This window comes from Apium graveolens, chromosome 4 (genome assembly GCF_009905375.1).
Source record: "Apium graveolens cultivar Ventura chromosome 4, ASM990537v1, whole genome shotgun sequence".
Lineage (NCBI taxonomy): Eukaryota > Viridiplantae > Streptophyta > Magnoliopsida > Apiales > Apiaceae > Apium > Apium graveolens.
In genome coordinates, this window is record NC_133650.1 from 73,657,194 (window position 1) to 73,729,282 (window position 72,089).

At 37.0% G+C, this 72,089-nt stretch overlaps 2 protein-coding genes and 2 non-coding genes across 6 annotated transcripts; 2 read left to right on the plus strand and 2 right to left on the minus strand.

Annotated features, from left to right (window-relative positions):
- Positions 1-1,844: 1,844 nt before the first annotated feature.
- On the plus strand, positions 1,845-3,788 carry LOC141716778 (MYB-like transcription factor EOBII). Its single transcript, XM_074518958.1, has 3 exons — positions 1,845-2,089; positions 2,184-2,313; positions 3,185-3,788. Exons 1-3 carry the CDS (start codon positions 1,951-1,953, stop codon positions 3,561-3,563), a joined length of 648 nt encoding a protein of 215 aa, XP_074375059.1. The 5' UTR covers positions 1,845-1,950; the 3' UTR covers positions 3,564-3,788.
- A 1,221-nt stretch (positions 3,789-5,009) lies between these two features.
- Positions 5,010-15,871, minus strand: LOC141718057 (serine/threonine-protein kinase BLUS1). 3 transcript variants are annotated; one of them, XM_074520408.1, is made up of 24 exons: positions 15,763-15,871; positions 15,395-15,436; positions 14,511-14,575; positions 14,338-14,429; positions 14,020-14,229; positions 13,013-13,267; positions 12,557-12,681; positions 12,364-12,408; positions 12,166-12,247; positions 12,016-12,084; positions 11,775-11,945; positions 11,585-11,650; positions 11,195-11,263; positions 10,965-11,108; positions 10,758-10,831; positions 9,826-10,098; positions 7,570-7,661; positions 7,378-7,451; positions 6,673-6,798; positions 6,555-6,597; positions 6,425-6,471; positions 6,266-6,327; positions 6,133-6,184; positions 5,010-5,351 (listed from the first exon to the last, which is right to left on the minus strand). In XM_074520408.1, exons 5-24 carry the CDS (start codon positions 14,185-14,187, stop codon positions 5,298-5,300), a joined length of 2,091 nt encoding a protein of 696 aa, XP_074376509.1. In that variant the 5' UTR covers positions 14,188-14,229; positions 14,338-14,429; positions 14,511-14,575; positions 15,395-15,436; positions 15,763-15,871; the 3' UTR covers positions 5,010-5,297. The 3 variants fall into 3 exon arrangements, with proteins under 3 accessions (XP_074376509.1, XP_074376507.1, XP_074376508.1); XM_074520406.1 differs by having other exon boundaries at positions 7,378-7,454; positions 15,763-15,870; XM_074520407.1 differs by lacking the exon at positions 15,763-15,871 and adding an exon at positions 15,533-15,593 and having other exon boundaries at positions 7,378-7,454.
- Positions 15,872-39,576: 23,705 nt separating this feature from the next.
- On the minus strand, positions 39,577-39,683 carry LOC141722246 (small nucleolar RNA R71). The gene has a single exon (XR_012575267.1). It is a non-coding gene; the product is annotated as a small nucleolar RNA R71 (small nucleolar RNA).
- A 15,625-nt stretch (positions 39,684-55,308) lies between these two features.
- On the plus strand, positions 55,309-55,415 carry LOC141722522 (small nucleolar RNA R71). Its single transcript, XR_012575538.1, has one exon. It is a non-coding gene; the product is annotated as a small nucleolar RNA R71 (small nucleolar RNA).
- The last annotated feature ends 16,674 nt before the right edge of the window (positions 55,416-72,089 follow it).

The following is a 72,089-nucleotide window of genomic DNA, read 5'->3' on the forward strand; positions in this document are numbered from 1 at the left end:
CTCCATTCTTCTATTGAATATCCAGTCGAGTAAGATCATAGATTGAGTTGTAATTCTTATATTCATTATTCATTGCGTGTATCTATATCAGTTTGTGCCGGTTTGTGGCAAGGTTTTGATTTCAAAGGAGTAAAGGTAGCCAGTGGGCTGGGATATAGCAGGTTTGCTAGGTAGTAAGTGTGCTAGAGAAAGATTTCTTTCAGGGCTATCTTTTGTAATCAAGAAAAAGATTGTAAGTTCTTTTATTGAAGTTGATATAATATATTCTCTATGCTAGTTGGCACGTGGACTTGAATGTAGGCCGTAGACTAGGTGTAGGGGCCGAATCAAGTGAAAACTCTTGGTGTTCTGCATTATTCATTTTCCATATTACTGCATTTATATTTTAGTAAATTATATTCTGCAGATTATTTGAGACTGTCTCATTGTTTGTTTCATTCGTAAAGGGTCTGTCCAATTTATATAAGAGACTCTCTCATTTGTCTTATCAGTTATAATATCGAATATATAGATTGCGCCTTTAAATTTCAAGTTTGACACATAATATTTGAAGAATTTTTTAAAAAGAATATTTGGAGTTTATAATATTTTTTATTTATTATTTGTGAACCTGTATGCAAGGAAACAACTTGAGGGTAATTAATTTCTGGCATGTTATCGATATCTTTCAGAAGTGATATGTATCATACATATGCTCCATCTTAAGAGCCTCGCCGTTTCAAAATTTTAATATATAATACGTCTATAAGCTCTGCTGAGACCAAGCTGCGTTGTCTTTCTTAGATGTGTAGAGATTGAGATGAGGAGTCTTTTTGTGAAAATCATTTAAAATAAAAAGGTAATTTATAAACGATAAGTAAATGATATTTGTAAGTCTATACATTGAGGACAGGCCTCGTTTCAAAAATATTATTTGTAGGTTAGTGAAACTTTTATTATATTAAAATAAATTAAAAAATATTCATTAAATGAGTGGTAGAAAATGCTTTTTACGTATCGTTTGTCATTTTTTATATCATATTTTGCCTCAATTTATTTGTTACCAAAATAAGTATTTCCTATATTTTCACGTGAAATCTAACTTGGTTTTTGGCGTCAATTTATGGGGTCATGTTGCTTTGTTGACTGCGATCATTTTTATTTTCCATCAATAATATTTTCTTGTGGTATTTCTCATCGTTCTTAATCGATAAAAAATGACTCATTTATCATTGATTTTGGCCATTTTTTATGATTCGTCGGTAGAAAAAACCTGTTTTTTTAATGTTTTAATTTATCAATTATGCCTCTAACTTGGTTTGAAATAAGTTTTTACGGGACTTAGTGTGAGATAAGCTGCGGCAAACGGACCCTGCAGTACAGTGTATGTTTGTCTTCTCAATGGTTTTGCTTAAAATTTTACTCTCAGTATAAGCTCTCACACGTAACAAATGCAAGTAGATGCATGAAATTAAATGTAAACTGAAAATTAAATTAGCAAAAGTGTAGCAATGCCTAAAGAAAAGATTGAATTTGGTAGGTTGCATACATGTAACATGTCTCTAATTATTACTCTGCTTGGACTCAGAAGAGCTTATTAATTTGGCAGAGAAACACTAAAAATGATACGTATGCATGCATAACAACCTCATATTTTTGTTTACAGAGATTAATATAAAACCCATATACATATGCATGTAAATTTGTGATATTTTAAGGGAGAGTTAGGTCAAAAGTTGTCTTACGTGTACGTATTTGCAAAAAAAAATGACAATCAATTAGTACCATAGTAGCCCTTAATGTGGGGTAATTCCAAAGTTAGAGGAGTCCCTATAAAAGCCCACACCCATCACCATAATCTTTATTAAACAGATAATTATTAAGACACGCATATATAACATAACAGTTCTATATATATATATCGTTTTCTCTCTGGAGATTGATTGTATTATTTATATTAATAGAGTTGAAATGGATAGAAATATGTGCAACTCACAGCAGGAAGTAGATGTGAGGAAAGGGCCATGGACTATGGAAGAAGATCTGATACTCATCAACTATATAGCTAATCATGGGGAAGGTGTATGGAACTCACTTGCTCGCTCTGCTGGTAAATTTACATAATTTATCTATGTTTTTAATATATGTGTATGTCGGTAATTTGTGGATTACATTGTTGACTGAATGGTTAAATATGTATTCAGGGCTAAAACGGACGGGAAAGAGCTGCAGATTAAGGTGGCTAAACTACCTAAGACCGGATGTAAGGAGGGGTAATATAACAGCAGAAGAACAACTCATTATCATGGAACTCCATGCTAAGTGGGGCAACCGGTCAGTGCATCCCCAGGACCTAATTACACACTTACTCTAGTTTTGTCCTATCACTTCTTATTCAGTACATTAGGATCCAAGATCGTTCATCAAAGTTTTTTTTAATATGCTCCTGATAAATTTGATGTGCTGGTCGATCTGTATGTCATCCTGATAAAAAAAATAGCTAGCTATAGTTTATAGTGGATCAGATATGTGATATGCGATTCCTACGGATCAGACCATACCATGCATGCAATTAAAGGGTTTGATAGACTAAACTTCGTATAATTATGTCATAACTTGTTAGGATTTGGAGTGAGCGTTGAGTCCAAATAATAGTTAGTACTGTTACAAAAACCAGATTGACAAAACAGAAGTGAAGTTTCCATAATCAGGGGTTTCAGCTTTTGAATGCAAGTGAAGTTAGGCACATCCATCCAAGTAATAGTCGGGGCAAGTAATTAATATTGATTGGGTTTGAAGTTGACATGTACCCTATTACTGTTTTGGCTGTTCAGGACCACAGGACGTGGTACTGTCATCATTTACGTACAATATATGTGTGTGTTTTGTGTGTATCCCATGAAACTTAATTGAAGCTGATCGATCTGGTTAAGGAAGTCTACAGTTTGAAAAGAGAGTATGAACAGGAAATGATAAATGATATGACTACTTCTTTAAACTACAAAATAAATAGCCAAACATGTAACATGCCCTTGATTTCAATGGTGTTAGTTGCGTACATATTCAAAAATAGTAAGGATTTATCTTGCAGTGCAGGTCCCAAAATGGCTGTGTTAGATATGGTGTGTATCTCATTTAGATACTAATATTCATGCTTAACATTAAAGTCACTTGTATTGAAGTTAATTATTAATTGGCGTTGCAGGTGGTCTAAAATAGCAAAGCACTTGCCAGGAAGAACTGACAATGAGATAAAGAACTACTGGAGGACCAGAATCCAAAAGCATATTAAGCAAGCTGATCAAAACGGCACTAGTACTACTGCACAAATTTGTAATTCAAATATTTCAGATCATAATCACATGATAATCAAGTACCATGATCAAGCTAGCACAAGCCATATGTGTTCTTCATGTCCTCCTCCTCCTCATAATCAACCGTTTGATCAGACTACGTACTCTCCGCCCACGTATCCCGGAAACTTAGACAATCTACAAGCTATTAGCTTCCCCGCTGATCAATCCAACGACAATATGTGGAGCATGGAAGATATTTGGTCTGTGCAGATGCTCAATGCTGAGTAATCCATGCTTAATTTATCTACCAACATTATAAATATTCTCTATAATAAATATACGAGTTTATATATACTCATATAGATGATATACGAATTAATAACTACTACTCTATATATTTCTAATCCAACTCCAGCTATAAATTGTATCCTTGCTCCGAATTATGTTCAACTTATGTCCGTTGATCCATATTAATATAAAAATATTATGAGCAAATATTTACTGGGGTTGACATCTTTGACTAATGTGGTCAGAAAGTATTTGCATGTACTTTACGAAAATTAATTTCAATTCCTAAATATGGTAATTAAGTTGATGCTTAGTTACAGTTTAATTAATTGTGCCTTGATATGTCTAATAGTTAAGTCAAATTAATCTTAGCAGATACGCTAATCAGAATTTTATAGAAATATGGGGCTAACAATTAATTAATTAAGCTTAATGATGACTAAATCATGGACGTAAAGCAGTTGTCATAATCAAATATTAATTATGTTGCAAGATTTGTGTAATTTTCTTTGTCAAGATGCATTTGTTATTAATAGTTGTGAGCATAATACATATATGTATGAAGCTGGTTAGTTGATGTATGACACATTATAAAAACAAAACCTGATTTCGGGTAACTAGATAACTAAACAGTAGTATGGTGCCCTGGAGAAGCCTATCGTTATCTTAAAATTATCTTTTCAACATGCAAAAGAACATATACGGAAGCTTATTTGACTTGTCTAGGCGCAAGTTTGCTCGCCTGTAGCCAACAGGGAAGGGATCCCTTGCTTTATAAGGTACATAGCTTGTACAGCAGGTCAAGGCATTTTTTTTGATGCCGGGAGATCAGTTACTGGATATCTACTCCTAGGTAATTCTGCTATAAGCTGGAAATGAAGGAAACAATATACTGTTTCTCGAAAGTCCTCTGAAGCTGAATATAATGCATTGGCTCCTATTGCTTCTGAAATTACCTGGGTTCCCAGTTGAAGCTCAGTTTGCTGATATCCTGACTGATGTGTTGCCATCTCCACAGTTTAATGTTATCAAATCCAAGTTAGGAACGTTTCCTGGCATGTCTAACTTGACACGGGATATTCAACGACCGAGGGAATTTTGCACTCTACATATGGTAACACTATAACATTGAACTTAATTCTTTCGATAGAAGCTCCAACTTAACTACAACAATCCAATCCACTTTGGACAAAGTCTCTTTCAGACATTTTTTTTTAATGGAATCAAATTTAAAAGTTAAGCTTAGGCATTTGTACTGCCTTGGAAGTTCCTTTTTTCTGTAAACAAAAATATATCAATCTCGAATATATTCAATAACATGTTAGCTCTACTTTTATCATAGTATTGAATTGATTTTTATTTAAAATATATGCTTTTACCTGCTCTGCTGCTCACCACATTTCTATTTCAATTTGCCAGCCTCTGACAGGGAAGGAGAAACGAAAATTAAAGGGAAGGTTATAATCCAATGTGACCCATGAAGGCTGAGAATACTTTATTTTTGTGAAAATATCCAGAAAAAAAAACCTGAGAATACTATACTTATTGTTGGGATAATTTACAACATCCACTCTAAATTAAAACACCACCATATATACTGTAAGACTCATAGCATAGCATCTCAAAATTTGGGGCGCCTGCTTCCCTTTCACTGTTGCAACTGCTTAACACTGGTATACACATCCCAGTACAAAGCAACCATCTCAGGAGCAATTGTAAATGCTGGCGGCTGTTTTATTGTTGTCTATCCTCCTCTTTTTTCGCCAAGGAATTCAGTTTTTTCTCCAACTACAATGATTAAAGGCAACCACAGTCCAATAAGGAGATAGGTGAATTACTAAAGAACCAACCACAAAAGAAAATATGACCAGTTTGTAATAGATTGTGTATGAATATTTAAGAAACATGAAACTTAGTTACAAATTAAACTTAGTAACAATCTAAACAATGCTTGAAACTCCATCTTAAACTGGACTGAAGGCATGGACGGGAAATATTTTGTAACTGTGGAAGCACGTTCCTCTTTTACAAGTCATAGAGGCAGACCTTAAAGTCTGCAATTCTAAAAGGTTTAAACACTACCGAGCTACGTGTTTAGCCAGATTCAGTATTCAATAGGGCTATTATTCTTTAAAGAAATTGTTTTTGCTCAAGGTAAGCCCACATACAATATATGAATTACGAATAAGGATGCAGTTGTCCATTTTTAAATATTTACACCGTTAAGGATACAGTTGTCCAAACAATTAATCATGCCATGTCCAATTTAATATTAAATAAACTTGAGAGTGATCTTTTTATATATTAAAAGACCATATATTACTAGTCTGTAATAATCCTAATACTAACCAAACATGAGATCAATCTTTTAAATATTACTAGCAATGGGATGTTAAAAATTCATTGGAATCATAATCCTTGCAAGCAATGCCAAACAACAAATGGTCTACTCGAAAAATGACGTAACTGATATCTGAAGCATTGCGATGAGAACCAAAGTAATAAAACAAACGAGAAAGACTGCAATGCTGAAAACTGTATTGTTGTAGTCTAACAAAGAGATACAGACCTGAGCATTTTTCAGCTTCTGTCTCTGCAATTCTTCTACAAGACTTCCAACACTGGAGTTCAAAACCACTTCCCGTTAACTAAAATTAAAAAGAGAACATTGTGAGGTTCAAAGCCTTTGTTCACTTTCGTACCTTTGTTGCAATTGACTTAATTGATTTTGCAGCTCTCTCTCCCTATAAGACACAGGAGGTATCTGCATATATAAGATGGAACATCATCAACTAGTCTTAAAGAAAGATAGTCGAGCAAAACTTGCAAGATTTTTATTAATAAGACCTCTCCTCTATTACCTGTGACGGGTCATTACTTCCTCCTTCGCTAGATTCTGTGGAATTGACTGCATAAAGAAACTCCATTATACATTCCAATGTTGAGAGATAAGTAGGTAACATGTTAATGATGAAAGATAAAAGGCATTACCAGAGAGCTGCTCAACACATTTGATCAATTTTCCTATCTCTTCCTGAAATGCAAGAGAAAACATGTCAGGAATAACCAACCCTAAAGACTCGTCGCATCAAGATTGAAAGTTGCATACCTTCTGCACGGTGTTCTGTTGTAAGATACATTGTAAAGAAGGAAGGAGTGAGGCAGCTGCAAGGCTTTGGGCTGCTGGACTTGCTGAACCTCCCAAACCAGAGTTAGATGGGCCATTTGAAGGAGCCTGAATGTAAGACAAGGAAATGCTTAGAATGCCATTGTTAATATTTACAATCCCAAGTTCCATTTTTGTGATTAGCTAAACAAAATTAACTCATAAGTATATAGATATCCATATCAAAGAGTTAAGCAAACGGAAAAATGGAAAGTTTCATAGATTCAAATTTTCACCTTCGGACATTAGCCTGTGATGGAGATGTACAGTCGGACTAAAAAATCAAGATTCAATAAGGTGCAATATAAACCTACCTTGTCCTCATATAAGGGAATGGAAATATCATAAAATATTCAACCCTAGTTCCACGAAACAGAGAAAAAATGAACAGAACATGTAGACTGTGAATGATATACTGTACGTAATTCTGAACAACAAAAAGTCTAGTAATCTCGCTGATTCAACAAAACTAGGAAAAGAGGTGCAAATATCCCCCCCCTGTCACCCACACAAGAATGACGAGTAAATATAGCTCTTAGCACAATGCACCCTAAAGCCCATGGTGCAGCTTGGTATAACAAGAAACAAATCAGGAATATAAGGAGGCAGAGAGTTGTTCTGAACAGTTATAATTCTACAAAAATATACCTTAATACTGGGATCTGCTGAAGTGACCTTAAAACGCCCCCTACGTTGGACAACAGCTCCGTCTGGTGCATCCTCCGCTGAAGAAGAAAATAAAGAGCATAAAACTAGGAGAACCTACTAGCTACATACACAATACACAAGGAATCTATATAAAATATAACCAAAATGAAGAAGAAATCACATGAACTTTACCGGAAACAGAGTTAAATATATCTTTCTTCAAACGATATTGTAATGGCCCACTAAAGTTCCGCTCAGGTTGGTGTTTAACTTGTGGTAGATCCCTTCAAAATCATTTTAAAACAAGTTACTACTTCGATAGCTAGAGCATCCTTTAAAACCACAGAACTACATACTGGTAAGGTTGATCAACAACAGAGGCACAGAACACTTTTAATGCTAAGAAACTGTTAGGAAACATAATAAATAAAATAAATATTAAATCAGTTACGAATCTGAATAATTAGTGTGTGCATCAGTTATGGATTTCAAAGGGAGGATTTGGTGGGAATAATAATATTTTAGCTTTAATCTAGGGATTGTGAGTTGAGATTGGGGTTATAAATAGGGAAGCCATTTATATGTTTGAGTCAGGAAGAAATAAGATTGACTTATGTGTGTTTTTGGAGAGTGGGTGGTCTCTCGAATACCACCTAGTTGTGTGTGTGTTTATCAATAAAAGAATTCGTTTCTTTATATATATATATATATACAAATATAAGGACTGGACAGGTCCTAACAGTGGTATCAGAGCACCTCTGTTCTTGGGGCAATGACAAGTGCAAAATAAGTTGAAAATCGAATCGACGACTTCCAGGGAATTATTTTTTTTGTAAAGATGCAAGCAAAATTTTTGAAGTTGGATATTGAAAAGTTTCAAAATGACATTTCTTTCCTCAAAGAAGGTATGGTTGCCATACTTGCAAAAATGGACAATTATAGTCACAAGACTACTGGACCATTTCCGTCTGCTCGTGAGGATTCGCAAGGCTTGGAACAGGCCAAGAAGTCGGTCCACAAAACTGAGGAGAAGCTGAAGGGAGTAAAAGCGAATGATAGAGAGCTTAAATCAGATTTTCAAAAAATTGATTTTGGAAAAGTTCAAGAAGATGAAAGGTCTCATCAGCAACTACCAGTATTGGAGGTTTTAGGGCAGACTCCATTAAATTCTAATAATAGTGGAAACAACAAAGAACAAGAGACTTGTTTGTTTGATATCTCATCGCCTCCAAGCTCATCCATGTACTCTTTATCACAAAGACTTGAAATATTCGAAGGCTTAAAACTTGAAGGTGGGTCGTTGAAGGCTGAAAGTTATTTTGACAGTTATTTTGAATTAGTAAACCTCTCAACGCCAACTAAGAAGGTATGGTCGGTTGTAGTATACTTGAGAAATGATCTTTTGTTCTTGGATTATTGCGGGGAATGTCAGCGGTCTTCTTATAACTGGGAGGAATTTAGAAAAGTATTGGCGGAGAGGCAGGGGTTCTGGATTAGAAAGAAAAGGAAAAAGAAAGAATGAAACAATTTTCTCATTTGAACCTTGAGGACAAGGTTCAAGTTTGGGCGGTGCGTAATGTTAGGAAACATAATAAATAAAATAAATATTAAATCAGTTACGAATCTGAATAATTAGTGTGTGCATCAGTTATGGATTTCAAAGGGAGGATTTGGTGGGAATAATAATATTTTAGCTTTAATCTAGGGATTGTGAGTTGAGATTGGGGTTATAAATAGGGAAGCCATTTATATGTTTGAGTCAGGAAGAAATAAGATTGACTTATGTGTGTTTTTGGAGAGTGGGTGGTCTCTCGAATACCACCTAGTTGTGTGTGTGTTTATCAATAAAAGAATTCGTTTCTTTATATATATATATATATACAAATATAAGGACTGGACAGGTCCTAACAGAAACTTAGCTGGAAGCAGACAGAAATCCAAGGAACAGTGAAATGCTACGACGACTTTTTTTCATGCATTGCTTTTACATTTCAGAATAAATAGTATAGTCAAAAAGTCGCTGAATAGAAAAACAAGACACTTTATCAAGAACGAACATATTAAAAGGAGCAGGATCACCCTCTGACAAACAGAGCAGGCACTCCAGATAGTAATAGCCAAACAGAGTCATACAAGGCAAGAAACAGTAGTTTGCTGACAGACAAGACATTATAAACGTAGTTAGCCCGTATGAACACCTAGCTTCTGTCCTAAACATAGTGGGTACGACTCTTGGTCAGGTAATGCACCTATCACTGGCTGTGTTAGCAAGTCTGGAATATGTAGACATGCCCAAGTTCCCTAATAAATACACTGGTGAATGAACTTAGAAATAAAAAATAGATGATTACATTGACTGTGAGCTTCACGCACTTATGATTGAACATTGAATATGTTATCCGTAAGACTCCTGAAGCTAGAAGACTTAAGAAGGAAATACTAACTTACCTATCAGCATCATTTATAACCTTTTTAGGAGAAGGAACATGCTCTTGTACAAAAGAACCACTCAAAAACTTTCGTTGCAGAGAACTAGCATGTCGTGGTTGAGAATTATTCTCCCCAGCATTCTGAATATCGCTTTGTCCACTTTGTCCAGCTTCTTTGCCCTCATCTTTTGGTGACAGCATCTTCATCCCTTCCTCGGTATCTGTTTGAAGAAATTCTTTCGTACTAGGACTACCGATGGCCTCATCATCATTGCATACATCAAAACAACCTCTGCATTAATCCATTAACATACAGATTACCTTTCCATAAGTTCCACATTTTGCAGATATATACTTCACATCACAACTGTGTAGCTACAGCAGGTAAAGAGATCTAATATCATAAGCATCATAAAAGTTAAAATACTTTATGAGTTTAGTTGGTGTTTTTCCTAAGAGTGTTTTCTGTATGTTGCCTTTATGCCAGAGAGCGAGCATACTGATGAAGTATATAAGATTATGACTAAACTATGAATGAAAATCCAAAAGTCTCAAGCTATGTTGTTCTACTTCTAATTTGAAATCTCTCCAACTTCTTCTTTAAGTTTGTAGAGCAGAAAACAAATTCTTTAGCTTTATTTGTGGTACAATGGTAGCTAAAAAAGATAAACTGATGGGTCTTTGGTATTAACTATTAAGGGACTATCGTGTACCTAGCATACTTTACTAAATAACATGGTGCACAACGGTAATTGGTCGGGCATATATATCACTTCCCTAAACTTTTCATTGCAATAATTTGTTAAAAAGGACTGCACCATGCATTTCTTCAACCATATATATACTAGATATATCTTACAGAAACAAACAAACTCGAGTCCCTAAAGGAGGGGGGGGGGAAATAAGGGGGTAGGGAAGGGACACAGGAGGCGATAGAAGCTTTAGCTGTACTTGAGTGCTTGCAGAGGTTTTATTGGAAATGCAGCAAGTGAATTCTCCATATTATGAAAATCATTGAGTCCATCCTGAGAACATAAAGATGGAGATTTAATTTCTTAAAAACCAAATGAAGCCATATATATGCTTCGAAGACAAGATATACGTGTGTGCAGAACAGAAACAGGTGTAGTTTCACCATCGTAGGGGTAATAATGATACCTGATAATGAGGTGGAACATCTGAGTGGTTATCTATTCCGGGAGGTGGGTTTTCCACAGAAAAAGCAACTTCATCATACCCATCCCTTTGCTTTCCACTCGGACTAGATTCTTCTACTTTTGGTATGTCATCATAATCCTGAATCTACAAGTAACATAGGACATATGAGAAGGTTATATTATAGCCGAATTATGGCAAGTTAAAATCAATGTCTTGAACCAACAGCATACAAGGGCTGCCTGATTCTTCAAATCCTCCAAGTTAAAGTTCCACGCGCTTATCCCTCGAATGTACTCTTGCTGCACAAAGGCATAAATAACCATTAACCCAAATTCCATTACTCCACCCATTACAAGATGTCAACTGTCCTTCTCTACTGTGAGCTTCAAACTAAGAGTTTTAAATATTTTAGCAAGGAAGCACTAGAACAGAGAACAAAATTTTAGGGTCAGACCTCAAACAAACTACTGGTTTTAGACACTTGGGTGGATCTGAAAGACAACAATATATGCTCCACTCCACCAAGGGATATGTAAAAGCAAGCTTACACAACAAGTAAAAAATGCAGTTGTACACACCATATATTATGTTGATAAAAAGTCTTAGAATTTGGATTTCACCTGTGATAGTTGCTCCTTATCCCCCAATAAAGCCTTGTTTTGCACAAGAAATTCTGCCTCTTTTGCCTGATAACACCAGATGATGAACTAGTAAGGATATTACGAACGGATAATAGATGACCTTTCAATTTTTTGTTTTTATATAGATAATTGGAATTAAGTGATGTATAGACAGGGTTAAGTACACAACCTTAATTGTCCTATACCGGTCACCTAAAGGGGAAAGGCCTTCTAGCATAGTGCGCGACAGATAATCAACTGAACGTGCATGTTTAAAGAAATGATGTTTTAGAAGCTTCTCTGAAGAGGGACGCTTCTTTGGGTCCTTCACTAAGCAAGCGGCTACCAATTCTTTAAAAGACTGAAAAACCGACATATTTCAGTACAATATTTCAAAAGTATGAGGACTGAGCATGTTAATTGAAATAGACCTTTGAAAATCTCCTATCTCTTTCATAATCAAGCCCTGGTGGTGCATTTTGCAGGGTCATCAGAAGAACCTGTAATAATCATATAAAACAGGAGAGCATAATGAGTAATATTGCACAGAGATAAACATAACTTTTAAACAAACTTTTTACCTTCATTGGTGGGTACTTGGAGAATGGTGCGTGACCATGAGCAAGTTCAAGTGCTGTTATACCAAATGACCAGATGTCTGCTCTGTTTACGCAAAAAAGGTTATTTAGGATGTAACGTCAGCCACTTACTAGATGAAAACTTTAAATGTAGACAAGTATAAGCAATATATAAATGGATCGTATAAGTCTCCCACACACTTGAAGTCATATCCATGTAATTGCTGCATAACTTCAGGAGCCATCCTAGATTTAAAAACATTACAAAATTAGCATACAACATGCTCAAGGCTTACCTTAGCAAGAAAAAAAGCCAAGGTTTTGGTCGAATTATAGATGTACGAAAAGTATTAGACTAAAAATCTCAAAGAAAGGCCTGGAAAGGACAATATACCAGCAAGGAGTGCCAACAAAGGTGTTTCTTGAACGTTGTCTATCTCCAGTATCAAACATGCCAGCAGAAACTCCAAAGTCAGCTAACTTGACTGTACCATTAGAATCAACTAAGATATTGCCAGCCTGCAAATATTGAAAGGTTTTCGAGGATAAGAAAAATAGTGAGTACCAATTAAGCAATAAGGAAGGGGCAGAAATTGCAAATTAAGAAGTGGCATATCAACCAAGTCTTCACTACCATGATTAATGGAGGAGAGTGCAGCCAGAGGAAAAGGATGCCTCCATGCTAATAATGATGGACAGACTAGTAATAGTTTTTTTGATTAAGTCGATGGTATCTTGCATGTTTTTAAGTGAAATGGCTAATTATTGAGATCATGATATAAACAGGTGTCCATTAAGAAAGAGAGTACAATAAAATACTCAGGCATACAAGAAATAGCAGTGAAATTACCTTCACATCTCTATGAATGTGCCCATGAGCATGAAGGTAGACAAGAGCTTTAAGGACCTCACGCAGCAATGTAGCAATGACAGGTTCTTCTAGGCCTTCCGAAAAAGCAGACTTCATAATATGAAGGCATGAACCCCCAGCCATATATGGCATCACAACCCAAAGATTATGGCCTGAAGTGAACGAGCAATGTGCCCTTAATAAATTAGGGTGATTAATTAAGCTCATAGTTTGCACCTCTCTACGGATACCATCCTGTACAATTCACAAAGAAATAGAGCCCAACGGTTACATCTAATTTGATCTAACCCAAATACAATTTGATCTCATATTTATTAACTAGCATCAGTTTGATCAGAAACATTATGCCCTAGGGGTAACTTACAGAACAACCATTTCCATCTAATATTTTATATCGAATTTCTAGTGTCTAATTCCAGGTAACAATTTCCACATAAATGATTTTTGTATTCAGACCATGTTTGTTTGAAGGCATATAATCCCCAGACTATCACCTTATTTACTCTGAATTTAAAGGACTATGAGCCCCATACAACCAGAATTTAATCATCTCTTCAAGTTCATTTCTAATGGATTGTAATACCTAGTGAGAGAAGGTACTACAATCCCAGAAAAAAGAACCGAAAAGATGATATAATTCTAGTTCTAAAGGATAAGTGTCCTTTAGATTTGGAGTAAATAAGGTAATAATCTTGGAATTATAATCCCTTAAAACAAACATGGCCCTAGTGTTTTACTCTAAACAACAGTTTCCATGTAACCAATTTTTTGTATTCTTGAAAAGCCTTAGGCTTTGTCTAATCTCGAATACTGTACAACAACACAACATTACAGCAATGATATACAAATCATTCAGCCTTTTAAGATGGCACACAAAACTCAGACAGCATCATCATGCATCATTATAACAAGGGGTAAACTGCTATTTTACTACATAAAAAGATTTTAAGAGAGTAAAGTTTTGGGAACCAAATAAGTAAACGTACCAGGTCATTGTTACACTTCTCTAGATCAAGAACCTTAATTGCCACCGTCTCATTTAATGGAATACAGAGAGCTCTGTACACAGTGGCGCTAACACCTTCACCAACTTCCTCAAATAGCCTGTAGTCTTGTTCATTCAGAGGAAACCTTCTCTCTGAAGCCCGTGACATTTCTCTTATAGTTCAACTTTAACAACCACCTTATTCTTAGATCTAAAAAATCAAATGAAGTATATACATAGTGAAGAGGTAAGAGTTAAATTAGTGAGGGGGTTTTTTCCTGTAGTTTATCCTGCCATTCCAATTTGAAGCTTAGCATACCTGCAATTTCAGTAACAGGACTTCGGACTTCCACGCACTTTTGAAAGTATAATCATTTGAATACAGCACAATCTCATGCAAATCTCCAACCCCTAGCAGGTAAGACTTTCAATGAGCCCAAAGTAATTATAGCAAATTATGAGAATAAAAGTGCTATTAGACAGTATAGAGACCTGAGTTTACAGTATCACAGCAATTTGCAACTTATGCGGAAATTTAAAATAATCCCCACTGTCTCCTGAAAAAGCATTCAAGATATCAGCATTCTTCCAGAAAAAGTTATGCCCTTAAAAAAAAAGAAGGCACCATAATAAAAGTATAAAAAGCTGATAAGTAAAATGAACAAGCAAACGATAAAAGCATTAAGCCAATGCTTGCAAGAAAGCCAGATAAGTGATTGAAAAAAAATGTGAAGAATCCACTCAAAAATACAATTATTCTGAGGAGAATCAGGTAAAAGCGCAGATTTTGACAGTATATCAGATGAGCATGCAAACATAATCGATACACGGGTAATCAGTTAAATTTGCACGACAAAGTTAAAGTCGGCGCTCGTCATCAAAGGGACAAAAAAAGGACCGTACACTACTAATAAAAACAAAAAACACAGAAACAGGTAACCGTTAGAAACGACAAATTAAACCACGTCATCAAGAATCATATCTAGCAATTAATCCATAATTGGTGGGAAGCAAATCTATAAAACACTACTACAAAATTGACTAGTACGAATCTCACACTTGCGATCATCATCCATAACCAAAAATTCAACCAAGCACATTGATCACAGCAGCACAACAATTCACCAACACACACACAAACAGCATAACTCCCACTAGTCCTCCAATTTGAGATATCGTAAAACACTTCACTCTAAACATTACAGCTAACATTCATACAATTGAATCAAATCAAATCAAGTCAACTGAAATTCAAAATTCGATACAATCAACATCAAACACACACAATCACATAACAAACTAGATTGAAATTCAACAAAAAAAATGCAGTTAAAAATTATAAAGACAGAAAATTGAATGCAAAAGCACAAACATACCTAGGGTTTCGAAAAAAGCGGCGAGAATCCAGGGAGGGAGAGCTGAAACAAAAGCAGAATCTAAGTAAAGAAGCAAATAAAATAACAAAACGGTGTCGTATAAAGCTCAGATAATTGCTGCTCCAGATAGATACATACAGGAAGGGGGGGGGGTGTAAGTATATGTGTGTGATGGTTACTACTTTGAATGTCCAGACAGTTGTACTTGTTGCGATCTAATCCTCACCTCTAAATTATACTACTACAATTTTAGATACATACATACATGAATAAAACTAGTGTTAAGCAAGTAGAGTAATCGTAAATTGTAGTCAATATCAATAATAATAATAATAATAATAATAATTGAAATGAAATTGAAATCTAACCTTGATTCTATTATTTTTCCTCCGTTTTCTCCGTTGTCGCCTGTAATTTGTAAATACACACACTCGTTAACTTGTTGTGTACTTTGATATATTGAAGATGGCAATCGTACTATATTTTTTTATATTTTTAATTTCACATAAACATCAAATATTTTTGTTTAATTTATGATTTTATTTATTTTTGATAATAATAATAATATTCAAGGCAAAAAACAAAGGTACATGCAATTTGTTTCTTCGCTGGTATGAAAATTCATGGGCTCTCTGTTAAGCAGTATATTAATAGTATAGTAAAGAGATAGAGTCAGATACCCCCTCATTATTTTTATTTTAATATTTTATTTCAACTTTGGTTTTGTTTATCCATTTCACGGGTTACAGGGTTTCAGTAAAATAATTGCGGCCATAATTTGACTTGTTTTACTTAATATTATCTCTTTTTTTTCTTTAATAAAATATCTGATCTGGTGAAATTTAATAAATTAATTAAAGACAATCTTCTAATCTGTGTGTTGATATTTAATCCCTCATATACAGAATTTTAATTTAATGAGATGCTAATAATATTCACAAATAAAGATGAAATTAAATATTTATATATTTAATAAAATTATAGAAACCATCATATAATTGAAAATTTAAAACCATTATTGTCTTGCATACTCCCTTCCAGCTTAAATTTTAGTGGAAAAAGTGATGATATGGATAACTCAAATTATTTACCCCAACTCGGGGTCCGGGTAACATAACATTTATGGAGAGAGTACCGAGAGTACAAGTTTGCTAAAATAAAAGAATAAATAAAAAAGGGTGTACAAGAACATTTAGAGCAAACATGATTGTGATAGTTAAAATATAGTAGTATGTAATTTTTATCAAAAATTAATAGCTTATTCAATTTTTTGTTTTATGTCTGTCCCATCATCACAACTAGCAAAATAACTAAGCAGGTCCCGTGATGTTCTCTTTAGATTGGAACTAAAATGTTAATCTATCTCTCAACTTATAAAAGTTGCAACAGCCTTTTTTATGTTAATGTTTCAAATCTTGGTTCTCTCATCAAGCTTAACAAATAATAATGCATGGAGTGGTCTATCTGTCATGCCTCCTTTGCAACGTTGATGTTTTACATTATTACTTGGCATCGTATTGTTGATCTCTATTAACTTAAATTTGTTGACACACAGGGATAAGAGGTAACAATATAATAATAATTACATTGTTTAATAAAATTTGTTTAAAAAATATTAACTTAACTTAAAACCCAAAGTAAAAAAAAAAATTATTAGACATAAAATTATACATTATCGAAAAATTAAAAAAAAAGGAAAAAAAAAAGTAGAAGCCAACAAAACTAGAATTCATATTTTTTTGACAAACAATGAGTTGTATTCAATTTGTAAAGAACAACCTATACGAGTATATGAGGTATATAAGATAAGAATGAGTTGTATCAAATTTCTAAAGAACAAATACTTTTATGATGTCAGAAATGTATTTATTACTGTTATAGACTTATACTCCATCCGTCCCTAAAAACGTTTCCTCTTTGTGTTGAACACGTTTGTCAATGCACACTTTTAATCATTAATATCTTTAAATTCGTATTAGTATTAAATATAAAAATTTCACTGTATTAAAGTACTGATACATACGAATCCAACGAGATCACTCATGACTATGTTTGATATTATAGATTAGACGTAAATTAGTAGTCAATCGCTTACCGTGAACAGTACCGAAAGTCAATATAGGAACATCATTTTGGGACGGAGGGAGTAGTAGTTAGCAGTGAGATAACAGTTGGCATCTTAACGTTTAAAATTATAATCAATAATTTTGACTACAAACTTTGTGAATGAGTTACGGCTGTGATCGTGTGAATAAGTTGTTAGACGCCGAAATTTGGTAATAACAAAATTCGAGTTTCGTAGCTGAAAATAAGATATGTGATTTTTCGTTGTGATGAATAGTGACTGAGATTACTTAGGGTGAGTAATGACTCTTTAGACTCTCAATTTTTGACCATTTGCAATTTGGCTATGTATCTCTGTTTACTTACAGGGAATTAAGCCAATAGGGGTGAGCTGAAAACCGCACAAATCGCAAAAACCGCCGGCACCGCATCAATCCGCACCGCAAAACGCGGTTTTTAATTTTTGTGGTGCGGTTGCGTTTTGAATTTTTAATAAACCGCGCGGCGCGGTGCGGGTTGTGATTTTAAATTTCTGAAATACGGTTCAAACCGCACCGCACTGCAATATTTAATATGTTATATATATATATACTTATATTCCTATCGGTGTTCATCCCACTAAATATTCTTCAGTTGGCCGCATAAACACTTCCCACAAGTACCAAGATTACATTACATCCTACTGTTTCTTATGTGATTAGAATAGTTAGCCTTACTCAATTCATGATCATTGTTTACAAATTTATTTTTTCAAACTTAATAATAATTCATGATCAGATCGTGGAGCTGCTATTTATGTCTTTTGCTTTGCACTTTTAAGTTATTTTTGTTTTGTAATTGAATTCCTATAAAAGTTAAACTTTCCGGTGTGTAATTTCTAACTTGTATTATTGAAGAATATTGGCGAATTTGTGTTATATTATTCAGAAATTTGATTAAATTTAAGTATTGTATTTTTTTTAAATCTTTCAAACTTTTAAAGTGTAAATCGCAGTAAAGCGCACCACACCGCACCGTATTTTCGTGGTATGGTTTATGCGATTTTTTAGGGTACGCGGTGCAGGTGCGATTTGGAAATTTGATCAAACCGCATGTGCGGTTTGGTTTGCGGTTTGAGGAAAAAACCACACCGCCTGCACCGCGCTCACCCCCACAAGCCAACATAGTTTTTTGGGAACAAGATACCTAATAGTCTTAGATTTCTCATTTCGAGGTCCAGTAGAAAACCTACCAGAAACCGTCTTCTACTAGCTTTAGGAATGTCTGCCGATGAGTCCCGACCACAAAGGCCCAAGGCTCGTCCGCGACTTCAAGACTTCACGGATATGGCATCTCCCCGGCCAATGATAACCTTCCGCTACCAGCTATTTCTCTAGTCCGCGGACATAGGTATAGCCATGGTTCACCCCAAATGTTGGATGCATCCTTGTCCCCTAGATAAGGAGCCCCTACCAGATTGCAGGACAAGTGATCCCAAGCTTTTAGGTGCAAAGGGCAGGATACTCCGAAATCTCCCAACGAGGACACCCGTTGACCACAGAGACAGAGCTCCCAAAGCACACAACAGAGTTCAATCCACATCCCCAATGAGGACACTCATTATTTACAGGAGTAGGCCTTCCGTCCAGGCATACCCCCGGAGATCTCTGACCACGGACACCGCCTTTCTGTGATTGCATTACAGAAAAGAGTTCTTCAATAGAGTACCTGCAACAAATAAATCAGTAATAATATTCTTCTTTCCTCTTGAAGCATTCAAAAAATTAATCCAACCAATATTTCAAAATTTCATCAAAAAAACAGGTTTCTTTTTTAGGGTGCACCCTAACTTTTGTGTAGGTTGGGGCGCTCCTTATTGTATAAGACGCGCCCTAACTTTTGAAAAGTTAGGGCTTTCCCTGTATTGTCATCATCAGGGCGCGCCATAACATTCAGGGCGACTTTAGTTGTCTATATTCTGGAGGGCGCGCTCTTTCCTTTCTGGGAAATGAGACAAGCCCTAATCCTGATTGACTGTAGTATCTTTAACATAATTTCACTCAATTGACCCAACTTTGACCCGAATAATCCTTGTATCAAATTTTGGGTATAACAACTACCCCCAAATTCCATATGTCATTGAAAATGGGATTGAAATTTTTAATTTCCTCAGCATTCAAAAATTTGTACGAGTCTCATTTACTAGACAAGGCGCGCCTTCATAATAGGGCGTGTCCTTGGGAGTAATGGGTGACGTGATTGACGTGATGTGATAGTTGTCCCACGTCATTTTTACCTATAAATATAAGTGAAAAGTTTTTTCACCTTTTTTTACTTTACACTTTTTCTTTTTTATCCTCTCTCCGAAAATTGCCAACGCCGATCAACAATAAAGTTGCCCATAATTGATCGTATCTTCATCATTTTTTTGCCTTTTTCCGATCAAATTTAAGAATCGAAAAGGTATATGGTTCTTTTTTCTATTTCATATTTCGCCATGTAGTTTATCAGAAACATGATGTGGATTGTTCATCTTCTCTTTTTTCTTCCATGTGTTCTTCAATAATTCTTGTATGTATATGTATATATCCTGTATATATCAATTTACATCCATAATTTTAGGATTTCAAAATTTGAATTTATGTTTAGGGAATTCTAACTGTTATTTTACCCATAATCTACCCTCAATTTACCTTGAGGGTGTGCTCCAGGGGTCTTTTAGAGAATTTACTATAAATTAGGGGCGCCTATAACGTTTATTGCATTTTTCAAATCATTTTCTTTCAGTAGGGCTTTAAGTGACTCGTATATTACGTAGGGAGCGTATTTTCAGTTTAGGGTGCGCCTAAAGCATTCTGCTTTAGCCTTTTCCTGCCGTTGTCCTTTTATTTTCTTTTAGACGCGCCCTTAATAGAATTTCCCTTTTTGCTTTGACAGATGAAAGACGAGGACGAGTCCTCTCCTTCACCATTCCATCCATTCAAAATTTTATGCACCAAGCTAGGGATCTTTTCTCCCCCAGACACTCTTTTCAAGCCAGATCTTCAAGACGCCCACAGAACCCCCAGATTCTTAGAACAAAAGGCGCACCTTATTTAAGATTTCAAAGAAAGCAAATTCATGGCAGAATTCTATAGTGACTCATCTCTAGATAATATCCCTTTGGCTCAAAGAAAAGGAAAAAAGAAGTTGATTTCTATGAAGAGATCACCAGTACCAGAGTACACGGATTTAGATGACTGGCTTGAAGAACTAAATTCTGATAGATATAGAGGTGTCGAGATTGGTGTGAATGTGGGAGTTGGGCCATCCAAAGTGACTTATAAATTCATCTCTCCAAGTTTGTCTCAATCTTCTCAGCGCGCGCCTAGTTGTTAGGGAGAAAACACGCGCTAATAATTCACGCAAGTATACGCGTTCGCAAGTAATATAGAATAAATTCTAGTTCGTTCCCAAAGAGACTCGGACTAATTATGTTCAATTAACACTTACTCACCAATCTATGATTACTTCTCAATGTCAAGACAATAACACTTAAATTTGATTAACTAATTATGTTGTGCAAGACATGCCTGTATCATAACAAGACTAAGTCATATTGACAACCCTAAGATTAGTTGTATTGTAACCTTAATCTGTAATTTATACTTGTAACACTTAATGTCTGTAAAATATAAATGGAGCAGACTGGAGCATTTTTCCCTAAACAGTGTCAAGCCTAAGAATTCTATCTGGAAGAAGATCAAGAAGGTCATGCCTCAGAAGAATTATAAAGAAGCTTGGAGTTGAATAATTTTGTTTGGTGAAAAACATTCTAAGTCAAGATCTCTACAAGTCACCGAATTAGTGTTATAGAGAAGTCATTCGAGAACTCAGAAAGACCTATCGAGAACTCAAGAATTGTCTATCGAGAACTCAGGAAATGCTATTGGAGATATCGATAAGTCAGATACCCATTCGAGAACTCAGAGATATCAACAAGTATACATTCATTAGAGAACTCTGAGTTATCGATAAGCCAAAGTCCATTAGAGAACTCTGAGTTATCGATAAACCAAAATTCACTAGAGAACTCAGAGTTGTCGATAATTCAAGTCAACAATGAAGTTTCAGAGATATCGACAAGCCAACATGCCTATCGAGATATCGAGTTCTCTACAGCTTAATTGGAGATCTCGAAGTGAAGAAATTTCTCTAAGTACAAAATTGCTGAACAGTTCAATATCCAAGGTTGCAAATCAACAAACAATTCACACAGCTGGATTGACTAAGTCTACAAAAAGCAGCTTGAGAGATGTGCAAGATTAATGGTGAAGATTAACTGACAAAAAAGGATCAACCAATACACAGTGGATGAAGATATGCTAATCTAGATATGGAAATCTCACTTTTCCCTTAAATAGAAGTGATTAGTGACAAGTTAGAAAAGTGATTAACACTTCTTATTGTTCACTGTGTAAACCAAAGTTAACTATCATATAAAGTTAACTGAGGTCCTTTGTTTAAGATAGGACTGAAAAGATTAGAAATTGTATTCTCTCTCAAGAAAGAAGCTAAGTTCTAAACCAAGAACTTAGAGATTTTGTAGCAAAACACTACTTGATTTTTAATATAAAATTAAGTTTTGAAGATCTTTGTTTTACATATTTGCATTGTTATTTATGTTTAACATCTATTCTACAAAAACATTGATAACAACCAACTGCTAAACCCAAAGTTGATCAAAAAGTAAACATTTAAGCCAAAACACATTCACCCCCCCTCTGTGTTGTATTCATATCTAACAAGTGGTATCAGAGCAAAATCTGAAAGTAAACAGATTAGATCTTGGAAAAATGAATACACAGAAAATCAGTAGTATCAAGATTCCTCCCTTTGATAAGCCCAACTACACTTTATGGAAAAAGAAAATGTTGCTGTTTATAAGAATGGCCAATCACCTTTACATTCAGATCCTCAAGAATGGGCCCTTCACTCCTATGGTTAGAGTTGAGGAAACCACATATGGAGACATGGTTATTCCAGCTCATTATGCTCCCAAGGATGCCTCTGAGTATACTGAAAATGAAAGAGAGAAAGTTTCCCTAGACAGTGCATTGCAACTGATACTAATTGAGTCACTTGACAATGTAATGTATAATAACATTGTCAACCGTGACACTGCTAAACAGATCTGGGAAAAGATTGAGATACTCTGTGAAGGAACTGAGGAGATAGGTCAAATCAAAGAAGGATATTGATTTCTCAGTATGAGGGTTTTATGGCTAAACCAAAGGAAGGTATTACTGATGTGTTTGAAAGGTTTAATAAGCTAATAAATGACTTGCAGCTTCATGATAAATTTTATGATGTTGAAGAAGTGAATTTGAAGTTCTTGCTTACTCTCCCTGATCATTTGGAACAAAAGATCTCTGCAATCAGAGAAGGAAGGGATTTGAGTAGAATCACACTGGAAGTGCTCTATGGGGTTCTGAAAACTTATGAACTTGAAATGATTCAAAAGAAATCATTAAGGGCTGGTCAAGGATATGTAATGGATGGCTCAAGTGCACTGATTGTGAATGATGGCCAGACCTCTAATGATGAGCAAAGATCCCAAACTCCAGTAATTTCTACAAGTAAGAAAAGAGTCAATGACACTAAAGAGCAAGTCATACTGGAATTGGATGAAGAAGATGAGTTCTACACTCTTGATGAGCTTGATGAGCTAGACAAATCAATGGCTTACTTGGCTAGAAAATTCTCTAACATTAGAGTGAAGAAACCAAGATTTTTTAAGAGCAAATGACAGTCCTTCAACAAAGATAGCAGCTGGAAAGGAAAAGGGAAGTATACTCCTGATAGCAAAACTGGCTACAAAACTGGATCTGTTGATAGATCAAACATAAGGTGCTTTAACTGTGATGAGTTGGGCCATTTTGCTACATAATGTAGGAAACCCAAGAAGGCAAAGAAAGACAAAGCCTATCTTGAATTGGAAGCAAAGTATGATGCTCTTTTAAAGAAGCAACAAGGGAAAGCTTATATTGCTGAGGGCAAAAGCTAGGATGATTCAGATAATGATGAAGATGAAGAATTTGGAAACTATACACTCATGGCCTTGGAGCAAGGAGATTCTTCATCATCTAAATCACAGGTACCAACTCTTACCACAATTGATTTAAATGTGAGTCAATATAAGGAAACTGCTGAAAAGATGAGCACAGAAATGTTCCACATTCATACAAGCATGGTTGCTGCAAATGAGGAAGTTAGCAGATTGAAAAAGATCAATGAAAAACTTGAGAGTGAAAACAAGAGACTGAATTGTTTCTGGTTGAGCTTGATGCTGCTAAGCAAGAAAATGCATACTTAAAGAACAAATTAAAGTGTGCAAGTGAAATTGAAGCAGTATTGAGAGAAAGGCTGGAGAAGAATGAAGTGAAGCTGAAATCCTTCAAAAATGCTTCTGAGTTGATTGGCCAATATCATGAAAAGAACAAGCCATGTACAAATATTGCCATTGGTCTTGATTATGAGGGTTTGAACAATAAAAAGAAGTCTGTCAGTGACAAAGGAAAATCAACTGAATCTGAGAATGTTCCAATTATTTTGAAGAAAGTTGAATCACCTTTGTTCAAGGCATGTGAGGTGAACTTCAGTGAAGAAGAGTTGATCATCAAACAGGAGATAGCTGATGAGGACAAGGAAAAGAAAAATGATGAGACAACTCAGTCTTCCATCTCTGTTGAAACACTAAAAGCCAATCAAGAAACTAAGGAGCCTGTGAAGGAGATTAAAGCTGAAGAGGTCAAAAAGAAAAAGAAGAATAGAAATGGAAAGATTGGGATAAATAAAAGCAATAATTTTGCTTATGTTGCAGATGCTCCTAGAAAGAGGTGTGAGAATTGTGGATCAATGAATCACCTAACTCACCTTTGTAAAAAGATTGTTAGCAATCCACCTGAAGGAGTCTGCAAGTACAATGAAGCTAAGGCTAATGATCCCTATTCATTCTATGACAAGTTTGACTGCATTTCCTGTAACATGAAAGTGATGAGGAGTTGCCACAAATTGAGAATTGATCTCATAGAATCAAAAGGTGGTTCTACATCTGAAAGGAAAAATGCTCAACAGTCTATGAATTCCATTTTATGTGAAAATTCTCATTCTACTTCTGCAAAATCAGTTAACAAGAAGAAAGTGCCCAACACAGCTTGGGTAGCTAAACACACTTAATCCTCATTGTGTGCAGGGCAAAGGAAAGAAGGTCATATGGATTATTGATAGTGGATGTTCCAGGCATATGACAGGTGATAAGGCCCTGCTATCACAATTTGAGGAGATGGCTGGCCCTTTGGTGACCTTTGGAGACAACAACAAATGATTCACAATGGGATATGGCAAGATTATTTCTGGAAATGTTGTCATTGAGGATGTAGCAATAGTTGCTGGATTAGAAGTAAATCTTCTAAGTGTTAGTCAATTTGCAGACAGAGGTTTTCAAGTTGTTTTCAACAAAGAAGATTGTGCTTTTATTAGCAAAAAGACTGGTGAAATTGCTCTTAAAGGAGTAAGAAAGGGAAGCTTGTTTGTTGCAGACTTAGACTCAACAAATAAGGATGGAGTGTGTCGTTTCTACACCAAGGCATCAGAAGAGCAAAGCAAATTATTGCATAAGAAGCTATCTCACTTGAATGTTAAAGCAATCAACACCTTAGTCAAGAAGGAGCTTGTGAGAGACATGCCCAGTCTGGAATTTGCTCAACTGGAAGTTTGTGAAGCTTGTCAGAAAGGAAAAATGAAAAGATCAAGTCACAAGTCAAAATTTGTGAATTCTATAAGTGCACCTCTGCAACTTATTCACATGGACTTGTTTGGGCCAGTAAATGTCTTGTCCATTTTAAGGAACAAATATGCCCTTGTCATGGTTGATGATTTTTCAAGATACACTTAGGTTGAGTTCATATACTCTAAAGATGAAACTCCAAACATTATAATTGAGCACATCAAGAAAATTGAGAAGCAAGCTGAAGGAAAAGTTAGTGTGAAAAGATTGAGGAGTGATAATGGAACAGAATTCAGAAACTCAACATTAAGTGAATTCTGCAAAAGCAAAGGCATTGTTCAAGAATTTTCAGCAGCTAGAACACCTCAACAGAATGGAGTAGTTGAGAGGAAAAATAGAACATTGGTTGAAGATGCTAGAACCTTGCTACAAGATGCTCAGTTGCCAACTAGTTTTTGGGAAAAGGCTGTTAATACTGCATGCTACACTCAAAACATATATCTCATCAACAAAGCTCATGGCAAATCACCTTACTCAATCATGTCTAACAGGAAGCCTACAGTGAAACATCTACATGTGTTTGGAAGCAAGTGTTATTTTCTAAAAGACAACTCTGAATATGTGGGAAAATTTGACTCTAAAGTTTTTGAAGCAATTTTTCTGGGATATTCATTGGAAAGAACAGCCTACAAATTTTATATGATTGATCAAAAGAAAATTATGGAAAGCACAGATGTGACTTTTGATGATGACAAGTGTCCAGGCTTGGAATGCCTTGATGTAAATGATGTTGAAGCCCTTGCATTTGAGAATCTAACCATTGATAGTGATTCTGATGAGGAAGATGAAGTTGTGGCACAACAAATGACAAATAAAGAGACCTCTGAACAAAATCATGGGAATGAAAGCTCTCTTCAGACACCTGAATTTGATGGCACAAACTCAGGGGGAGAAGGAGAGAATGGAAATGACAGTCATGGTAATACTGAAGAAAATGATGAAGGCACTAGTCAACAGACACACACTAGAAAGTGGGATAGGAGTCATACAGTAGAAGCTATTATTGGTGATCCCTCAGTTGGTGAGAGAACTAGAAGTACAACTGCTAATGAATGCCTACATGCATGTTTTCTATCTCAAGTAGAGCCCAAGAAAACTGAAGAAGCCCTATTGGATCCTAATTGGATATGTGCTATGCAGGAGGAGCTGAATCAGTTTGAGAGAAACAAAGTTTGGAAATTAGTCCCTGCACCAAAGAACAGAAGCATAATTGGAACTAAGTGGGTGTACATGAACAAAATGGATGAAAATGGAATTGTTACTAGAAACAAAGCAAGGCCGGTTGCTAAAGGCTACTCACAAGAAGAGGGAATTGACTATGATGAGACTTTTGCTCCTGTTGCAAGACTAGAAGTAATAAGAATTTTTCTGGCATTTGCTGCACACTCAAATTTCAAGGTGTATCAAATGGATGTCAAGAGTGCTTTTCTTAATGGTGAACTAGAAGAAGAAGTTTATGTGTAACAGCCATCTGGCTTTGAAGATCCAGAATTTCCTAACTTTTTATACAAATTACTCAAGGCTCTATATGGATTGAAACAGGCACCTAGAGCCTGGTATGACACACTGTCAGAATGTCTACTCAAACATGGTTTTACCAGAGGTACTATTGATAAGACTCTCTTCTACAAGAAGCATGGTGAAGATATGATCCTAGTTCAAATCTATGTGGATGATATCATCTTTGGATCTACAAATGAAAAGCTTTGTCAAAGATTCTCTAGGCTAATGCAGAGTGAGTTTGAAATGAGCATGATGGGAGAATTGAGTTACTTCCCTGGCCTTCAAGTTAGTCAAAAAAGTGGTGGTATTTTTATCAGCCAAACCAAATATGTGAATGACTTATTGAAGAAATTTGGTATGGTGGATAGCTCACCTGCATCTACACCAATGTCTACTGCAACCAAGTTGGATGAAGATAAGAAAGGCAAGAGTGTGGATATTTCAAGCTACAGAGGGATGATTGGATCATTGCTTTATTTGACTGCTAGTAGACCAGACATTATGTTTGCTACTTGTCTATGTGCTAGATTTCAAGCCAATCCAAAGGAATCACATTTGATGGCTGTGAAAAGGATTTTCAGATACTTAAAGGGAACTTCAAACTTGGGATTATGGTATCCTAAGGGAACTGGTTTTGAAGTTGTTGGATACACAGATGCAGATTTTGCTAGATGCAGGGTTGATAGCAAAAGTACTAGTGGAAGCTGTCAATTTCTTGGTCAAAGACTTGTATCCTGGTATAGTAAGAAACAACAATTTGTGTCAACTTCCACAGCTGAGGCTGAATATATAGCTGCTGGAAGTTGTTGTGCTCAGACGCTTTGGATTAGAAATCAGCTAATGGACTATGGTCTAGTGTTACACAAAATTCCTATTATGTGTGACAATACTAGTGCCATATCTATAGTAGCTAATCCAGTTAATCATTCTAGAACAAAGCACATTGATGTTAGGTACCATTTTATCAGGGAACATGCTGCAAATGGTACCATTGAGCTCATTTTTGTTCCAACAGAGAAACAATTAGCTGACATTTTTACTAAACCTTTGGATGAAGCAACCTTCACTAGACTTGTGAGTGAAATTGGAATGCTCAATTCTTCATTCTAAGGCAAGAACTCAGCTAATATGTTGCAGCAGATTAATTTCTAATAAATCAACTTAGTTTGATTTAATTGGAAATTAACTGAAATATGAATTATAAATATTTCAGAATCTCTGTATATTTATTTTTTTTAAAAACTCAAAAATTAACTTAGAATATTTCAAATTCTAAGTAAACTGCTTAGTTGTTAATTTATATCTTAAATGTGTAAAATTAACACAAGGCAGAATAATAGTACTCAAAGGTGTAGAGAACTGAGTTCTCGATAAGTCAAAATGACTTATCGACAAGTCATTTTAGAGTTCTCGAGTGAGTCCTCTATAAGTCTATTTACAGACTTCTCGAATGACTTCTCGATAAGCTCTATTATAACTTATCGATAAGACCATGTAGAGTTCTCTAATAGTGTTAATTCACAGAGTTCTCGACAAGGATATTTTGAGACTTATCAATAACTCAGTACTAAAATAATTTAATTCAATGAATTATTTTAGACAAATACTTTTCGAAAATTTATTCTGATTTCAATTTGATTTAATTCAAAAAAATTAGAATCATTTTTAGTCCATTTTCGGACAAACTGGGCATTTATCAGAGTTCTCGATAAATCATTTCTTAGTTCTCGAAAAGAATTAATTAAATGACTTATCGAATGTACCTTTTTCAAATTCAAAATTACTTCTCGATAAGTTTAATATCAAACGTTTATTTGACTTCTCGATAAGTATTTTACTTTTTCTATAAATACCCAGACTTCTCGATACATACACTGTACTTACACTTTTTCGAGATCTCAAGTGACCTAGCTTTCAGACAAAAGGCGATTTCTCTCTCGTTTTTGCTCCTTTCTCAAAACTTTTTCTTACCCACTACTTCTAAACACTAAAATGGCACAAAACATTGTTAGAGCTATCATTCCAAAGAAGGAAACCAACTTTATTGCTTTTCTTGATGCTAACCAAGCCCCTGATAGTTTCAAGGGGTTTATGAAGTTTCTTTCTGAATCCTATATTGCAGGTGCTTTAACTACAAGTCATGTGCTGTATTTGGACGTTCTTCATGAATTTTGGATATCGGCTATAACTAGGATAATTGTTATAGAGAATGTCACTTCTATGGTGGTCACCTGCACAATTGGAGGCCAAGAAATTGAGTTTTCAGCTGCTGATGTGAATACACCCCTGGGATTACCAACTGAGAACTATGGAGATATGCCAACTGCAGATGAGCTGAGTGAATTCATGGACTTCATCAACTACAGTGGCTCAGTCAACTTGGCAAGCCTGAACAGGACAAACCTTAGGAAGGAATGGTCCTTTGTGTTTGATTCTGTAGTGAGGGTTTTCACCTACAGAAAAACTGGCTTCGACAACATCTCAAGTGTGGTGCAGAAGCTGGTGTTCTCAATAGCTCACAACAGGCATCTGAATGTTGGGGCTCTAATTCTGGAGGAGCTGGCTACCAGGCTTACTATGCCTATGAAGAATAGAGGTAAATAAATCTTTTTGTCAAGGTTTATTATGTCAACTTTAGCTCATAAAGTAAATGACATACATTTGTTAGCTGGTATTGATAGTAGTAGAATTGGCAATTGTAAGCAAGTGTCCAAAATAATATTTGGCTCACTTACTACAAAGAATAAGGTGAGTGTAAGTCTTAGAATCACTCCATTTATGTTGGAGAGATTCAAGACTTATCCTTACCATATGCCAAATATGAGGGCTCCTCAATTTGCTAGTTCAGCTATGGTTCCTGAGCCCGTGGAAGTACAAACACAAGGCACACCAACAGGGACCTTCCAAAGATGCAGCCCCTTCTTCTAAACCACTAGATGTTAGCAAACCAACCACTTTAGTCTCTCAAAAGACTGAAGTGAGTAAAAAGAAGAGAAAGGAACCAACCCTTGCTGTTGTAAATGAGAGTGAAACAGTTCAAACTGAACCAGAGTCACCCTTAGTCAAGAGACCAAAGAAGAGTAAGATACCTGAGTTGACCACTCAAAACACCTCTGTGTCCTCCCAAAAGGGCACAGTTGAACAAATGGGGAGTAAACAGTTACTAGATGCATCCTCTCAACAGGGTATATCTATTGAAAAGAGCATTCACCCCAATGCATCCTGTACTGAGTCAGCACAACCTACACCTAGAGTGTATGGTAGAAGAAATGAGGATGGCACACACATTGAGGGCACATCATTTGAAGCTCCCTCATCCATTCAGGGGGAGATGCCAACACTCACAACTGAGCAAACTTCTCTAATCTCTCAAATTTCTTCATCATATAGAGCACTTGAATCTGATTTTTAAGTGCACCAACACTCAAGTGACATGGTTCATGAAATTGTGATCACCACCCAGAACCAACATCTAGATGGTGAGAGGCTAGTAGCTGGGGTAGACCTTGATGACACCATAAAAAACATGGGGGTTTCATCAGTTTTTACTGAAGACCCCATGGTCACTCTTTCACCTTCATGTGCACAATCATCTTCACAGATGAATAGGTTTGAGGGTAGTACTCTTGAGGGAGAGCTATCTAAATCCTCTCCAATTCAATTGGAGGTTCCTCTAGAAAGAACAACTCCCCTCAAAACCCTAGCTGAAATTGCCTTGGCAGTTGAAGCTAGGAGTACAATTGCCAATGACCCTGTTATGGGAGAGGCAAGTTCATCACATTTATGTGACAGTGCTCTGCAAGGTGCACAAAGGTTTGAGGCTGGTGTACATGACAGTAACCCAGTCAAATCCTCTCCAATTCCAATGGAGGTTCCCACTACATGTGGTGAACAACAAACTGTCACAATCACAGATTTATCTGTGAGTCAAACTGTGACTTCAGTCACAGGTGGTAATCTGGACATTTCTCAACAGCCATCCACATCTCAATCCAGCCAACCACATGTCATGGCTCAATGGCTACAAGATATAGAAGCTCAGCCTTCTACAGTTGATGACATATTGGTAGATCAAATCTCAGGCTTGGCCAATCTCTCTCAGCAATTGCTCACTTCAGACATGGGGAACCAGGACTATCAAGCTATACTGCTATGCTTCAATGAAGAGGTTGAACAACAGAAGGAGAAGATAGTAGATGAGGTTGAAGAGGATGGCAATGTAGATGCCTGGTTGTCTGATGAACATGTGGAAGAAATGGATGAAGTTTTGGCTAGATTCAGGAGGGAGTACATAACTATCATGGGAAGCAATGCTAAATCTCTCACTCCTCCTGAAGTCTATGATGCCATCATGGATGTGCACAAAACTCAACTCAAGGCTTTCCATCTCTTTGGAAAGGCCCTTGAAGTAAAATTGACTGGACATGAAGATAAAATCAGGAAGCTGATCAAGGAAAAGATGGATGACATTGTGCCTTCTCAAAAGGACATCAAGAATAAATTCCAGTCTTTCACTGAGCAAATGTCAAGGATGAATCTGGCCTCCATGGAGAAGGAAGTGTCAAATATGAAGAGTTCTTTCAAGGCCCTGTGTGAACAAGTTCAAGCTCATATCACATAATTTAAATGATACCAGGGTCAAGCTAAATCAAATGCATACTTCTAGGTATGATCCTTCATTTCTTCTCATGGAGGGTGTCAGAAAAGCTGTTGATGAACACTTTGGGTCCTTCTCAGCTACAACAGTCTCCACTATCTCTACTCCTCAAATAAACGAACTTCAAGATCAAATTTCTTCACTTCAAGCTTCCAACTCAGATTTATCTTCACAAGTCAGAGCTCTAACCACATTGGTTGAGAGTCAACAGCATGATATTCAGGCCCTAGTGGAGTCCCATAAGCATTTACAAATGCAAAATACAGTTGCTTTGGGAGCCATTATTGGAAAACTCAACATACCACTGCCAGCATTGCCTGAATCTGTAAGACCTGAGATTCCTACTCCCCTACTCATGCCTGTCACCAAGAATAAGGGGGAGATAGACGCAAGGCTAGCACAATTAAAACTCAAAAGTCAAGTACAAGGTCTAGAATAAGAGAGGCTCCTTATGGCTGCCCAAGGTCCAGGAATGACACAAGAGTTTGACAATTTGCTCACTGGACTAAGGAACTCTCTCAACAACAACTTCTTCACTTACAAAAAGACCTTGGAAAAGACTATCAATTACATCAGGGTGCTGCAGATCCCAGTCAAGGACCAGTTTTTGGAGAAAAGGATAGTGATCAATCTTAATGATTCTGGTGTAGACAGATGTATGCAAGTCAATATCAATTATCTAATTTCTAGAAGAGGATCTGAGGTGGATATTTTGATTAACAAGGTCAGGATAATCACCAATGAAGAGAAAATGCTACTAGCAGAGTTGAAGAAGGCTCATGAAGCTGCATTCCCAGAAGCCTATCTACATCCAAGCAAAGGGGTGCACTATATCTGCTCTACAACCAAGCAACCGAAACATTTCCATGTACCTAAAAACTGTGTCATGGCCAACAGAAGACTGATAATGGTGCTTGAGTCTGGGCTGAAAAGTAAGAAATTGAAGACTAGTGAAGATGAAGCTATGATCAAGATTCTGAGGAGATACATTGATAAACCTGAAGCCAATTTGCCTAAAACTCAAATCAACAAAGATGACTTGGGTGATGATGAGCAGAAGAAAGATGGTCAAAACCCTTCTAGCTCAAACTCAAGTCAATCTAGCAAGGCAATTGGTGGAAAAAGTGATAGTAAGAAAGAGAAGGAGAAGAAAAGTGGATCTGAGACTCAAAGGAGGGGTGGAAGGAGACAAAGACAAAAGAATGATACCTCACAACCCCTCCAAACCCTAAATATCCAAATACCAATTTCTAAACCTTCACATTCAACCTCATCAAAAACTGCTCAACCTCAAACCTCTAAGTCTAAATATTTCTACAAGCTCACTGTAAACTCTCTCATCAAAATTCAAATCACTCACAGCCATACTTCTCTGAAAAGACTCAAAACTGTACCTTCATTCAAGCCACCCCATAAAACACACTTCAAAACAGTTGGAATAGGTCCAAAAGAAGCCAAGGTCAAGAGAAGATTCAGAAGACAAAGAAGACAAAGAAGAAGACAACTGATAGCTGAATTTCTCAATTATCATGGATTTGGTGAAAAGGCCATCTGGAACAGATATGATCAAGATGATTTCCAACCTCTAAATGTTGTTGATTCAGATGAAAACTACTTCCAACAGCTAGCTGAAAGAATGGTCAGAGTTTGGGTTGTTAACATCAAAGAAGTTAGAATCTACTACAGTGATGGGTCCTTTGAACAGCTTGGAAATAGGCTAATGGATTCTCTCTCAATTGTTGAACTGAAAAGGGTGCTAAGCTTGATGAATGGTAAAGATTCAGCCACTAAGGCATGGAGAACAGTATTGGTAGTGTTTGTGGTTAACAGAGAGGAGATGAGAGATGAGCATAGAGCTTTGCTAGCTGAAAAGAGGAGAAAGTATGAGCATGACATTGATGAGTATATTAGAAGATCATAAGAGTTGAAGGCAGCATGCATGAGCAGAATATTAAAGGATGGAAGATTTCTGAATGTAAAAGCTGGCTCTTTGTCAAGATACAGGATAGGGATGTTAGCTAGTTATCCTAAGCCATATTTGCTGAAACTAATGGAGGCTCTAACTAACACCTCCATCCTAGAAGAATTAGAAATACTTGTACAGATTAAGAACATAATTGAAAAAGGATCAGAAAGCTCATTCTTTACTTAATTATTGTAAACTGTCAAATGTTTAATGTACAAGTGTTGTATCAGCTTTTGTATTGTTTTATTTTCATTCTTTAACTTGGGGTTAGTCTTGTTAACAGGCATGAATTTGTGATAAGCAATCTTCTCACAAATTGGGGGAGATTGTTGTGCAAGACATGCCTGTATCATAACAAGACTAAGTCATATTGACAACCCTAAGATTAGTTATATTGTAACCTTAATCTGTAATTTATACTTGTAACACTTAGTGTCTGTAAAATGTAAATGGAGCAGACTAGAGCATTTTTCCCTAAACAGTGTCAAGCCTAAAAATTTTATCTAGAAGAAGATCAAGAAGGTCATGCCTCAGAAGACTTATGGAGAAGCTTGGAGTTGAATAATTCTGTTTGGTGAAAAACATTCTAAGTCAAGATCTCCACAAGTCACAGAATTAGTATTATAGAGAAGTCATTCGAGAACTCAGAAAGACCTATCAAGAACTCAGGAATTGTCTATCGAGAACTCATGAAATGCTATTGGAGATATCAATTTGTCAGATACCCATTCGAGAACTCAGAGATATCGACAAGTATACATTCATTAGAGAACTCTGAGTTATCGATAAGCCAAAGTCCATTAGAGAACTCTGAGTTATCGATAAACCAAAATTCACTAGAGAACTCAAAGTTGTCGATAAGTCAAGTCAACAATAAAGTTTCAGAGATATCGACAAGCCAACATGCCTATCAAGATGTCGAGTTCTCTACAGCTTAATTGGAGATCTCGAAGTGAAGAAATTTCTCTAAGTACAAAATTGCAGAACAGTTCAATATCCAAGGTTATAAATCAACAAACAATTCACACAGCTGGATTGACAAGTCTACAAAAAGCAGCTTGAGAGATGTGCAAGATTAATGGTGAAGATTAACTGACAAAGGAGGATCAACCAATACACAGTGGATGAAGATATGCTAATCTAGATATAGAAATCTCACTTTTCCCTTAAATAGAATGATTAGTGACAGGTTAGAAAAGTGATTAGCACTTCTTATTGTTCACTGTGTAAACCAAAGTTAACTATCATATAAAGTTAACTGAGGTCCTTTGTTTAAGATAGGACTGAAAAGATTAGAAATTCTATTCTCTCTCAAGAAAGAAGCTAAGTTCTAAACCAAGAACTTAGAGATTTTGTAGCAAAATACTGCTTGATTTTTATTATAAAATTAAGTGAGTTTTGAAGATCTTTGTTTTACATATTTGCATTGTTATTTATGTTTATCATCTATTCTACAAAATCATTGATAACAACCAACTAATAAAACCAAAGTCGATCAAAAAGTAAACATTTAAGCCAAAACACATTCACCCCCATGTGTTGTATTCATATCTAACAAATTATTAACTACAATTAACTACGAGAATTAAACACTTAATTGACACTTGAACTAATAATATTAAACATACATGAGATCATAACTTCATTACTACTTCATTCAATAGTTATCGTTATTACCCTTAGCATGTAACGGTGACGATATTAATCGAACAACACGAAACTGATAAATGCCAAATTTCATTGTACTAATACCATTCTACCAAACATCCATAATTAAGATAGAAGTTGAACATGCATCAATTATGTTGAGACCCTATATGTCTACAGAATTTGACAATACGAGCCGGCTACTAGCCATTTGACACCTAGCCACAATTAGCAATGAATTCCAATTTTTACTCCAATTTTTTCTTTTCATGCCTTTTATCATTAAGGGCCTATCATAAATTCTAAGCATAATCAATAGGTTAACCTCAAAAACCATCAAACCATGACAACCATCTAGTCCTTAAGCATACTCTAAGACTTAGTGAAATTACAAGTGTTTTTAGCATGCATGTCAACCTACAAGACTCAATTATCACTTTAACGCTATCACTACATTTGCATCAATATCACAAATCAATCGGTAAAGCAACGCAAAAGGGATCATGGTATATGCATGAGCTAAATGACATGATAAATAAAGCTATAAAATAAAAAAAAATATTATATGGCAAAAATATGCAACTATATGAACTAAACTATCATGAATATGCAACTACATGACACACACACAAAAATATTCCTTAACTACCACCCCCAAACTTAAAATCTTCACTGTCTCCAGTAAAGGTAGTAGAAAGAAACACAGGGTATACCTACTCGGAGAAATCATCATCATCACCCTCAGAGGGTGGAGTGTCAGGAGGCGGATAAGCAGAGTCCTCACCAAAAATGGGCCATTGGATGTCAGCTCCAAGGCCTCTGAAAGGGTGAGCTCCTGAGCGAACTCTGCGACTTATACATCGCATCCATCCTCCTCGACAGCCTCCTATACTGGGCATCAACCATTCCAGCACCTTCTTGGGCTCTAGAAGAGCCTGCCTCATCATGAACCTGACTGGGCCTAGCCATGGTAGCACCAGCTGCTGGACGTCCTCCTAGAAGACGATATCCCAAACTATGCTCCTCGGGCTCTCCACCCATCCACTCCTGCATCGCATTCAGAGTCACTGAGTCAACAGGAGCGGCCAGCATCTGTAGCTGCTCATGAGAAGGCCAATGAACTCCCACTGCTCTGCACAGCTTCGTGACAGTAGATGCATAAGGGATGTTGATGCAACAATCCCCCCCTCAAAAACTTCAAAATCCCTTGGTAGATGAACTCACCAAGGTCCACATAACACTCCTCATTCAATATCCCCCATAACAACCTTGCTCTCTCGATTGTAACCTCATGTGCATGCGAAGTAGGAAAAAATATTAGCACAAATAAAAGCATTCCATGCACGGGCATACCTATTCATCGCAACCGCCGGAAAAGAATGATACTCGTTAGATCCCGTCTTGAACTTCCACACCGTGCCCGGCTGACAGAGGTTAGCCACAATCAAATCCAAATCAAAATCCTCGGGGGTCTTCTCATTCCAATTCTCCTCCGTGGGCTTCCGTTGTCGCTTCCCAATAATACCGCGAATCGCCTCAGGCTGATAATCCACAGTAAGCCCACGAACAACAGTAAACCCATTCTTTTCAGCCTTGGCATTCGCATAAAACTCGCGAATCACACTCATTGGAACCGCCTCTAGTGACTCACAAAAAGAAATCCACCATTTCTCCGCAATCATCGGTAACAACTCACCATCCCTCCCAGATGGTAAAAATCCCCTCTCCTTCAAAATTGGCTTAGTCAGAAGCCTAGTATACTCCTCCTCAGCAGCCCTATCCATCAAACGGGGTCTCGCAGCAGTTCCCTTCGAAGAATCAGCAGTTGGAACGATGATGTTGCTATCAATAGTTCGGGATCTCTTGGGTGCCATTGAAACTGAGAAAAAGTGTTTACGAGTTATGTTTTGAGTGTAGGAGAGAGTTTTAAAGTTGAAAGTATATGGGAGTGTATATGGAGGAGTTGTTTGTATATATAGGGTAAGATTTAGGGTTAGAATTAGAGTAGGAGTGGGGTTTGTGGGAGAGAAAACGTGGGTTTGTGGGAGAGAAATCGTGGGTCTTTATGTTTTTTTTTGGTTTTTCTGATTTTTTCTTGTTTTTTTTATAAGGCAAAAAAATTCTGAAAGTAGGGTCCTGAGTGGCCGCTCAGGATTTCTAGGCGGGCGCCCCAGACTCCGAGCGGCCGCCCCGGATTTCCAGGCGGGCGCCCCAGGGGTTTTTGGAAAAAACTTTTTTTCTGCCCAATTTTCTGATTTTTTTTGGGTTTTTTTGGATATGGTACTAACTTCTAAAGGTTCCTAAAGGTTAAAGCCTTGGGTTGCCTCCCAAGAAGCGCTTCTTTTACGTCATTAGCTTGACGTAGAGGAGTTTGATCAAGTTAACAATTAAACGACACTAACAACTTCCCGGTTTGTCGTGTCCCTGATAAGTGGCATTTTATACCACTTAGAACATCATAAAATGACTTAAATTGGTGCATTGAAATCAAGTATTTTGTGTATTTGATGTGTTTTTTTAGTGTTTATGCATTTCAGGGTATTAGTTGCATTTCGGAGGAGTAATCATCAAGAATAAGCCTTGGCATGTGTTCATCATTGAGAGGGGGAAGAAATGGGCAGATTACGGCGAAGAAACGGAGCAAACTCAGGAATTTTCCAGAAGGGTCCTGAGCGCCCGCTCAGCAATGCTGAGCGGCCGTGCAGGAAGCTGAGCGCCCGCTCAGCTATGCTGAGCGGCCGCGCAGGGTCGGGAAAAAAAGATAATTTATTTTAGGACTTCTATTTCTGTTTGACTTCCACTTCTATGTAATCTGAGTTTTATGGGACTATTATATAAGTAGATTTGGAGACGTTTTCAAGAGAGAGGATCGTGGTATTACGCAAGGAGCGAAGGAGATAAGGAAGAAGACCGTTTTAGTACACAGCAACGAAGAGGAAGCATATTTTCTTGTGATTCTTGTTTCGTTGTAACGTTGGATGCTAGTCTTCTTACTTTGAACCTATTTACTCTTGTGACGTACTCTGATTTAATATAATTAGTTTAGTTATTATTTTCTTGTGTTTGTTTATCATGATTTCATATGAACCCATGATGATGATACGTGTTATTATGGGCTAATCGTGATCATGGGGTTGTAATGGATTTACTATGGAATTCTTTAGTTAATTGTTTAATACTTTAGTGTGTGATGATTGTATGATATCTAGTATTGGTTGTGCGTATTCGTCTTATGTGTGTCACAAACATATAAGATAGGGTGTTAATCTCTTGTGAAGCGATGGTGGATCTTGAGATTTAGAACTTGCCATGCTAGCATAGGTTCATGTACGTTGTGCATGATTAGTGGGTAACTCTAACAGTTTTATTTGCCCTATGTAATCAAAAGGAATAACTTGTGCTTAAATCGTTGTGTTGTCAATTTCTGTAGACATATAGGAACTCAACATAATTGATGACTATTCAACTTCTATCTTAATTGTGGATGTTTGGTAGAATGGTATTAGTACAATGAAAGTTGGCTTCTATCAGTTTCGTGTTATTCGATTAATATCATCACTGTCACATGCTAAAGGAAATAACAATGACTATTGAAGGAAGTAGTAATGAAGTTGTGATCTCATGAGTGTTTTATTATTGATAATTTGAAGTGTTAATTAAGTGATTAATTAAGTAGTTAATTGTAGTTAATATTTAGTCAACAATTCTAAGTGTTAGTGTCTTAACATTGAGAAGTAATCATACATTGGTGAGTGAGTTTAATTAGACAATAAATTAGTCTGAGTCTCTGTGGGAACGAACTAGAAAGTATTCTATATTACTTACGAACGCGTATACTTGTGTGAATATTAGCGTGTGTTTTCGCCCTAACAAGTTTTTGGCGCCGCTGCCGGGGACTCGGCGTATTTGTTTAGTTTATGTACTTACCATCATTGGTCATTAGGACTCAGTGATTAGGACGTAGTAGTTACTTATTGTTTCCGGTTGTGTTTCAGGTACTTTAGCGAGCGTTTATGCAAACTCGTTCTCGTACTCGCAAGAGGACTTTAGATACAGCTGAGGAGACAGACGAAGTTCTTGATATTCCGGAGAAGTTAGATTTTGAAGATTCGGATTCAGGAACTGAGCGGAAAGAACCAGTAAACATGGGTGATCGTATTGTTCAAGCTGATCCAGCTCTCATGGACTTTTCTCGACCAAAAATTGATGACATTCAGTCAAGCATTCTTCATCCGGCCATTCAAGCTAACACCTTTGAAATCAAGCCGGGCACTATTCAGATGGTGCAGAATTATGTTTCTTTTGGAGGAGCGGCGACTGAAGACCCCAACATGCACATAAGGAATTTTTTCGAGATCTGCAACACTTTTAAGTATAATGGCGTGACTGATGAGGCTATCAAGCTGAGGCTTTTCCCATTCTCATTAAGGGACAAAGCTAAGGATTGGTTATATTCTGAACCAGCTGGGTCCATCACTATGTGGCAAGATCTTGCGCAAAAGTTTCTGGTGAAGTTTTATCCAATGGCAAAGACTGCTGCTATGAGGAGTGCTCTTACTCAGTTTGTGCAGCAACCTACAGAATCTATGTGCGAAGCTTGGGAACGCTACAAGGAAATGTTGAGAAAGTGTCCACATCATGGAATGCCTGATTGGATGGTGATCACGGGTTTCTATAATGGTTTGGGGGCCCAATCTCGGCCCATGCTCGATGCAGCAGCTGGAGGCGCTTTATAGGCTAAAAGCTATACTGAGGCTTATAATCTTATCGAGACTATGGCTACAAATGAGCATCAAAACCCAACTCAGAGGATGATGCCTGGTAAGGTAGCAGGTATTCTGGAAGTTGATGGAGCCACCGCTATTGCAGCACAGCTTCAAGCGCTGTCAATGAAGGTTGATTCTCTGGCTACATATGGAGTTAATCAAATAGCTATGGTTTGTGAGCTTTGTGCAGGTTCTCATGCTACGGATCTGTGTTTTCTTGTCAACGAATCTGTTCAGTATGTGAATAATTATTAGCGACAACAGCAGCCTGTGCCAACGACCTTCATCCTAATAACAGAAATCACCCAAATTTCAGCTGGGGGAATAATCAGAATGCTATTCAGCCACCATATCAGCAAGGAGTGAGTAAACAGTTTAACCTACCTGGATTCCAGCAACCACAGCAGTATGCTCAAAGACAATCGTATCCTCAACAGGGAAGTGCAGCTGCACCTACTAGTGCTGATTTTGAGGAACTTAAGCTGTTATGCAAGAGTCAGGCGGTTTCTATCAAGACCTTGGAAAATCAAATCGGTCAATTAGCCAATGCAGTGCTCAATCGTCAACCTGGCACTCTTCCCAGTGACACGGAAGTACCAGGCAGGAAGGAAGCTAAAGAGCAAGTCAAGGCTATTACCTTAAGGTCTGGAAAAGTTGCTGATGCTGAAAAGGAAAAAGAAGGAGAAGCTGAAATTAGAGATGAAGAAGCTAAGCAAAAGGAAAAGCGGCGGAACCAAGGAAGACTACTGTTGAACACACTCTGCCTGAGGGTAATACAGGGGAGAAACAACTCTATCCTCCACCACCTTTTCCTAAGAGATTGCAGCAACAAAAGCTAGATAGACAGTTCGGTAAGTTTCTGGAGGTGTTCAAGAAACTTCACATCAATATACCTTTCGCTGAGGCTCTGGAGAAAATGCCTAGTTATGCGAAGTTTATGAAGAGTATTCTTTCAAGAAAGGTGAAACTGGATGACCTTGAGACCGTTGCTCTCACGGAAGAATGTAACGCTGTTCTGCAGCAAAAGTTACCGCCAAAACTGAAAGATCCAGGTAGCTTCACCATTCCTTGCACCATTGGCAAGTTGACTTTTGACAAGTGCCTTTGTGATTTGGGAGCAAGCATTAATCTGATGTCGTTGTCGATCTTTAAAAAGTTGGATTTGCCTGATCCAAAACCCACATACATGTCTCTACAATTGGCTGATCGTTCCATTACTTACCCAAGGGGCATAGTGGAGGATGTGCTAGTCAAGGTGGATAAGCTCTTCTTTCCTGCAGATTTTGTTATTCTGGATTTTGAGGAAGATAAGAAGATTCCCATAATCTTGGGAAGACCTTTCTTGGCTACTGGTCGTACCTTGATAGATGTGCAAAAAGGTGAACTTACTATGCGGGTACAAGATCAGGATGTGACCTTCAACGTATTCAAGGCAATGAAATTCCCTACAGAAGATGAGGAATGCTTAAAAGTGGATGTGATTGATTCTGCGGTTACTTCGGAACTCGATCGCATGCTAATGTCTGATGTATTGGAAAAGGCCTTAGTGGGGGATTTTGACAGCGATGATGAAGATGGCAACGAGCAATTACAATATCTGAACGCTTCTCCCTGGAAGCGAAAGCTGGACATGCCGTTTGAATCTCTTGGTACTTCTGACCTCAAGAATGCTGAAGGAAAGCTCAAACCATCAATAGAGGAAACACCTACCTTGGAGCTCAAGCCATTACCTGAACACTTGAGGTATGCTTTTTTAGGTGATGCATCTACTTTACCTGTTATTATTTCATCTGACCTTTCAGGTAGTGAGGAAGACAAGCTCTTAAGGATTTTGAGAGAATTCAAATCGGCTATTGGATGGACCATAGCAGACATCAAGGGGATAAGTCCTTCATATTGCATGCATAAAATTCTGCTAGAGGAAGGTAGTAAGCCGACTGTTGAACAGCAGCGCAGACTGAATCCTATCATGAAGGAGGTGGTGAAGAAAGAAATTCTGAAATGGCTGGATGCAGGCATCATTTATCCTATTTCTGACAGTTCGTGGGTGAGCCCCGTACAATGTGTACCTAAGAAAGGAGGTATCACTGTGGTAGCAAATGAAAAGAATGAGCTCATCCCCACTCGAACAGTTACAGGATGGAGAGTATGCATGGATTATCGAAAATTGAACAAAGCCACAAGGAAGGATCACTTTTCTCTTTCGTTTATTGATCAGATGCTTGACAGGTTGGCTGGTCATGAGTATTTTTGTCTTCTGGATGGCTATTCAGGGTATAATCAGATTTGTATTGCACCAGAGGATCAGGAAAAGACTACCTTCACTTGTCCATTTGGCACGTTTGCTTTTCGCAGAGTTTTGTTTGGGTTATGTGGCGCACCGACCACTTTTCAGAGATGTATGATGGCTATATTCTCTGACATGATTGGAAATAATGTCGAAGTGTTTATGGACGACTTCTCCGTCTTTGGACATTCATATGATGAATGTTTGAATAATCTTCGCGCCGTACTAAAAAGGTGCGTGGAAACTAATTTGGTGCTCAATTGGGAGAAATGTCATTTTATGGTGCGTGAAGGCATTATTCTTGGGCATAAGGTCTCTAACAAGGGTCTGGAGGTGGACAAGGCCAAGGTGGGAGTCATTGAAAATCTTCCACCACCTAATTCTGTGAAAGGAATCCGTAGTTTTCTTGGTCATGCGGGTTTTTATCGGCGATTCATCAAGGACTTTTCAAAGATATCTAAGTCGTTGTGCAATTTGCTTGAGAAAGATGTGCTTTTCAAATTTGATGATGAATGTTTGGCGGCATTCGAGACTCTCAAGAAGAGTTTGATCACTGCACCAGTTATTACAGCACCAGATTGGAAGGAACCGTTTGAGATGATGTGTGATGCGAGTGATTATGCGGTAGGTGCAGTTCTGGGACAGCGCAAGAAAAATCTCTTCCATGTGGTCTACTATGTGAGTAAGACCTTAAATGGGGCCCAAATGAACTACACCACTACTGAGAAGGAGCTCTTGGATATAGTCTTTGGTTTCGAGAAATTTCGATCTTATCTACTTGGTACTAAAGTAACAGTATTCACTGATCATGCGGCCATTCGCTATCTGGTTTCCAAGAAGGACTCGAAGCCGAGACTCATTCGTTGGGTGCTTTTACTTCAGGAATTTGAGTTAGAGATCAAGGATAGAAAAGGTACCGAGAATCAAGTAGCTGACCATCTCTCTAGGTTGAAGAATCCCGATTCTACTTCACAAGATAGGACATTAATCAATGAATCTTTTCTGGATGAGCAGTTATTTGCAGTTCAGGAGGAAGAACCATGGTTTGCAGATATTGTAAACTATCTCGTCAGCAATGTAATGCCTCCTAAATTGACCTCAGCTCAAAAGAAGAAGTTTCTGCATGAGGTGAAGTGGTATATGTGGGATGAACCATATTTATTTAGACAGGGAGCTGACCAGATCATCAGGAGATGTATCCCGTTCTGTGAGACGGAGGGGATATTACGAGACTGCCACTCCACGGTTTATGGTGGACACTATGGTGGTGAGAAGACGGCAGCTCGTATTCTGCAAGCAGGTTTTTTCTGGCCTACTTTGTTTAAGGATGCTCATCAGTTTGTTTTAAGGTGTGATCATTGCCAAAGAGTGGGAAATTTGACGAGAAAGGATGAGATGCCGTTAAATGTGATGCTTAAAGTCGAGGTCTTTGATGTTTGGGGAATCGATTTCATGGGGCCTTTTGTCTCATCTTGCAATAATCAGTACATCTTGATGGAAGTCGATTATGTCTCAAAATGGGTAGAAGTCAAAGCTTTACCAACAAATGATGCAAAGGCAGTGCTAAATTTTCTTCATAAGCAGATTTTCACAAGGTTTGGAACACCTCGGGTAATCATAAGTGATGAAGGGTCGCATTTCTGCAACCGTAAGTTCACTTCTATGATGCAGCGTTATAATGTGAATCATCGAGTGGCTACTGCCTATCATCCGCAAACAAATGGTCAAGCGGAAGTGTCTAACAGAGAGATCAAGCGCATTCTAGAGAAGGTTGTTTGTCCGTCAAGGAAGGATTGGTCTTTAAAGCTCGATGAAGCTGTTTGGCCTTATAGAACAGCATATAAAACTCCACTTGGTATGTCCCCGTTTCAGTTGGTGTACGGTAAGGGATGTCATCTACCTGCGGAGCTTGAGCATAAGGCCTACTGGGCATTGAAAAAGTTGAAACTGGATTTAGATGCAGCTGGTAAGAAAAGAATGCTTCAGCTTAATGAACTTGATGAATTTCAACTTCAAGCATACGAGAATAACAAAATGTATAAGGAAAAGGTGAAGAGGTGGCACAATAGGAAGCTACATCCTAAGTTATTCGTGTCGGGGCAACAAGTTCTCTTATTCAACTCTCGTCTCCGACTTTTTTTTGGGAAGTTGAAATCGAGGTGGTCTGGACCTTTTATTGTCAAAACTGTGTTTCCACATGGAGTGGTGAAAATTTTTGAGAATGATCCGGACCAAGCATTCAAGGTTAATGGTCAGCGTTTGAAGCACTACTATGGGGACATGGCAAACCGAGAAGTGGTTAGTGCCATTTTGTTGACTACTTGAGCAAGGTACGCAACGTCAAGCTAATGACGAAAAAGAAGCGCTGCGTGGGAGGCAACCCATGATTTGTTGTTACAGGATCCCTTAGAAGTTAATAACCTATCCAAAAACACAAAAAAATCAGAAAAACGGGGCTGAAAATTTTTTTTCCAGTGACCCCCTGAGCGCCCGCTTAGCTTTGCTGAGCGACCGCCCAGGGGTCGACTGCCAGAAAAATTTTTAAGTTCTTAAAAAAAAAAACCAGTTTTAGCCCATGAACCCACGATTTGTTCCCACTACCCCATCATTTTAACCCTTAATCCCCAGCCCTAATCTAATTTAACCTATTCCACACCCTACATATACATACACATATCCTACATATCTCCCACAAACTTCCTACACTTAAAATCACTCCCAAGCACCAAAACTCAGTTCTTAAACACTTTTATTGGAGAATCAATGGCACCCAAGAGAGCACGAACTATCGATAGCAGCAGCACAGTCCCTACTGCTGATTCATCAAGGGGTACTGCTGCAAGGCCTCGGTTGACTGACAGAGCTGCGGAGGAGGAGTACACTAGGCTTTTGGGGAAGCCGATTCTGAAGGAGAGAGGGTTTTTACCATCGGGGAGGGATGGTGAGTTGCTACCCATGATTGCAGAGAAGGGGTGGATAGCTTTTTGTGAGTCGCCCAAAGTAGTGCCGATGAGCGTGGTTCGCGAGTTCTATGCGAACGCGAAGGCCGAAAAGAATGGGTTTTCTGTGGTCCGAGGGCTGACGGTTGATTATCACCCTGCGGCGATTCGCCGTGTGATTGGACAGCGAGAGAGGAAGCCCGAGGAAGAGAACTGGAATGAGAAGACTGCTGAGGATTTTGACTTGGATTTGATTTGTGCGACTCTCTGTAGGCCGGGCACAGTTTGGACCTTCAAGACCGGCACTAATGAGTATCGTCACTTCCCGGCGATCTCTATGAACAGGTATGCCCGTGCATGAAATTCATTTATTTGTGCTAATATTTTGCCTTTTTCGCATGCACACGAGGTCACAGTTGAGAGAGCACAGTTGTTGTGGGGAATTCTTAATGAGGAGTACTATGTAGACCTTGGTGAGTTTATCTACCAAGGAATTCTGAAGTTTTTGAGGGGAGCTAAGCATATGAACATCCCTTATGCATCCACGGTTACGAAGCTGTGCCGAGCAGTAGGAGTGAACTGGCCGGCTCATGAGCAGTTGCAGTTGCCGGCAGCTCCGATTGATTCTGGGACTCTGAATGGGATGCAGGAGTGGACCGGTGGTGAGCCCGAGGAGCATGGGCTGGGTTATTGTTGGATTTTTAACGATGTTAAGGAGGAGGAATAAGGTGGAGAGAATTGGGTTTTCCAAACTTTTTGGGTTTTCGGGTTCTGGGGTTAGAATAAAATTAGGGTCTATAATAGTGTATTTATAGGCAAAATTTTCAGCTGAAATTTTCCCATAAATATTATTATTATTATCCCATTTATTATTCTCATTAATAATTAAAACACCTTTTAATCATTCATCCTTTTTCTAAACACTTTAGAAATAATTCTCTCTCTTGATTTAATTTCCAAAAATTAAATCCTTTAATTAATAATATTAAGAACTTTTCTTAATTAATTTATAATCAATTAAATCTCATTTAATCAATTATTAAATTTGCCAATTAATTATTTATTTCATAAATAAATAATTATTAGCCATTATTAATTAATTCCTCCACCATTAAATCATTCTCTTTTTATGGTGTGACCCTGTAGGTTCAATATTAAGCCGGTAGTAAAAATAAATAATAATAAAACTATTTTATCATTATTTATATAAATTCTCTAATTTATTAAATATGATTAATTAATTAATCACATTTATTCTACATCGTGAGTGATGCTTCTCAACATATCGCGACTATCCGGATAATATGAATTCACTGCTTAGAATACCTAGAACCTGTCAGTGAATAGTTACCGTACAATAAACTCCTTCTACCCTACAATGTTCCGATTAAATACAAGGCATGGATCTCGTGTCAAGCCTATCTAATTCAATCACTTTGCTTACCATTTACTATGCGTAGTTCTATGCAAATTAGAAACTCCTTTCTAATTTCATTCACTCTGGCCAGAGATTCCTGAACTAGCATAAGTGGATCAGCCTTGAACATTCGCTTCCTTCACTGGAAGGGGTAGATCCTTTATTGATCATACACTATCTTCGTGTACAAATTCCTATACCCAGAAGAGCCCTAATAATTGTCCCTGGAGACTAAGAACTAAACCAAAGCATAGTTCAGTGTACATAAGATGACTATGATGACCTCAAGTCTAAGGATACTTGTACAACTATCACTTTGTGAACAACTGCTGACACGTGAGTGAACTCCATCAGTTATTCAGCTGTGCGAGTCATGTTCAGTGAACTTATTCTATAATAAGCACCTACATACTAGCTATAGTGTCACCACACAAATGTCTATGAGAACAGACATCCTTCATAATGAAGCAAGCATAGTATGTACCGATCTTTGTGGATTATTAATTACCAGTTAGTAATCCTATGACCAGGAACTATTTAAGTTTAGAGTTATCATCTTTTTAGGTCTCACTATTATGATCTCATCATAATCCATAAAAAGCTTTACTCTAAACTATGGTATATCTTATTTAAACACTTAAATAGATAAAGCCCGTAATAAAAATAAAACAAGTCTTTAATAATATCAATGAAATCAAAACAGATTACATAAAAGTTATTCCTAAATCCTAATACACGATTGGACTTAGGACATATTCCTTTCAGTTATCGTCTTCCAGGAGGGCGTCCAGCACGAGGTGTTACTATGGCTAGGCCTGAGCGTGATGAGGCTGGTTCTTCGAGAGCTCAGGAGGGTGCTGGGATGGCTGATACCCAGTTTAGGAGGCTTTCACGGTATATGGATGCCATGTACGAGACACAGAGCAGGTTTGCTCAGGAGCTCTCCCTTGCGTTAGGGACTGCTTTTCGGGGCCTTGGAGCTGATATCCAGTGGCCAGTTTTTGGTGAGGACTCTGCATACCCGCCGCCTGATACTCCACCCACTGATGGTGATGATGATGATGACTCCGAGTAGGTATACCCTGTGTTCCTTTCTACTACTTTCACTGGGGACAGTGAAGATTTTAAGTTTGGGGGTGGTAGTTAAGGAATACTGTGTGTGTGTGTCATATAGCTGCATATTCATGATAGTTTAGTTTATATAGTTGCATAATTTATGCCATATAGTTTTTTTTATATAGCTTTATTTGTTTATCATGTCATGTAGCTCATGCATTTACCATGATCCCTTTTGCGATGATTTATCGACTGAATTGTGATATTGATGCGAGTGTAGTGATAGCATTAAAGTGATATTAAGTCGTGTAGGTTGATATGCATGCTAGAAGCACTTGTAATTCCACTAAGTCTTAGAGAATGCGTAAGGGCTAGATTGTTGTTATGATTTGATTGTTTTCGAGGTTAATCTATTTATTATGCTTAGAATTCGATAATAGGTTCTTAGTGATAAAAGCATGAAAAAGAAAAAATTGGAGTAAAAAATGGAATTTGTTGCTAGTTGTGGCTAGGCGTCAAATGGCTAGTAGCCGGCTCGCATGTTGTGCGAGTAGTCTAGGGTTGAGCAAGATGGAGCGAAACGCACTTGCTCAGAAATTTTAAAAATAAATAAATAAATAAATATAATAATTTTTGTGGTGTTTATGCATAATTGATCATGAGTGGGCTCTTTGGTATTCGAGTTATTAAGTTCTTAGGGGACTTTGTGCCTAGTGACCTAAGGCTTTTAGAGTCTGGGATCTGCTAACCTAACGCTCGTTACATGGATACCATTGTATAAGTCTTTTGTGGACCTCACTCATTGCACGGTCAAATAAGCATTTGTGTTGTGAATAAAAAGTATGATTCCGTAATAAGCTCCAGAATTCTTGTAGTGTTGTATGTCACTTTGTGCCTAGAATTTTTATTCTTTGTATAATCATGTGATTGCCTTGAGGATAGTCGAGTCATAATAATTGGTCTAGTTCCGAAGCATATCTGTTAAGCATCTGCACACACCACGTTTCTGGCTGTATGTTCGTTGCATGAGTTTATTGATCTTTAGTCATCTAACTGCATTTGTTGAGATGTTGCAATTTGGTTGGTTCGTTCGTAGTAAGGGGGATCGCTGCATTTTCATATAGATTGCATTCATGCATGTTTTTATTTGTTTTTGAGTCTGTGACGCTTGAGGACAAGCATCGATTTAAGTTTGGGGGTGTGATAAGTGGCATTTTATACCACTTAGAACATCTTAAAATGGCTTAAATTGGTGCATTGAAATCAAGTATTTTGTGTATTTGATGCGTTTTTTTAGTTTTATGCATTTCAGGGTATTAGTTGCATTTCGGAGGAGTAATCATCAAGAATAAGCCTTGGCATGTGTTCATCATTGAGAGAGGGAAGAAATGGGCAGATTACGGCGAAGAAACGGAGCAAACTCAGGAATTTTCCAGAAGGGTCCTGAGCGCCCGCTCAGCAATGCTGAGCGGCCGCGCACGAAGCTGAGCGCCCGCTCAGCTATGCTGAGCGGCCGCGCAGGGTCGGGAAAAAAAGATAATTTTTTTTAGGACTTCTATTTCTGTTTGACTTCCACTTCTATGTAATCTGAGTTTTATGGGACTATTATATAAGTAAATTTGGAGACGTTTTCAAGAGAGAGGATCGTGGTATTACGCAAGGAGCGAAGGAGATAAGGAAGAAGACCGTTTTAGTACACAGCAACGAAGAGGAAGCATATTTTCTTGTGATTCTTGTTTCATTGTAACGTTGGATGCTAGTCTTCTTACTTTGAACCTATTTACTCTTGTGACGTACTCTGATTTAATATAATTAGTTTAGTTATTATTTTCTTGTGTTTGTTTATCATGATTTCAGATGAACCCATGATGACGATAAGTGCTATTATGGGCTAATCGTGATCATGGGGTTGTAATGGATTTACTATGGAATTCTTTAGTTAATTGTTTAATACTTTAGTGTGTGATGATTGTATGATATCTAGTATTGGTTGTGCATATTCGTCTTATGTGCGTCGCGAACATATAAGATAGGGTGTTAATCTCTTGTGAAGCGACGGTGGATCTTGAGATTTAGAACTTGCCATGCTAGCATAGGTTCATGTACGTTGTGCATGATTAGTGGGTAAATCTAACAATTTTATTTGCCCTATGTAATCAAAAGTAATAACTTGTGATTAAATCGTTGTGTTGTCAATTTCTGTAGACATATAGGAACTCAACATAATTGATGACTATTCAACTTCTATCTTAATTGTGGATGTTTGGTAGAATGATATTAGTACAATGAAAGTTGGCTTCTATCAGTTTCGTGTTATTCGATTAATATCATCACTGTCACATGCTAAAGGAAATAACAATGACTATTGAAGGAAGTAGTAATGAAGTTGTGATCTCATGAGTGTTTTATTATTGATAATTTGAAGTGTTAATTAAGTGATTAATTAAGTAGTTAATTGTAGTTAATATTTAGTCAACAATTCTAAGTGTTAGTGTCTTAACATTGAGAAGTAATCATACATTGGTGAGTGAGTTTAATTAGACAATAAATTAGTCCGAGTCTCTGTGGGAACGAACTAGAAAGTATTCTATATTACTTGCGAACGCGTATACTTGCGTGAATATTAGCGTGTGTTTTCGCCCTAACAGTCCCCATAGTAATGCTTCAATCTTTGACCATAACCTTGAATGCTTGGCCTAGCTCATTCTAAAAAATCTCCATCGCTCCATGTGGAAACACAGTTTTGACGATAAAAGGTCCTGACCACCTTAATTTCAACTTTCCAGGAAAAAGTCGGAGACGAGAGTTGAATAAAAGAACTTGTTGCCCCGGCACGAATGACTTAGGAGATAGCTTCCTGTCATGCCACCTTTTTACTTTTTCCTTATACATTTTGTTGTTCTCGTACGCTTAAAGTTGAAATTCATCAAGTTCATTTAACTGAAGCATTCGCTTCTTCCCAGCTGCATCTAGATCAAGGTTCAACTTCTTCAACGCCCAATAAGCCTTATGCTCAAGCTCCGCAGGTAAATGACATCCCTTCCCATAGACAAGTTGAAACGGGGACATCCCAAGTGGAGTCTTGTATGCTGTTCTATAAGCCCAAACAGCTTCATCGAGCTTTGAAGACCAATCTTTCCTTGATGGAAAAACAACTTTCTCTAGAATGCGCTTGATCTCTCTATTAGACACTTCAGCTTGACCATTAGTTTGCGGATGATAGGCAGTAGCAATACGATGATTCACATTGTAGTGCTGCATCATAGAAGTGAACTTACGATTGCAGAAATGCGACCCCTCATCACTTATGATTACTCGTGGCGTTCCAAACCTTGTGAATATCTGCTTATGGAGAAAATTCAACACTACCTTTGCATCATTCGTCGGTAGAGCCTTGACTTCTACCCATTTCGAGACATAATCTACTACCAGCAAGATGTACTGATTAATGCAGGATGAGATAAATGGTCCCATGAAATCGATTCCCCAAACCTCAAAGACCTCGACTTCAAGCATTACATTTAAAGGCATCTCATCCTTTCTAGTAAGATTCCCCACTCTTTGGAAACGATCACACCTTAAAACGAACTGATGTGCATCCTTAAACAACGTAGGCCAGAAAAAACATGCTTGCAAAATATGAGCTACCGTCTTTTCACCACCATAATGTCCACCATAAACTGTGGAATGGCAGTCTCGTAATATCCCCTCCGTCTCACAGAATGGGATACATCTCCTGATGATCTGGTCAGCTCCCTATCTAAACAAATATGGTTCATCCCACATGTACCACTTCACCTCATGCAGAAACTTCTTCTTTTGAGCTGCATTCATATTAGGAGGCATTATATTGCTGACAAGATAGTTCACAATATCTGCGAACCATGGCTCTTCCTCTTGAACTGCGAACAACTGCTCATCCGAAAAAGATTCGTTGATCAATGTCTTATCATGTGAAGTCGAACCGGGATTCTCCAATCTAGAGAGATGGTCAGCTACTTGCATCTCAGTACCTTTTCGATCCTTGATCTCTAGCTCAAATTCTTGTAGCAAGAGCACCCAACGAATAAGTCTAGGCTTTGAATCCTTCTTTGAGACCAAATAGCGAATGGCAGCATGATCAGTGAATACTGTCACCTTTGTCCCAAGTAGATAAGATCGAAATTTTTCAAAACCAAAGACTATAGCCAAGAGCTCCTTCTCAGTAGTGGTGTAGTTCATTTGAGCTCCATTTAGAGTCTTACTAGCATAGTAGACCACATGAAAAAGATTATTCTTGTGCTGCCCAAGAACTGTTCCCACTGCATAATCACTCGCATCACACATCATCTCAAAAGGTTCTGTCCAATCAGGTGCCGTAATAACTGGTACAGTTATCAAACTCTTCTTGAGAGTCTCGAATGCCGCCAAGCATTCATCATCAAATTTGAAAGGCACATCTTTCTCGAGCAAGTTGCATAACGGTTTAGATATCTTCGAGAAGTCCTTGATGAAACGCCGATAGAAACCCGCATGACCAAGAAAACTACGGATTCCTTTCACAATAATAGGTGGTGGAAGATTTTCAATGACTCCCACCTTGGCTTTGTCCACCTCAAGACCCTTGCTAGAGACTTTATGCCCAAGAATAATGCCTTCACGCACCATACAGTGACATTTTTCCCAATTGAGCACCAAATTAGTTTCCACACACCTTTTGAGCACCGAACGAAGATTATTCAAACATTCATCATACGAATGTCCAAAGACGGAGAAGTCGTCCATGAACACTTCGACATTGTTTCCAATCATATCAGGGAATATAGCCATCATGCATATCTGAAAAGTGGTAGGTACACCACATAAGCCAAACGAAACTCTGCAAAAAGCAAACGTGCCAAATGGACAAGTGAAGGTAGTCTCTTCTTGATCTTCTGGTGCAATACAAATCTGATTATACCCCGAATAACCATCCAGAAGACAATAATACTCATGACCAACCAACATGTCAAACATCTGATTAATAAATGGAAGAGGGAAGTGATCATTTCTCGTGGCTTTGTTCAACTTTCTGTAATCCATGCATACCCTCCATCCTGTGACTGTTCGAGTGGGGATGAGCTCGTTCTTCTCATTTGCTACCACAGTTATACCTCCTTTCTTAGGTACACATTGCACGGGGCTCACCCAAGAACTGTCAGAAATAGGATATATGATTCCTGCATCTAGCCACTTCAGAATTTCTTTCTTCACCACTTCTTTCATGATATGATTAAGTCTTCACTGTTGCTCAACAGTTGGCTTACTACCTTCCTCTAGTAGAATTTTATGCATACAGTACGAAGTGCTGATCCCTTTTATATCTGCTATAGTCCATCAGATGGCCGATTTGAATTCTCTCAAAATCCTCAAGAGCTTGTCCTCCTCACTACCTGAAAGATCAGATGTAATAATAACAGGTAAAGTAGATGCATCACCTAAAAAAGCATACCTCAAGTGTTCAGGCAATGGTTTAAGCTCCAAAGTAGGTGCTTCCTCAGTAGATGGTTTGAGCTTTCCTTCAGCATTATTGAGATTAGTGTTACCAAGAGATTCAAATGGTATGTCTAGCTTTCGCCTCCAAGGAGAAGCATTTAGATATTGTAGTTGCTCATTGCCATCCTCATCATCACTGTCAAATTCCCCCACTAAGGCTTTCTCTAAGGCATCAGACATTAGCATGTGATCAAGTTCTGAAGTTACCACAGAATCAATCAAATCCACCTTTAAGCACTCATCGTCTTCTGTAGGGAATTTCATCGCCTTGAATACATTGAATGTCACATCCTGATCCTGCACCCTCATAGTAAGTTCACCTTTCTGCACATCTATCAAGGTACGACCTGTAGCCAAGAAAGGTCTTCCCAAGATTATGGGAATTTTCTTATCTTCCTCGAAATCCAAAATGACAAAGTTTGCAGGGAAGAAGAGCTTATCCACCTTTACTAACACGTCCTCCACGATGCCTCGTGGGTATGTAATAGAACGATCAGCCAATTGTAGAGACATGTAGGTGGGATTTAGATCAGGAAAATTTAACTTTTTGAAGATAGACAATGGCATCAGATTGATGCTTGCTCCCAAATCACACATGCATTTGTCGAAAGACAACTTGCCGATGGTGCAAGGAATGGTAAAGCTACCTGGATCTTTAAGCTTTGGAGGTAATTTTTGTTGCAGTACAACACTGCACTCTTCCGTTAGAGCAATGGTATCAAGGTCATCCAGTTTCACCTTCCTTAAAAGAATACTCTTCATGAATTTTGCATAACTAGGCATTTGCTCCAGAGCCTCAGCAAAAGGTATGTTGATGTGAAGTTTCTTGAACACCTCCAGAAACTTACTGAACCGCTTATCCAATTTTTGTTGTTGCAATCTCTTAGGGAAAGGTAGTGGAGGATAGAGCTGTTTATCCCCTGTATTACCCTCAGGCAAAGTGTGTTCAACAGTAGTCTTCCATGGTTTTGCCGCTTTCTCCTTTTGCTTTTCTTCTTCATCAACAACTTCAGCTTCTGCATCTTTCGCTTTTTCAGCATCAGCAACTTTTCCAGACCTTAAGGTGACAGCCTTTACTTGTTCCTTAGCTTCCTTCTTGCCTGGCACTTCAGTATCACTGGGAAGTGTGCCAGGTTGACAATTGAGCACAACATTGGCTAATTGACCGATTTTATTTTCCAAGGTCTTGATAGAAACATCCTGACTTTTGCACAATAGCTTGAGCTCCTCGAAATTAGCACTAGAAGGTGGAGCAACACCTCCTTGTTGAGGATATGATTGCCTTTGAGCATAATGATGTGATTGCTGGAATTCAGGTGGATTAAACTGCTTATTGATAGGCTGCTGATATGGTTGCTGAATAGTATTTTGATTATTGCTCCAGCTGAAATTGGGATGATTTCTGTTGTTAGGATGATAAGTAGCTGGCACAGGCTGCTGCAGTCACTGATAATTGTTCACATACTGAACAGATTTATTCATAAGAGAACACTGATCCGTAGCATGAGAGTCTGCACAAAGGAATAGTTAAATCTCATAATTTACGATTAATTCATTCCCGCAATGAATAAGGAAGGTATAGTAATGCTATGCGAAATTGATCAACCACTCTTCTTGCTTTGTGAGCAGACATAGATACGTTTTATTTCTGTTTATAAAAAGAATAAAAAACGAACTCTTAAAAGTACATCCAACTCTATTATTTAGATTGAGAAAGGTATATAAATCCGGCGAAATTAACAAAAAAAAAAGATTCTATAATTACGAATCAGATAATTCATGATTCATTTAGACAAATTAAATCTACAGATAATACAAATTATTCACTGGGCCATCTCTCCTACATAATGATTATGACCCAAAAACCGAGTGAATAGCGAGCCGATACTAGTAGATTATTGGATAGGAACGACCAATTAATTATAATTAATTCTATTATAACTATAAATATAAAAATTATAACTCTAAAAAAAGATAAATTTTCATCAAGCTCACAGACCATAGCTATCTGATTGATTCCGTAGTTGGCCAAAGAATCGACCTTCAAAGACAGCGCTTGGAGCTGCGCTGCAATAGTTGTAGCTGCATCGACTTCCAGAATACCTGTTACCTTCCCAGGCATCATCCTTTGAGTTGGGTTTTGATGCTCATTTGCAGCAATAGTTTCAATAAGATTATAAGCCTCAGTATAGCTTTTGGCCTACAAGGTGCCTCCAGCTGCTGCATCGAGCATGGGCCGAGATTGGGCCCCCAAATCATTATAGAAACCAGTGATCACCATCCAGTCAGGCATACCATGATGTGGACACTTTCTCAACATCTCCTTGTAGCGCTCCCAAGCTTCGCACATAGATTCCGTTGGTTGCTGCACAAACTGAGTAAGAGCATTCCTCATAGCTGTAGTCTTTGCCATTGGATAGAACTTCACCAGAAACTTTTACGAAAGATCTTGCCAAGTAGTGATGGACCCAGCTGGTTCAAAATGTAACCAGTCCTTAGCTTTATCCCTCAGAGAGAATGGGAAAAGCCTCATCTTGATAGCCTCATCAGTCACACCATTATATTTGAAAGTACTACAGATCTCGACAAAATTCCTGATATGCATGTTGGGGTCTTCAGTCGCAGCACCTCCGAAAGAAACAGAATTCTGCACCATCTTAATAGTGGCCGGCTTGATTTCAAAAGTATTATCCTGAATAGCCGGATGAAGGATGCTTGACTGAATGTCATTAATTTTAGGCCGAGAAAATTCCATAAGAGCTGGATCTGCTGCTGGAACTATACGATCACCCATGACTACTGGTTCTTTCTACTCACTCTATTTATCCAAATCTTCAAAATCTATCCTCTCCGGAATATCAAGAACTGAGTCTGTCTCCTCAGCCGTATCTAAAGTTCTCTTGCGAGTGCGAGAACGTGTTTGCATAAATGCTCGCTAGAGTACCAGAAACACAACCGGGAATGAGTCCTAATGACCACTGATGGCAAGTACATAAACTAAACAAATACGCCGAGTCCCCGGCAGTGGCGCCAAAAACTTGTTAAGGCAAAAACACGCGCTAATAATTCACGCAAGTATACGCGTTCGCAAGTAATATAGAATAAATACTAGTTCGTTCCCACAGAGACTCAGACTAATTATGTTCAATTAACACTTACTCACCAATGTATGATTACTTCTCAATGTCAAGACAATAACATGTAAATTTAATTAACTAATTATTAACTACAATTAACTACGAGAATTAAACACTTAATTGACACTTAAATTAATAATATTAAACACACATGAGATCATAACTTCATTACTACTTCATTCAATAGTTATCGTTATTACCCTTAGCATGTAACGGTGATGATATTAATCGAACAACACGAAACTGATAAAAGCCAACTTTCGTTGTACTAATACCATTCTACCAAACATCCACAATTAAGATAGAAGTTAAATAGACATCAATTATGTTGAGACCCTATATGTCTACAGAATTTGACAACATAATGATTTAAGCATAAGTTGTTCTTTTTGATTACACAGGGCAAGTAAAACGGTTAGAGTTACCCACTAATCATGCATACACATACATGAACCTATGCTAGCATGGCAAGTTCTAAACCTCAAGATCCACCATCACTTCACAGAAGATTAATAGACTATCTTATATGTTCGTGACACACATAAGACGAATAAGCACAACCTATGCTAGATATCATACAATCATCACACACTAAGGTATTAAACAACTAACTAAAGAAATCCATAATAAATCCGTTATGACCCCATGATCACGATTAGCCCATGATAGAACTCATCGTCACCATAGGTTCATATGAAAACATGATAATAACACACAATATAAACTAATAAAAATACTTATTAAAACCAGAGTACATCACAAGAGTAATAAGGTTCAAAGTAAAGAAAACTAGCATCCACTGATACAACGAATAAAAGAATCACAAGAAAACGTATGCTTCATCTTCTTCGTTGCGATGTGCTAAAATGGTCTTCTTCCTTCTCTCCTTGCTCCTTGCTTGATACCACCCTTATGTGAAACGTCTCTGAGAACTACTTATATAGAAGCCCACAAGAACCAGCCGTCTCAGAAGTCCATCAGAATAAGGACTATAAAATTCAGTATTAAAATTTTCATCCCTGAGCGGCCGCCCCAGATTCCTGAGCGGGCGCCCAAGCTCCTAGGCGGCCGCCCCAGCATCCTAAGCGGGCGCCCAAGCACCTTCTGGAAAATTCTGAATTCTGATCCTGACTTTGCTGCGTTCTGCCCCCAACTTTCCACAACCAATGCCACACACTTCCCTAGGCTTATTTCTGATGAATTCTTCCTACATACGCAAGTTATACCCTGAAATGCAAAAACACTTGAAAAACGCATCAAATACACAAAATACCTGATTTCAAGATATCAATTCAAGCCATTATAAGACGTTCTAAGTGGTATAAAATGCCACTTATCACTAGTTAGCCCAACTTTCAGGGCGCGCCCGAAGAAAACTCTCCACCTCTTCGTGACGAGATGAATACTTTCGGTGAAGACACATTCTAATTCTTTAACTCACCTGAACCTTCACCCACCCCCTTCGTGCATTGGGAGGTCTCTAACAGTGAGGTTGATTTCGATTGGAGCAAGTATAAAAAATGTACAGAAGCTGTGAAGAAACGCTTCATAAAGGAGCAAGGAAAACTATTCTGTGTTGGGCTTTCATCCAGTTGTTCAGATGAGCATATCCCCCAAGCAGGCTCAAAAGAAGTCTTAGAATTCTCATCAGAGCCTTCATCCTCTTCTTCCCTGTTGAGGACTCCCCCATGATAGCGAGAACCTTGGGAGGAAGACGGCTTGCTTTCTTAGTAGCTTGATTGATCATCCTCTGTGTAGCTTTGATCCCCTTCTTGGCAGCTTCCATATCTAGGGCATCAGCAACTAATACAAGATAAGAAAAATATTGGAATAAGAACAAACTTGTTTAAAGTTAGTGAATGAAAAATTAAAATACCCTCAAGCAAAAGACCGCTAAGTTCTATGACATGGAGGGCATATGGTCGCGTCCTATCATTATGATGCGGCCTCATCTTTTTAATTATGGTAGAAATTTCAGAATCCCTAGAATGGTGACAAGTCCAAAATTGATCTCATTGGGATTGGGTGCGCCCTTGCACCCATATCTTAGAGAGATAATCGAGTTATATAACATGGTACCACTCCAACTTTCTTCCAACAGTTATAAACTTATTTTAGCTCTGTATGTCATGTACATGGGCCTGAATTTCCCCCAACCAACCATGGATGAAGTTAACTATTTTTTTAGTTAAAGGAAGTCTGACCATGGATACTACTACTTGGTCGTGGACAGGCAACGTAACAAAAAAGGAGTTTCCTCAGTCAAGGTTAGCCATAAAAAGGGCTGGAAAGAAAACTTCTTCTATTTATACAATATCCCAAGAATCGGGATTCAATTTAACACCTGCCCAAGTAAGGGCGCCCCTTTTTCTTGCCTAATCGTTTCTTTATTCTTTGTATATATTTTCTTATCTCATTTTTATCTTTAAATATTTTCCCTTTAGACAAATCAATTCTAAGAGAACTTGAGGGTGCGCCCAAAGACTGAACAAAGGCTCTACTCAAAGTGGCCGCTGAAAAATAGAATTTAAAAATATTAGTCACTAGGACCAATCTGATGCGAGTGGGGAATCCTTTCTGGCCGAGTAGAAATAAAGTGTATATACATAAAATTCAAAAAGGGCAGTCTTATTTATCGTATTATCGATATTGACAGTGAAGAAGAAGGTTTCGAGAAAGAAGAGTATGAGGATAACACTATTTATGAACCATCTTCTCTAGGTTTGAAATTTATCCTTATAACAGCGTGTCCTAGTGGGCGCACCCTCTTTTAGTATCTAAATACCTCTTAACTAATTATGTGTTCCTTTTTTATACTTAGCAAAAACTAATTTTTTCAGGCGCGCCTTTACACTAGGATGCATTCTTTAATGCATCATTTTTATTTTACTATTTTACTTCTATATCCATACGTGACATATTCCCCTGTTTCATCACTTGATAATTTTGTATTGCAGTTTCTTTGATTCTTTGTACATGTTTGTTAGGTCCCGAATTATCATAGAAGGGAGTTTAAATACGATAATCACTAAATTAAAAATTCTTTTGAATCTTTAGCGGATATAAGATTTAATGCTCGGTTAGTGGTTTCGTGTTCTTGAGGAGAATAGTGTTTGGAACAATAAAACGAGGAACACAAGATATTCGGGGAAGTATATATTCATATATAAATGATCGGGGGTGTTGCTACACTCCGGTAAATAAATTAACCGACTACAATCTAAGAACAATAAAGTTCCTAGCTTCTACAAAGATTTACAAATCAAATCATATACAATGATCTAGCTTTTGTTTGTCTAAGGATTAAATTACCAGGTAACGATTATAATACCCCTATGAATATATAAGAATTAAATCGGGCATTATAACTTTACTCCGGTAAGAAGTTAAACGGATATATAAAAAGCTTGAGCTTCTCTGAAAATCTTTGCTGCTATATTTCACCTCTCTTGGGAGAGAAGATGAACAGAAAATAATTCCAATAGCTTAAATTCTTCTACTGCAAAGTGTAGACTTATATCCAATAAAGTGTGGCTGAGGAAAGAAGCACTCTGTGGTGATCAAGGTGTACAGGTACATAGTAAAACAAAACAAACAGGTCACCTGTATGGAGACCAGTGTACTACTAATACTTAACCAAAATAAAACAACTGGCCTATAGCGACCAGGGGGGAACTCTCTGTGGCGACTAGTTATACTATCACTACTATAAGTACAAGTACAAGTTGTACTTAAACAAAACCACACTTTTGTGGCGACCAGGGAATGTCACCCCTGTTAGCTTTTATTCTTGATTTTCCTTTTTTTTTCCTGTTTTTGTTTTTATTTTTTCTTTTTCTTTTCTTTTATTTTTTCTTTATTTGTTTCTTTTTCTTTTTCTTTTTGTTTGTTCTTTCCTTTTTGTTTTGTTTTGTTTTTCCTTTTTTTGTTTTATTTTCTTTTAGTTTAAATTGTAACTAAATATATTTATAAAATTAACTTAAATATAACTTATATGAATAAACTAATTTAGATTTATAAAATAAACTTATTTAATATTTATAAGATAAATCAATTTAACTTTATTAAATAAATTATATTAAAGTCCTTTAAATAAATATATTTAATTTAATAATTAAACTTTAAGTTTCGCCAGTCCCCTGAGCTGTTTAATTGTATACCCCGCGCACCTCTTCTCGTACTTTAATATATAAACGTTCAATCCAAGTACGTTCCTAAACTTAACAATACCCAGATTCCTTTTACGAGTTGTTGACGCCTAGTGCAAATGGTCTGGTTCACAGACGACTAACCCCGATTCAGGTCTTCGTATTATGGCCTTGATTAAATTGTTAGGCTTGCAACAACTTTATCGCTTCAGACACTGACTGTTAATAAACAACTGTACTTTCACTGGAATCCTTTATGGTACTTTAGACAACATCTTCATTAACCTCTGTCTATACCCTATCTTCAGTTCTTCAGATTCATATGCTTCAAACACTGTCTATCTTCAATCAATGCCAATACACTGAAATCTTCTGGTAGCACTTATATACTGAATCTTCAATATTTCTGAAACCCTGAAAGTCTTTAACCTTTGTTCTTCACTGAGGCATGATCATATTAATGAATTTCTTTCAGTGACCTGTAGACAGACTTCGGATCTTCTTATAACCTTCTGATTCTTTGTATTTGTCTTGTCTTCATTCTTCCTGATTTCTTGTGTAGATGTAGTATTATTAACCTGTCATGTTCTAGTGTTGTTATCGTGTTGAGTTATCACGTAACTATTTATACAGCTACGCAGTCTCACCAACAATCTCCCCCTATTTGATTGTTAAACCTAACAAACAAATTAAATAGAGAGGATAACTCAACTAACAACTAGAAAAAGTAATGTACCAGGACTTGTAAATAATGCTACTGGTTTTCTAGATCAAATACTGCATTTCCAGATTTCTTGAGTAACTGAAATGAAAGATGCTTGTTCCTCTAGCACTGAACTGATCTTCAAGTATTTTCATCTTTATTTCCTTGGTTCTTCAAATCTCTGCCAGATAATACTTCTCAGTCTTGAAGTAATCATCAGCAGCTTCTTTTGTACAACCATATTTCCTGTTGAGAAGCACATATCTCTCTTGCTTCTCCCCTATGAGAATCAACTGCTTAAAGGAGATCACATTCATCTACCACCTCTCCCGTACAATAGGATCCGCAGATAAAAAACAATGGTACTCCCCTTTTGGAAAACAGCTTCTCCCCTTATGTAGAATAATGATAAACCAAAACACTTCTTCTGATTACTAGGAAATCACCTTCATGTTTACCACCTCTCCCGTACAATAGGATCCGTAGTTACAAACAACAATGGTGTGGTGTAGTGTACATGTGCTTTACCTTTTTCCTCATCCCTGCTATTTCTCCCCCTTAGTTGAGGAATCCTCTAAACTATTACTTAAGCTTTTATCTCCCCCTTAGAGAAGGAATGTATTCTGTTGTCTGAAGGAGTTCTCATATTTCACTTGATTGGAAAAGAAATAATAAGTCAGAGTCTGATCAACCATGTCCCTTTAAATTCTGCAAAATGGCTTCACTGTTGATCATCATGTTCACCAATATTCCCAACTCCTTATACCTCCCAACTGTGAGATCACCAATTGTTACCAATTGTTAGCTCCCAACTTGTTAGGTCCCGAAGTATTCTAATCCAATCTGGAAATGTTAGGTCCTAAGACTTAGGTTCCAATCATAAAATGATTTGAGACCCGAAGTATCAAGAACCATATTTAGGGATAGGGAATGAGATATGATATTTCTCTTTCTTCCTCACTGTGTGTGTGTGTGATTCTGTTTCGTGTACCTCACAAGTGTTTCACTCTTCTCTCCAATCGTGTTTACACTCATTCTCCAAAGTGTATCACTCCTCTCATAGCTCCAAAATCCAGTTATACCTGCAAGGAAAATCACATTAGCCATCCTTAAGGAGGTCACAGGTGGTACGATGGGAGTTCGCAAATCCCCATCCTTGTTAGACTCGTCAGATGAATCTGAGTCATAATCTACAAGCTGCTAGATTCCCTTTTAGGGTTTCAGATTTGAAATCTGGGAAGGTAAATAATGATCCAAAGAATTTAGTATAAAGATCAAAGTTCCATTCTAATGTCTGTGAAGACATTTCCTTGTGACTCATCAGGTAATATCTGAATCATTGTCAACAAGTTGTCGATCTGCACCTATGTCAGATCGACTATCCGCAGATGCATTAAAGGGATTTAAGCCTGAGGAGGTAGACACTGACCATTGACATATGGCTATTGGATCAGTATCCTCTCCTAACACTTGTAAAGGCAATTGGTCCATTAAAGAACCTAGAACAATTGAATCTAACCGTAAAATGGTCAAAACTCTTGTTTTCATCAACTCTTTCTTTGTGTGTGTAACCTATCCTTGTGCATCAAGAATTGTTTATATTTGAGGCGGTGACACTCCATCGGATACCCCAGACGAAAGGCGAATTTCAATAGACGCACCCTGTTGAGATGATGAATCAGTAACTGTTTCTGTGCCTTTTCAACCATTACATTTTTTTGAGAAGATGTATGGGGACTAGTAGTTGTATCAATTTAAATACTACTCATCTTTGTAGAAGATAGAGCTGCTGGGTTGACTTCAGAACCTTCCTTATGTGGTGCACTAAGGCATTTTCTCCCTCACGCTCATTCATACTTCATTTTAGTGGTAAGAGAGTGTTGGTTGGTTATGTTTCTGTGTTTGTCTTTACAGTCTGGGATAGAGGTTATGGATTTTCAACCTCAAGACTATCAATGAAAGAAGGTCATTGGAGGCTGAACCCATATCACGGAACATATGGCTATATAGAGATAAAATGCACTTAAGATCTATAATGAATGAAAATTATGCATTTAATCTTTTGAGAGAAATGATGTACAATTGTGATTTCACAAAGATTTAATGAAATAAGAAATCACAATGTAGAAAGAAGTTTGATTTTTCTCTTATAATTGTTCAAGTGCACAAGTCTGTTTTTATGCCTAAAAAGATAAATGATTTGAAAAAGACACAGACTGATGTCCTAGCAGTATTAAGAAGAGAAAGGAAGCTTTTGTCTTTTAATATGAATGAGTTTTTGTAAAAGCATTGATCACTTAGGGTAAAGTCTAAGCAATTCTCATTCATATCAAAAGCTCCATAATCTATCTTTATAAAATTATTACCAACAATATTGTTTATAGATAAAGAATCTTAATAAGAATGACTATGCTGCTAATTTCAAATTGTAGTGAATCTTTCAGATATAGCAACTCATATAAATTCACTAGAACTTAAAATCTCACAATTATCTGTAACAAAATATTAAAAATATATCATTGTCTGATACTTGTCAAGTACTTTAGATACCAATAATTATGGTACATCCTACTTTAATATGAGTTAAATACATGGAGTTGTCGAACATCATAATTCAAATATATTAGAGTAAGATATCAATGAATTAAATACCAATTATCTATCAACTAGATATTAGCATTTAATATCATATTCTATACAATTGTTAACTCCTAACAACTGTAATATCTCAAACAATATTGGTTCGATAAATGAAGCAACATTAACCAACAATGACTTGTTTGCAATCTTAGAAAAATATTCTAAGTCCCATATACTTTGATCCATTGAGTATTGCATCTCTTATCAAATTGTTTAGGAATTTGCAAATAAGTATAAAAATTATTCTAACTTGACAATATATGGTTACTTCTAATAAAGCAATCAAATATTTTAACCATAGTTGTACTTAAGAAAAAATTTCCACACTTTTTTTTTTAGTATTAGTGACCGAAGATAAACATTGATTATTTAGAGGAGTTCTAAGTAATGTCACAAATACTAATACTTCACAATTAGTTCATAGTTAAACTCTTAACAATATATCATTAACTGATATAAGTCAAGAATTTACACACAACTAATCATGCTACAATCATATTCTGATTTCAGTGAATTCTTGAGATATGAGAATTGTTAAATTCACTAAAACCAAAATCTCATAATTAACTTATAACACATAAGTTACAATCAATATTCTAGATATCAATTGTTGAAAGATTTAGTTATAATCAATCATACTACTTATTTATTTTAAGTTAGTTTGAATTATGGAGCAAATAAAATCATTGAATTGCTTCAATTTTCATAATCCAAACTACCCAAAATAAATATTAAATAAATAAATACTAAATATCTATGAGGTAGATATTAGCACTTAAATATTTTTATAATTATCCTTGAATAATCACCAATAGGATATATGACTTATATACATGGTAATCACTCTCTGGATAATTAGTAATTTTAGAAATACTTTCGAAGCATATAAAATATTAGTGTTTTATACACATCACTTAGAAATACTTCAACTTTCAATATTAGTGATTTTAGAAATAAGCATTGATTACTTAGAATAAATATTCTAAATAATATCACTAATACTAAAAGTATCACAATTATTCGTACATGATACAAATAACTATACTACATGTTATTTTAATATAATTTAAATTATGAGACTGATATGGAATGGAATTGTCTATAGTCATAATTTAAATCAGTAAAAATAAAGTTCAAACTTAATGTTATAATACTTAACTACCACAAATATATATGGCATTGTAATCATAATAATCAAGATATTAGCACTAAGTATGAGGTACCGGATTACTGATAAATTCACAAGTCCTTTAAATATTGAAGATTTAATACTTGTGAACTTATATTAAGAATTTCTTACATATGAGATTTCCAACTAGTATGCAATGAATGATATCCCACACTTACAAACCAGTCTCGAAAGATTAATTTTAACAAGTGCTTTAATAAGTATTTTTGCAAGTAATTCTTTGACTAAAAGACATGCTCTCTAAAGTAATAATACCTGGTGTGAAGGTGCCTTGTCATAGAGTGTTCCACAGAGTTGTTGGATTTGAAGTTGTTTCTCATCATAACAGGAAATCAATCTTTTTCCATAAAGTTGACAGCTTTCTGAGATGATTCTCCTGTCACTTAGGTTGACAGCTTCAGAGATGCTTCTCCTGTCTTTCTTACAACCTACATAATCTGTATCTATATAGCCAAACATGTTAAGCATAATATCTTTAGGGTATTTTACTCCAAGAGTTGATAGTCCCTTAAGATATCTAATAATCTTGTTAATAGCTATAAGATTGGATTCTCTAGGATCCACTTGGAACCTTACACTTTGGCATCTTGAGAACATTACATGTTGTCTATTAGCATTTGAGTAAAAGAGTGTGCTTATCATACCTCTATAGCTTGTCATTTTACCTGAGTTACACTGATCAAGCTTTAGTGGTATATGTTGGTAAATAGTCTTGGCATTTTCAGAATCTTCCAAAATTTTACATCTTCAAAAGATCCTTAACTTACTTGTATTGCCATCATTCTTTTGGTTTACTTGAGCTTCTAAAAGAAATATTCTTTTGGCATGCTTGTAGTAATTCCAAATAGAATTGCAACCTTTCCAACATGCTCCTCCATACCTACTCTACAATTACTTAGCAAATAATTTTGCACAAGTTTTTGTTAGTAGACCAACATATAACATTATCATGATATCACTGCACATATATAACATTATGTGCGTTCCTGGTGATAAGAGAGTTATTAATATGACGACTCTACTAGTTCATATTTAACTATAACTTTAGTTAGAGTGTCATACCATGTCCTTGACGATTGCTTGAATAGTATACTAGTTCATACCAACCTGAAGTGAGCTTGTGAAGAAGAGATATACGTAGTCCAATAGGTCTGCAACTGCAAAGTCCATGAACTGTTGTACATTAACTTCCTCTTTTGACTCACCAACCATGAGTGCACTTGTACATATCTACTAGAGTCCAATTCCAAGTGTAATGTGCATAAGGTGCCTGATATGTCGTAATATCCTCAAGTCTCGTCATTGGTGCTATCTGTTAGATACTGCTTCCTGATAATAACCTAGCATCCAGTTTGGCCTTGTCCCTCATAACAATGTCATTGTCATCCAGTATGACATCTTGTAAGGCATATGTCATAGCCTATTTGTATATTCGAGGATTTAACTCAACTCAAATAAGAATGTAATAAGTAAATAGTGGATCTACCGTTAAAGAGATCTCGCTAAGTAACATCTGTCAAAGGATTCAGAAACAAGGTTCATCTACAGACTTGAGGAATTAATTCACTGGAAGAAGTTCAAGAAATTGATCAAGCCTCAGTGATACAAATCAAGATTGTGGATTTAATCAAGTGACAGAGATCTCGTCAGGGTATCAGATAATTACAAGGATTTAATCTGAAGAAAATCAATTATCAAAGTCAAGACATGAAGAAACGTCACGGAAGTTAGTCACTCATGAACCAGACAGTACATCGAGTGTCAACATTGAAGTGGTGGAACTGATTCATAATTTTCAGTGATTTTCAGAAGATTTGTAGAAGAATGGTTGTTGCTCAAGATTAATATTAATTCCCTATTAATTAATTAAGTCATATAATTTAATTAAGAAAATAAATTATATCTGCAAAGATTAATTTATTGATTAATTGAATTAATTGGTTAATTAATTCTGAATTAATATTATGCATTTTTCAGAAATGATTTTGAATTAATATTCAAGATTAAATCAGCAAGACAAATATTTGAACTGGTATGACAATTGGATTGTCATACCGAAAGTCTTTCCAAGCAATTTTCAATAGTCTCACCGAAAGTTACACTGGGAGGAGGATAGTCTTGCTAGTTCATTCTGATAGTCTTGCTAGTTCATTCTGATAGTCTTGCTAGTTCATTTGATTGTCATACCAAAAGTCTTGCTGAGCTCAGGATTGTCTTGCCAGTTCATTTTCAGTTCTGTTGAATGAATTAAAAAGAAGAAAAGCAGCAGAAACCAATATACATAACACAAGTCAACAAACAAGAACTCAGCAGAAAAGAGAAGCAAAATATTTCATCCTTCATCTGCAAACTTCAAGATCATAATTTTTAGTTTGTAAAGGTAAATCCAATCAACTAGAAATCATTCTCTTGTTCTTGTGTAACTATCTAGCGAATCAAAATCCCTAGAACTTAATCTCAAATTGCGTTTAGCATTTGAATCTTTTTATTGCAAAAATAGAAAAAGTTCATGTCGAATTTATTCTAGATTTGTGATAATTAATTTGAGATTAATCCCTTGTAATCGATACCATTGTTGTAACACCTTTCAAGTTTAATAATATTTTTATTTAACTTGAATTTTGTTTCAATTTTTTATTCCGGACTAAATTCGATTATTCGGTACTGTTTGTATTCAACCCCCCTTCTACAAACACATTGGGACCTAACAATTGGTATCAGAGCCTTCTGATTAACGAATAAATCAAGATCCTAGACTTTTGTGATTTTTCAACTCCTTGAATTTTTATTTATTCAAAAATTCATAATGACTTCACAAAAAGTTGGAACCGTTAAAATTCCACTATTTGATAAAGAAAATTATATCATGTGGAAGAAGAAGATGCTCTTTTTTTTACAAGTTGCAAATCCCAAATATCTGAACTTGTTAAAGAAGGGTTCAAAAACTCCAATGGTTATTGAACCAGAGGTGATAGTAGATGATGTTGTGATTACCAAAGCTAGAACCTATCCAAAAGAGCCTGAGGATTTTTCTCCTGCTGAAAAAGAAGAAGCCTCCTTGGATGCCAGCCTTCAGTTAATTTTAGTTGATTCCCTCGATCCCTTGATGAACAGACATGTGATGAACTGTAAAAATTCCAAACACATCTGTGAAACTATTGAGGTGATTAATGAAGGTACAAAGGAAGTTAGGGAGAACAAGTTAGAGATCCTAACCTCTGAGTATGAACATTTTAAATCCAATCCAGGAGAAGGAATTACTGAAGTGTTCGAGAGGTACAATGCGTTGATCAACAACCTAAACATAAATGGAAAATATTATTCAATCAGGGAGGTCAACAAAAAGTTCCTTTTAACACTGCTAACTCATCTTAAACATAGAATCACTGCCATAAGAGAAGCTAGAGATCTGAGTGAGATTTCTTTGGATAGACTCTATGGTGTGTTAAAAACCTATGAGTTGAAGCAGATTCAGCAAAAGGAAGTCTACGGGAAAGATAAAATGGTTAGCACATCTACTGCTCTTGTAGCTGAAGGTCAACAACAACAACAATCTCAACAGTCGGAGAGACTGGTACAGTTTTCCAAGGCTGAGGAAAATGTGTTAGTAGCAGAATATGATCCTCCTACTACAAATCAATCCAGTGATGATTTTTATTCCTTGAAAGAGCTGGAGCAATTGGAAGATGAGTCAATGGCCCAAATTGTCAAGAGATTCTCCAACGTCAGATTCAAGAGAAATCCCAAGTTCAAGTACAAGTCCAACTACAACAGATTCCAGACAGGTGGATCTTCATCCTCTAACACCAGTAGTGGTGGATACAAAACAAGGATGGTTGATCGAAGCACCATTAGATGCTATAACTGCAATGAGTTGGGACACTTTGCCACAGAATGCAGGAAGCCAAAGCAAGTAAGGAAGAACTCTTATGATTCAAATCAGAAGAGTAACTCTGAAAGGGCTTACCTGGCAGAGGGAAGAAGCTGGGATTATACTGATAGTGAAGATGAAGAAGATGAGAATCTTGCTCTTATGGCTATTGATGGAAAAGCTTCATCGTCAAGAAAAGAGGTAAAATTTACTGATGCTGAATTAGTTTATCATCTAGGAGGTTCCTTAGATTGTGCTCGTCGTGATAATGAACTGTTAAATCAGCAGATCAAAGACCTTGAGAAAGAGGTCAATGAATTAAAACTTGTGCACATTAATCAAGACAAGTTAAAAGAACAAATATCTTTTCTAGAGAATAGAGTTAACTGTTATAGACAACTCGAAATTATTCTCAAAGACAAGATCACCGGTCTTGAGATTAAGGTTAGAGTCTACTTCAATTCTTGTTCGAAGGCTAAAGAGTTCTACAGTAAGCAAGCTGTTAATCAAACATCTGGAATAGGTTATGATTATAATGCTGCTAGTAGAGAACTAGGCATAAACTCCCCTCCTCATATCTGTGCTAAAGGTAGGGAAGTACCACATGTGCTTAAGGGTGTTGATGAACCCCTCTATAAAAGATCAATTATTGAACCATTTGATACGACCTCCTCTATTATTCAAGAAGAAATACGTGCTGAAGATCATGCTAATGAGAAGGTTGTTTCCAAGCCAAGTGTGTCGAAAGTTCCAGTAAAAGTTGTGAAAGCAACTGAGACTAACTCAGACACACATGAGTTGGATAACAAAACTGCCATATCTACCATGCATATTTTGCCTATTGTTAATCCCTCTCATAAAGCATGTGGTGTTGCTAATTGTATGTCTTGTGCTTTTAATTTGATGTATGCTTATTTTAATGGTAAGCATGTTTCTAGTGATAAGACTACTTCTCGTCAGCATGTGAATAATAGGAAGCATGATAGGTCTAAGACTGCTAGTCCTTCTAAGGCTAGAAAGGAGACATTTGTGCCTAAGCCTAAACAAGAATTTGTTAAGGCTGTTTACAAGGTCAAATGTTCAGTCATTGAGAAAGTTGAGACCAGTAAAGTTAAGAATGTTGTTTTTCCTGATAAAGGTCAATTCTACAAGTATGCCGGGCCCAACCAAGTTTGGGTTCCGAAGAAGGTCTAATCCATTTGAAGTGCAGGGCAGTAAACAGGTGGAACCGGTAGCGTGGATTCTTGATAGTGGATCGTCAAGACATATGACCGGAGATAGAGCCCTGCTATCAAATGTGGTTGAGAAAGCTAGCCCACTGGTTACCTTTAGAGATAACAACAAAGGTTTAACTGAGGGATATGGCTGTTTGCAAGCTGGAAATGTTATCATTGTAAATTTGTATATTGTGCTAGGTTATTATCAGGAAGCAGTATCTAACATATAGCACCAGTGACGAGACTTAAGAATATTACGACATATCAGGCACCTGATGCACATTACACTTGGAATTGGACTCTAGTAAGATGTGTACAAGTGTACTCCTGGTTGGTGAGTCAAAAGAGGAAGTCAGTGCACCACAGTTCATGGACTTTGCAGCTGCAGATCTATTGGACTATGCAATCTCTTCTTCACAATCTCACTTTAGGTTGATATGAACTAGTGTATTACTCAAGGAATCGTCAAGGACATGGTATGGCACTCTAACTGAAGTTACAGTTTAATATGAACTAGTAGAATCGTCATATTAATAACTCTCTTATCACTAGGCACAAACATAATGTTTTATATGTGCAGTGATATATTGATAATGTTATCATTGAACTCAAACTTCTTTCAACATTAGTGATTTCTTATTTCATTTAAAATCTTTTGAAATCACTATTGTACATCATTTCTCTCAAAAGATTAAATGTATAATTTTCATTCATTATATATCTTAAGTACATTTTATCTCTCTATTGCCATTTGTTCTGTGATACAGTTTCAGTCTCAAATGGTTTTCTTTCATTGACAGTCATAAGGTTGAAAACCCACAACTTCTATCCCGGACTGTAAAGACAAACACAGAAACAGAACCAACCAACACTCTCTTACCACTAAATGTAGTATGAATGAGCGTGAGGGAGATAGTGCCTTAGTGCACCACATAAGGAAGGTTCTGTAGTCAACACAACAGCTCTGTCTCTTACAAAGATGAGTAGTATTTAAATCGAGACAACTTCTAGCCCCCATACATCTTCTCAAAAAGATGTAATGGCTGAAAAGGCACAAAAACAGTTACTAGATTCATTCTCTCAACAGGGTGTGTCTATTGAAATTTGCATGTCGGCCAAGGTATCCGATGTAGTGTCACCACTTCAAATATAAACAATTCTTGATGCACAAGGAGAGAACACACACACAAAGGATGAGTTGACGGAAACAAGAGTTTCGACCATTTTAAGGTCAGATTCGATTGTTCAAGGTTCGTTAATGGACCAATTGCCTTTACAGGTGTTAGGAGAGGATACTGATCCAAAAGCCATATGTCAGTGGTTAGTGTCTACCTCCCCAGGCTTAAATCCCCTGGATGCATCTGCGGATAGTGGATCTGACATAGGTGCAGATCGGCAACTTGTTGACAATGATTCAGATATTACTTGATGAGTCACAAGGAAATGTCTTCACAGACATTAGAAGGGAACCTTGATCTTTATGCTAAATTCTTTGGATCATTGTTTACCTTCCCAGAATTCAAATCTGGAACCCTAAAAGGGAAACTAGCAACTTGTAAATTATGACTCAGATTCATCTGACGAGTTTAACAAGGATGGGGATTTGTGAAATCCCATTGCACCACATGTGACCTCCTTAAGGATGGCTAAGGTGATTTTCCTTGTAGTTACAGCTGAATGTTGGAGCTATGAGAGAAGAGTGATACACTTGTGAGAATGAGTGTAAACACGAGTGGAGAGAAGAGGGAAACACATGTGAGGTACACTAAATAGAATCACACACTCACAGTGAGGAAGAAAGAGAAACTACTTGTTATTTCTTTTCCAACCAAGTGAAATATGAGCACTCCTTCAGACGACGGCATACATTCCTTCTTTAAGGGGGAGATAAAAGCTTAAGTAATAGTTTGGAGGATTCCTCAACTAAGGGGGAGAAATAGCAGGGAGAAAGAAAAAGATCCTACATATGTACACTACACCACACCATTGTTGTTTGTAACTACAGATCCTATTGTACGGGAGAGGTGGTAAACACAAGGTGATTTTCTAGTAAGGGAAGAAGCTGTTTTCCAAAAGGGGAGTACCATTGGTTTTTTCTCTGCGGATCCTATTGTACGGGAGAGGTGGTAAACGAAGGTGATCTTCTTTAATCAGTTGATTCTCATAG

Bases quoted from the DNA above. Each gene is read 5' to 3' on its own strand.
- LOC141716778 (XM_074518958.1), top strand. From the start codon at position 1,951: ATGGATAGAAATATGTGCAACTCACAGCAGGAAGTAGATGTGAGGAAA. The intron at 2,090-2,183 runs GTAAATTTACAT...ATATGTATTCAG, and splicing joins CTCACTTGCTCGCTCTGCTG to GGCTAAAACGGACGGGAAAG. The intron at 2,314-3,184 runs GTCAGTGCATCC...TTGGCGTTGCAG, and splicing joins CATGCTAAGTGGGGCAACCG to GTGGTCTAAAATAGCAAAGC.
- LOC141718057 (XM_074520406.1), bottom strand. From the start codon at position 14,187: ATGTCACGGGCTTCAGAGAGAAGGTTTCCTCTGAATGAACAAGACTAC. The intron at 12,248-12,363 runs GTGTGTGGGAGA...TTGCGTAAACAG, and splicing joins TTACATGGATATGACTTCAA to AGCAGACATCTGGTCATTTG. The intron at 10,832-10,964 runs GTATCATTATTA...TTATGTTCTCAG, and splicing joins ATGTTCCACCTCATTATCAG to GATGGACTCAATGATTTTCA.